Raw genomic sequence first — 72,089 nt, 5'->3', positions numbered from 1 at the left:
TTTAAAACTGGAGCATCTATCAAATGACAGAAGATTACAGATAGATGGGATATCCTAAACCAAAGTCTGGAGACTGCTTGCTGTATTTATTTCTGGAGTTAGATCAGAATTCATTTTTTAATCAACTTCAAGATATAGAAAGATAATAAAAGATTCTGTGAGGCTGATATTTCTAGGTCTGGTGCAACACCCTAAATGAGGAGTTAATTAAATTTAGTATTTAACTAGTTCCTATTAATTCAGGGGAGGTAGGCACTTTTTATTAATTGTATAAAGACATAAATCCTGCCTCTGCAATTTGGTGACAGAAGAGCTTTGTAGGCAGACCTGTGCAGGATTCAGTGTGTAATCCAATCTCAAAGTGATAAAAGCAAAGCACTCAATCTGCAGGTCAGGATACAACAGGAAAGGCTGTAGTTTAGCAAGAGTCTATAAAAGATAAAAGCTCTTTGACCACAGGCTACTTACATTGATTGGAATTCACTACAGTTCCAGATAGGTTAAAAAATATATAGTTTTAAGTGTAAGCCATTTGAACTATTAAAAGTGATTAACTTTCTAAATTTAAAATTTTCTATAATTTTTTTTTTCCTTTCTGAAAGTTTGTTTCCTCTTTTCAGAAACATGTTTTAATGTGAAGAAAGCTCCATACTTTGTGAGCAGAACTCACATTTTTCTCTAAACAGTTGCTTTTTCTTCCTCCCTAGAGTAATATAAAAACATGGGGGCAGATTTTACCACTGTACTGCCTTTTCACTCAAACCTTTTATTTGAAAGCTATATTTAATGCTTTGGATTTTATATTTGGTGTTTTCCCCAGTTATCTGGGGATTAATTTCTTCTGTTGGGATTAGGAAATGCTGTAATAAAGCTATCAAAAAATAACTTCTTAGGGAAGACAGCAATAATTCTTTTGTCTTCAGGTATAAGGAAGACTTGGATTTCAATACTTTTATCATTGCCCATTAAAATTGCCATAAACTGAAAACATAATTTGATATTCTGATTGCCTGAAATGAAGCTATCAGTGAAATTTTACATTAACTTACGTTTATACCTATCTGTATCTATATATCCATGATTGATAACAAAGTTCATGATTCTGTTACTGAAGTAACAGTGACGGAGTGTGAAAGGGGCTCAGAAAAGTTTTCTTGCTGTTCTTAAAAGCAGTAATGAAAAAAGGAACCATTAAATTCAGGCTAAATGATAATACAGCAATAAGTACAAAAAATGATAGTTTTGATTTCAAAAGTTATGTTGTTGCTGATATATCCCCACTATTATTCTTCTCCTCAGTCTAGATATTTGTTGCTACTAGAACATAGTATCAAAATACTTAAAAGCTCTTGACAATGTGTTGAATTAAGGAGGCAGACAAGAAGGGGTGGTGAGGATACATATCACATGAGGAATCCAATACAGTTTTATTTTTGTAACTTTCTGAGCAGTTACTATCTTGCATTGGACTGACAGTAGTTCCTTTCATTGAGATTTTTCTGTATCAAAAAATACATAAAAGTATTACAAAACCTCCATGAAATTCTTTCACAAGACTGCATACATAAATTTGTAATTTCAAATCTTTATTACTTTCACTGTAAATAACAATGCATGTTATAGAAATTCATAGATTAGAGAACAGTATCATAACCAAAGTTGGCTGATAGAAAAAATAATCATAGCAGTAAATTTGGAGGAAAAAATATCTTTGAAAACTGCTGGTTGTTTAATCTTATCCATAAACCCTACAACTGTTTGTCTATTAAAAAAAAGAAATGGAAGTAAATGTATCACTGACTAATAGTGCAGCACGTAAGTCAGTCTGTGGCTCTCCTTTAGACTGAAACCAATGGCAGCTGTATCATGGCAGCTCTACAAAGTCAAGGTTAGCGTATGCAGAAAGGTCTTGTTAATTTACTGTTCTTCAGTGTGTTTGCAAAATCTACGGTTTCCCTTCTGACATCATGAAATACAAGTAGAGGAATTATGTGTTACTCATTCTCTAATGATTAACTACTGTTTATGGATATTGCATGAACATTTCCAATGGTGTCTTTCTGCCTGAGGAAGTTAGTACAATCATCTCCCACTTAGTACAAACTTAGAGAAATACTCCACATGAGTGCTTCAGGTTTACTCCCAAAGCAGTTGCACTCGGTCCCAAATAGCCTGTTGTGGACAGCTTCTAAGCCCTATCTGGTGAGCTCTGAGATATGCACATACATATATGGTGTTGTCACAGTTCAACACCAGACAGTGACTAAGTGCCACCCAGCTTCTTGCTGATTAGCACATCAGCACATATATAACCCCCACATACAGTGGGATGAGGAGAAGAACTGGGGATAAGAAAGCTAAAATCCGTGGGTTGAGATAAGAACAGTTTAATCATTTAAACTGCTGCTAGTATTACTACTACTACTATTACTACTAGTAATGAAAAAGAGAGGAAAAAAGAGAAAAGACAAGAAAAAAAAATAAGCAATGCATAATACAATTGCTCACCACCCACTGGCATGTCCAGGCTGTCCTCAAGCTGTGATTGGCCCCTTTGAGCCCAGTTTATACACTGGGCATGGTATTCCATGGAACAACACATTCCTTTGGCCAGTTCAGAATAGCTGTCCCAATACTGGATGAAAATGGAAAAGTCCTAGACTTAGGGTATGCACTACTTAACAATAACCAAAACATTTGTGGATTATCGACGCTGTTGTATTGAACCCAAAACACAGCATGTACTAGTGACATGAAGGTAGTACTACTAGCTTCTAAGAATAAATTATATCCCAGTCGAAATCAGGTGTATGCAATCCAGGCACACTCAAAGCTCTTTTCTGCAACTAAAGTAATGTGCATGTGTAGGGGACTGGAAAGGTAACATCATGTAGTCCTGATGGCCAGTTACAGCTAGAACTCAAGTGTGAAATTTTGGTGTGGCTGTTTTGAGGAAATGCTCACTCCCCTCTACTAACACAAAGTGGCTGATAGGTAAGACAGAAGGAATTTAGTAAATGGTAAAAGGTAAAGTATGTCAAGGTAAGAGACAAAGAAACTTTCAGAGTGAATGGGAAACAGAGTTGAAAGTTAGCTGCTTTTTATCTTTCTCCTGGGGTAATGATCTTACACCCTGTATTTCACTCTGGGCAGACTGAGTAATCTGTGCAGTCATTGACAGGAAACAGTAATATAATAGTAGTCATTGCAGTATATTCTGCCTGAATATTTCAAAGTATCTTCTATTGAGGATATAAATCTAAAGTACCTATCTATCTTTTCTAATGCCTTAGGTCTAAATATGTTCTGTTTTCCATAGAGAGCATCTATAATTTAAATGATTTATTCTGTGCATAAAGAGTGCAAATTCTCCAAGTGTTCCTTCTTTTATTTCTTAAAGAAAGCTCTTAGGAAAAAAAAAAAAACAAACAACTTAAATATACAGTCATTCAAGATGTGGGTAGAATCTGTGAAGTACTGCTTCACCTTAAAACTATCAACATAGAAGCACATTTTGAAAACAACCAAGTGGCAGCTGAGTATATGAACAATACTGAGATGGCAGTGCAAGATCAGTCACTTCTTGCAGGTCTTTATTATCAAACCAAAGGCAGAAATTGACTAAGATTAAGGTTACCACAAATAAAAAGATACAAACATTTGTATTTTCAAGTGGTGACTAAGTCAGTGTGTAGAGGTTATATTTTATATCAACACTATGTTAGAGGAGTATTTTCTTCTGGCATTGTGCTGCGCTCATTTTTCTTGTGACAAAGGCTTTTTGGGTATGTGCAAATGCTTCCCATTATCTATAAAACAACACTGCTCTCTGTGCAAAATATGCAAATGCTGTAATTTCTTGATGTCCAACTATAAATTCACTAGTAATTGGGGAGAGGGGTGGAGTGAGAAAACGATAAGCAGAGCTCTACAAAACGCACCTTACTGTATTATATTTTCTGCTGTTTTGTGTGTGTTGAACCTTTTCCATCTCTTCTCTTTCCCCTTTAAAATGAGATTGTATTAAAAACTGCAGTTTTCCACAGAGGTAATTACAACTCACATAAAAGGAAGATTGTTTCATCATTAATTATATATTAGGATGACTTAATTTGCAAAATGCAGTCTTTTAAATTTCTTCCATTCTTTTAGCTATTTATTCATATCTTATTTGAAAAGAATGTTCTGAGAATAAGTGGTTAACCATTTCAAAGCATTTCGGAGGACAAATCCTGAGGATACTGGGGAAAAACAAATGGTGGCAATAATGAACTTTTAGGACTTGCAGCAAAAGTAAAGACCAACTCATCTCCTGTTGCAAGTCTCAAATAGAATCCAGTGTGATCCAGACAAAACTTCTAAACTGGGGTTAGATTACCTTGGACAAAAGTTAATCAAATCATTAAACCCAGTTAAAAACCCCCAGTATTACAAGAGAAAATCTGTGTCCCTTTTCTCATTTATACTTTAAAATTAGTTTTTCATCACCACGTGAAAAGAGGCAGCTTGGTTTCTAATACCTCGTGTTTCAATGGACTCTATATTACTTTCTAAGCATTTAGGGAGCTGTTGCAATTCCTATTTTGCTCCTTACCCTTACCAAGACACTGCTAGCCCACTGTTTATACACTCTGTAGTAGATGTGTGCTGGTTTTATTAATTGCCTGGGGAACTTATATGTGCAGAAAATCCTTTCTTATTAAAATCAATTGTAGCAAATTTCATAGAAATTGGTGAATGGAGAAAACTAGAATAATTTTGTGTTGGCTGCTAGGGCGTCCGTGGAGATCCGATGCTCTGACCAGGAAGCTGCCAACCTTCCCAGAGAGAGGGTCCCACCAGGGACAGCCTTCTTAGGAGGTCTTCTGGCAGGTGTCCTAGCTGGCAGATAGACCTCAGCAAGCTGTGGCCTATGGCCACGAGTGATCAGCTCTCAGTGAGATCAGCTCAGTGATTTCAGTTCAGCTTGCGAGGTTATCCCACGCCAACTCAGGGACAGTGAGACAGAAGCGTCGTACGGTGATTCCACAGATACTCCTTTATTACCCAGCAGCTCTGTGAAGGGGGCCAGGGATGACAGCTCTCCCTGAAGAAGTGGGGGAAAAACTGGGGTTTTTATGGAGGAAAGCAAGGGTGGTACTAAGGGGGAAAGACCAATGGGTTACAAAGGATTAACATGGGTACTAGGGCATGGTGGGATTGGGATCACTGAACCCTTTGGAGAATAGCTCACTGTGATAAAAAAAAAAAAAAGATGTGCCGACCTAAGGAGCATCCTTCCAGGAGTTAGTTGGGGTAAGGTAATCACAGCCCACTCAAGGGACATTCCATTCAAGGGACGTCCCTCCAGGGCAAGGCTGCAGGCAGAGCCTGGCAGGTCTGTGAGCCTCCACAATTTTGTATGCGAGCAATGGTTCTTGCAGTAGAAGGTTCTGTATTGAATGGAGTTTTATTTTGTGTCTCATTTGTCTTATAGTACACATACAAATGAGGACCATTTTACAGAGGTATACTTATATATTATATGAATATGAGAAAAACTGATAAAATTTCTCTTTCAATGTTTTTTTTGTGCAAAGCAGTGCTTATAATCAGTTTTCTTTTAGGAACACTGTTCAAAGCACGCATTTGAATTGTACACACAAACTCTGAAATTGAACATGTAAAAGAGAACAATGATCAGGAAAATATGGAAGAAAGCAATGGCCTCAGATTTTTTAATTGATTAGTTTTTTATTTTTATTTTAACTTCTCAGGCAAAATGATTGTGTAGTCTTTTAATTGAAAGTAATCTTCATTTCTTTTGCATTTTCACCATGAGGTGGTTTGTTATAGTTATTCAAATATAAAAAAGGCAATGTGGTGATACCTTAAAGGCTTCCACATGATTCATAGCCTCTCATATAAAAGAGGGGCTTACCTTACAGGCCAGGTGTTTTGCACAAATCTATGTCAAATGTGCAAGGATGTTGCTTATTATTCAGTTTTTATTGATTTCTGCGAATAATTTTTTTAAACTTTAAGTTTTTAAATTTCTGGGTCATATTTCAGCACTGCTATACTTTTCCAGTTATAAAGTAAAAATTCGTTAAGCATTTTTGTCTGTTTATACATATATGTGTGTGTGTGTGTGTGTGTGTGTGTGTTTGTATAAATGTATATAACTTCATCTGTACTTTTCTACGATTAATAGGCTCTAACCAATTTTCTTTTAATAATGAGGTAAATCCTTCTTCTGCCATGGCTGTCTTGTAAAATGAAACACACTAAATTAGGCTTCTTTCTCTTGCTAATCATTCATATTCAACTATTGACATGCAAAGTCCAGATGGTTGACTTCTTGACTGTCCTAATTCATTCTTTTAAATAGCCACAGTTTGCCTTTTGTCCTGTATTTTCTCCATTTGTAAAGGCTTTTGTTATTTATCCGCATTTACTGAATAAGCTTACATATTATGGCACCCAATGAGTTCTGCAATCTTTAACAAAATTTTGTTCAGATGCAGCAGCAACAGCACTTGTGTAGGAATCCTGTAGATTGTTCCATGATATCTCAGGAATATCTGATGGAATAGTACTATTTCCCTCATTTATCTACTTCAGTGAAGCCATTTCAAATATTAAGTCTGATGAAAATATGCAGAATCTAATAAAAATATTTAAACTTGTGTACTTCAATTTTACATTGATTTTATATGCCAAGGAGATCAAAGGGAGACATAATTTAGATGCTGTGCAACAATTGTATGTCCATTAGTAATATTTACTTGTGGATGGTTCTTCTGTAAACTTATTTATGTGGTTTTTTGATGTTTGGTTTTGCATATTTTGCCGTTTGCATGATGCTATGTATCCTATTCTTTTATACAGAACTCCCAGTAAACCTTTAGTATGAAATGTGCCATAAATCTAAAGCCATTATTGGCTGTCATGCTTTTACAAAGTATTTGTGCCTCCTAAGAGGCTGAGAAGACTGTGGCAATACAAGAATTTATCCTATGATAGCAAATTCCAATACCATTGATCACAGTGGTTTTTTGCTTTTTTTCATTGGTGAAAAAATTGATGTTGTCTTTTAGGTAATTTGCTTAAGTGCTAAATCACAGTGTGCACATTTTGATAAGATACTTGAATAAAAAGTACAAAATGTATTCCATAATCTCTAATATACTTCAAACTTCCTCACAACCATGGTGCAGATGAGTAGAATTGCATTTTGGGAGCTCTACATCTGGGAACACAGTGTGAAAAGATAATTATGGGTAAATGGAGCATTTTTGATACCAAAGATAGCCTTGGAATGAGAAAGAATAAAGAGATATCCTATATTTAGTTTCTTCAAATGAATATTCCATTCTATAATATAAAATGATTGTGGGAAATTATAGTTTTAAAGTGACTTTGAAAATGTCCTTGATTATGAATTCTGATTTTATTTAAAATTCCAGTGTCAAACAAGGTTCTTGGTATCTTTAAATGTAATATATAAAAATCTGATTCTATTTTATCTTTGTCAATGTTAGATTACAGAAAATATTCATACTGTACTTTCTGTGATGAAAGTTTTGGTGAGTAAGCATCAAAACTTCCATCACAGAACTTAAACTTCGGTAAAGGTATTTTAAAGATAGCTTATTTTGAGTTATAGTCTTTGTTGTTTATTTGCTTTTATTTTTTTTCCCACAGTGAGATTTCTAAAATGTTTATTGATGCTGCCATAAGGATAGGTTGATAGGTATATTAGGTTTAATTCCTAAATGGAGAATGTTGTTTTCCTTCGGATGTGTGAGCCTCAAGATAGGTTGTCCATCCTGAGTGTGATTTAGAGTTGTCAAAACACATCAGAAATGATGAATTTGTTCTCGTGCAATTTTTATGAAACTATTGGTTTTGAATAATGCACACATAATCAGTAATATATTTATAGCACATGTTAGTGGTGGTCCAAAAGAATTCATAAATACCTGAAAAATGGTTTTGGGATACAAATAGTTGATTCTATTCTATGTTAATAATTTTTAGAATATAATTGATAATGCTAAAAGTCCATAGATAGAGTTATTGCTATTTTCTGTGCTTTGGGGGAAAAATAATCAGAGTTAAAATGCTGTAGATGTAGGGAGTAGGAGAATATCATGGCTAAAGTTTACTGAAGCATTTTACAAACCATTTAGGACAAAGCAGATAATCCTTTAGGAAAAAACTCTATCATTTATGACTTCACCAATTATTTTACATAAATATTTTGGTTTTTAAAAAACAGGAAAAAGTGTAACTAATGTACATGAGTTAGGTCTTATACAATATTTTCTTAGTCATAATTGAGTCAAATATGCACAAAACACTATAAAATTATGTCTTTTATGGGGAAAAAAAAAAAACAAAACTAGTCCTAAGCTGCTGTCACGTTCCTCAATAGGTACACATGTCATCGATGCTGATAGCAGGCACAGATGCACTTGTAGAAGTGTAAGAGCCTGATCCCTAAAAACAGTGAAAACTGTCTGTGAGGACTTTCATTTTTGCTAAGCTGCTCTGAATGAGGCATGTCAGTAATTCTTGTAACCTTCAAATATAGCCTTGACTCAGTTTAGGATGACAGTATCCTTTGGCATGAGCACATATTCCAGGAAGCCTACAGCTAATGTGCAAATCTTTCCCATTTGTTTTTCAATCACTCAAGCTTGCAGTCAAACAACAGAATTATTTTCAAATGTTTGCTGACCAGGAAAACAAAGGTCAAGTAATGTTTAAAGAGAGGATAAACAACTGTCTTGTTTAAGTTAATTTAACTATGATTTATTAAATGTTTAAAAAGTTAATGACCAGAAAGTGCTTTTTTTAAAAAAATGATTGAAAATGTTATGAAATAAATATTCTTCTGAACATATGTCAGTGAAAATGTATTTATGAAAAGTTTTGTCTTGCTTTCTCTGTACAGACTATCTGTATTAGCACAAAAACTAATATTTATTTCACTGATCTTTTTAATTCATTTCATTCAGGTTTGTTCTTTTTTTTTTTTTCTACAGTAAATGTAATGTTGCAATTACAAGTCAGCAGTTCCAGTGGAAACACTGGTGAACTCATTAAGTGCACTGTGAGGTGTTGCCACCCCCAGCCAACTGGATCGTGAGAGCTAAACTCTTTAAAGAAGAATTTCAGTCTAACAAATTACCTACCTTAGACAAAGCTAAACTAGTATCCTGTGATTTGTTTGCTACCTACTAGCTGCTAAAGTGTAGAACAAGTGAGAGGAGCATATACCCCTTCTTAGATCAGATTAATCACTGCCTGACTCCTAGAAGCCTGTTCAACAGGTGTCCATGCATAGTAGAATTTAGGTGCAAGAATACACTCCAGTACTATATTTCTATTTATTTTCTTTTGTATTATTCCTTTCTATAACCAAGCTATTAAAAAAAAAAAAGATTTATTGACTACTAAATTTCTGCATCCTCTGAAATTTCTGTATTATTTCCTGTGGATTTTGAGGAGTATCTAGGTGAGAAGTAACATAGAGCAATAGCAAAAAGTTAACATGCAGCAACAGCATCAAAGTGCGGAGGAGAAGAGGTGAGAAAGGGAGAAAGTTTTAGTCCCCTTCTCATGAGTCAGTGTTTTGGAACTGAAAAGTGTTGGAAATTCTGCTGTACAGATGTAATAAATTTCATTTGATAAGTTATGCAGAACACTTAGAAAATTGCCATCTTTATGAGTTTTAATACTCTTTTGTGTAGTGCATACCTTTTATTTATCTATTTCTTCTGAATTCTTTTGAAGGTTAGAATGTGCCTCTTATATTTGTATTTTTATATTTTTACAACTAAAGTATAAGTCTTACTTTGACTGACACAGCCCTACCTTAGATGTAATGCAAGAGCACTGAGTTTCAGAAAGTGAACATGTTTTATATGTACTGTGACAGATGAATGAGAATGTTCTTGGCAAGCATGATCTTGTAACAGAGAGAAGCATGAATGGCAGTCAGTAGAGTTTTGAACTTTGTAGAAAGGTGAAAGAGTTTATGTTACAAGTAGCCAGATCATTCAGTTAATTTATGAAAAATCTGGCATAGTGCTCTACAGTTAAATATTCATATAGATTGGAGGTCTGTCTTACCTTCTTGCCTTAGAAGTATGTCTTCTATTGTTGCAACCATTCACATACATTTTGAGAACTGTGACCACCCTGAAGCACAGCTGATGGCAAACAATCTTTCCCAAATTTGCTTCTTGAATTCTGTTATTAATCTCTTTTCCAAACAGAATGGAAAAGTTGCAGATCTTCTTTAAAGAGTGAAAATGACTCAGACATGCAATGTTTTTCAGATAAGAAATTCTTAAATTAGTTAAGTCTGAAACAGATGTTGGTGTGGGCTTTGGCTAAGCCTAACTGGAAAAGCATTAGCATCAACTATACTCATGGCTGCAGCAAGCAGCTTGGAGACGTTGACTGAGAGATGAACCTCAAAAGGGGCCAAGTAGATCCAGTGTAAAGAGTTTTGATAAAATAAGAAATAAATTATAAAAGGAATAATCCTTAAAACTCATAATATCAGCAGAAATGTTGAAATTGATCTCAAGAGTCTTATATTCTCTTTGCATAAATTGCAATTAATACAAATACTGTTGTCCCTCCTATTGACATAACTCACATAGATCTTATCTAGTAGTTTTAGTGTTTGACTGAATTGTCACTCCAAGTGTTCACTTAAAGAGTTTTTGGTTTGGAATGTGTTTAACTAGGTATTCTGTAATTTTGTGTTGACACCATAGGCCATTTTTAATTCATCTCATTGATGTTGTGATAATTACAATTATACCTGAAGGTTAAGAATGCAACTTATGTATAAATGGGGGGAAAAGTGCTAATACTTGTTGAAGAACATAATTTTGATTGTCATTATTGTACAATACTTGTAATTTAACTGCATAGAGCTGGTGAAAAGTTACCACAGGTGGGATGGGACAAAACCCAAAAATCTAGGGAATTTTGATCTTTAAATTACATATAGAATCACATAAGTCTTCTTTAAAGAAACCACTTTAATTTGTCCATTGACTTATAAGGAAGTTGAAAATTTTCTTATGTGAGAATTAGGAACAATCGATATTAGCATTATTGTCCTATCCTCAAAATGTTCCATGTTGTTTGCAGCCTCCCTATCTTAGAATTGATAACCTACTTGCCTTTACCACATATTGTCATGAACTAGTAAAGAAAAGTAAAAATATATGTATTTTCTCACTTGGACATCAAGGCTAGCCTAACTTCTAGACTGGCATGTAATCTCTGTTGTGTTTGCTGATATAAGCTTCCTAAATGTTTTAAAAATATGCTGAAAGTTCATACAGTTTTCTTTACATTTTTTTCTGAGAGCTCTCCTCTTTAATGGCACTTGCCCTGACCAGGAAAGCTGTGGAGCTCTAAATCCTTATATCTAACCCTTGCTGCATCATCTTTTATATGAGTGATGATCTAATCATAAATACTGTTTGCTTCTTTCTTCCAAATTAGTTCATTTTTCATTATGTTTCAATCAACCATTCATCTTGATCTTTATGAATGACAGAAACAGCATTTGTACAGTGCAGAAATGACAACTTTGAAACAAGTTAATCCAAAATAAAATTATGTGGCATTGATGTGACAAAAATGTTTTCATCTTGGAATTTCAGTAGCAGTAATTTCTGGGAAATACCTAAAGATTTCAAAGCAACTGCTTCGGTTGCAAAGTATGGTTGGGTGAATGTTTTTCAGTAAATCTCATCCCAGATATTAGCAGGGAAAATTTTCATATCTTGGATTTGAGCTAGGTGTGTTGTCTTTAAGGACTAAACTGTGTAGTGAATGTTACTTGAACACAGAGTTTCAGATTTAATACATTGTTTAAGCATTATCATAGCCTTTGAAATTTTAATAAAAATACATTTTTTTGATTATTCCAGTTATCACTCTGTTGTGAACTGTTTACATGTTATCTGGTAAAATACAGCTTCAATTAATAGGCAGTCAGCAACAGACTGGAGGGGTGAAATAAACTTCCATATTTTCATATTTGTAGAATATTCTACTGTCTGCCTTGCAGAGAGTGTGCCTTTAGGAGACAGTGTATCTCCTAAAACAAATCACAGAGACTAGAATAAGTAATTTTGTATCCCTGGCTGGTTTCTGCAGCCTGTCTCAGAGTAAGGCACCAGCATATCTACACACTGTGCACAGAGATGTGAAGTCAGGAAATGCTCAGCACAAGGATGTGCTTGAATTGTTATTCCTGAGAAGCATTCAGTGACTTCTCTCGTGCAGAATCTGGAAGCTGTAGTGTTGTACTGAGGACCAGCAGCTGTGCATGTTTCTTGGGAGGACAAAGTAAGTATTTTAAGAAACAGCCGTTAAGACAGATGCAATACTGATTTACATTTTTGTTTTGTTTCAGCGATCCCAGCCTTTATCTGGGATGTGGGAAACCCAGATTCATAATCTTCTTGACTCTTAGGTTAATTTTTTAACCTTTCAGCTCTGTAGACATAGATGGTATCTCTCTACTGAATTTCTCTGCTTAACTGATACTTAAATTTGAGTTTGAAATAACCAAATTACCAAAAGAGGGATTTTTTTAAAATCTCGCTTTCAGAAAGTCACCTTATAAAATAGTTTTCAGATGAAATAGTTAATTATTTGAAAGCTAATATGGTAAACTTCATAAAGTAACAAGACACTGGCAGTGATGATGCAGGAATTAGCACCATAAATTAAATTGAAGTGTGTGAAGGATTTCATCTGAAGAAATTGAAATTTCATAACTCAGCAAGCTATTGTATTTTTCTGGTGTAGGACATAATGGTTTTGTTAGAGCAGAACTAGGTTCTGGCAGTAGAAGACTGACAGAACCTATAATACCTAGAGCTGTAGCTTTGATTGTTGCATAGAGTTTAAACATTATTTTGGCCACAGATAGATTGATTTACAAAGAGTTTTAACATTCTAATGCTAGTGGGCATGGCTGTTTCATTCACTTGTAACTGAAGAAAAAACATAAAATGTGTTTAATTAGATTCATTATCGTGAGCAAAAAGATATAAGATTGAAATTCACAAATTAACGACTCATTTTCACCTGCCATCACCTGGTGTTATTGAAGACAGTATAAAATAGTCTCAGTAACACCTCCATCCTTGCAGTTTTTTCATATGCAGTTGCAACTCAAGCTTAGCAATGTTGCTTTCAAGAAAATAAATGGCATCAAATGTAAAATTTAGTTTGTATATCTGTGTAATGTGTTATGTACTGTGCTGATAAAAGTTGGTGATGTGTTGATAGTTTGTTGATTTTTTTTTTTAAATTCACACTTAATTCTTTAGTAGAAGATATTTCTTTACTCTGCATGTTTTAATTTTCATTCTTTTCTTTCTGCTTTATGCATTCCTTTCCTTAGAGATTTGCTCCATAGTTTATTTAACTAGACAAGAAGGAGAAGTAAAATTAGGGATATTGCAGAAAAGTTTTTCTATCTTCAAAATACATGCTACCAGGCAGGATTAGTCAACTCCATCTTGGATGGTGTCACCCCTTTCAAATATGTCCTGAAGTGAAAACCTTTTGGCCCAAAGAACACTTAAACACTGTGTGTATGTAGTTTGTGGTTAATGTAATAAATATGTTTAATATCTGTTTTTAGGCACTGTTGCCCTTACTATCTTTCTTTAAATATACTTTAAATAAATATGCATTTTGAACTTGATTAGAAAGATTGGAGACTGGAAAGTTTTACCACAAAGCACACATATAACTGCAGGTGAAGAGCCATTTATGTGGCTGCAGAAATCTCAGGGGAGGTACAGCAAGCTTCCCAAAACCAGCAAAGGCACCTTCCTGTTTTGGGTGTCTGCAGTTCTGAGAGACAGCAGCACTCCTCATAATGCTGAAGCACAGCATGAATTCACACCTTTCTTTAGTGTGGGCTGGTGTGTTTGATCTTTCATGTGGAATTCAAAGCAGTTTCTACCCAAATTTTGGTATGAAAAATCATTGTTTGCCATAATTGCTTATTATAATGCAGAAATACAAAATATCTGAGCATTCTTAATGTTAGTTACATTTAAATCCAAGTATCCTTTCTAATTTTTAGGCTTTTATTTGTAGACACTACCCAGTGTTAAGGCAGTACCTCATCATCATGTTAAATATGAAGTTTGGGAATATCTAAGCCGCCAGAAAAATGTCAATATCCTGATGTGACATTCACAGAGCAGTGTCCTGTTTGAATTACTAAATAGCTGTCTGCACTGTCAATGACACAGTTTAAAATATTTCATAATAAGAACTTCAAACTCTTACAAAAAGAATTTAATTATGTACATGTACCTTATTTAGGAAGTTTCGGTTTTCAGAAATGAAATTGTGCATACATATTTTAAAATCATCTCTGAAAATATCAGTGTAAGAAAGATAATTCTCACTCTCTCTTCCTGCGTCCTGCTCCCCCCTTCTGGAAAAGATACCTGATGTAAAAATGTAATGTCTTTATTGTCTGACAAATCTCATGGGGTAATATAAAGTGATAAAAGTATAATCTGTTTACTTTTATGCTATTTTGACATTTTGTCTCAGTGACTGGTATTTTAGAGCAGATCTCTTGCAATTCTTATTGAGAATTATTTTTTTTTTTTTTTTTTTTTTTTACTGCAAATGACAGTGTCATCACTTGTTAAGAATTACATCTTTTCTTACAATACAACACCAGATGTATTGCCTTCTGTATGGTTGAAAATCTGTGTATCTGGTTTCCCCTATATTGATTTGTATCTAAGCCTTTTTCAATAAATTTTGCTTTAATTTTTATTTTAACAACTTGCAGTGCAATCAAAAGACATGCTTGTAAGACATTTTTACCCTAATTCAAGACAGTCCAAAGCAGCCCCAGTCAATAAATATCTCCAGCTTGGCAAGGACTGCAGAATATATTGGGAAAATAAGCACCATGGTTTTCATATTCAGCTTCCAAAAGTATTATGTAAACAGGAAAAAAAAAAAGAAAGAAAATAACACTGTATCACTGGATTGCAAAAACAGAATAACTTTACCATCCTGCAGTTCTGAAATTAGCTGAATTTAATAAGAAGCTTTAACAAGCCTCACAAATCTGAGATCTAAGAACTCTGATCCTTCCACTTCAAACACATGGGCCTGTAGCACTTGATATAAAGGGAGAGCTTGTTAGCTGTTGGCAACAGAAGTCCTTTCCGAGCTGCGCCAGTCAACAGGGGACAATTTATGCAGACAAGCATTGTGCATCAGCCTAATGCCATTGAAGGCAACAGCAAAACACTGTTGTGACATTTTGATGATCAGCACAGGGCACAACACGATTGACAGAAGTGGTCGCCGAGCAATTATCTGTTTTCATGGGTTTTTCTGGCTTGTAAAATGAGAACATTTGAAAAGATAGTCATATCCTGTGTGTGAACTGCAGCAAAACAAAACCCTCTTTGACCAAGTTAGAATATCACATTGCTTTTATGTGAATTTTCTTCATATTCAGACATTACCATCAAATAAATTTTTATGTCTTAGGAAAAGCAACTTTTTCAGCTCAAACACAAATGTAATGCAGGATACCTTTATAGATAAGTTCAAACTTGTGGCCAAGAATAATCAGTCAGGCTGCATGAAGCTTATAGCTGAAGGTCGTGGCTAAAACAAAGAAACAGTGACACCAATGTTAATACACTCCTATTAAAAGAATAAAGCGAGTGCACATCTACTTGTGTCATCAAATGAAAATGCAAAACTTGCGTTTATATTCTCAGAGGTAAAGTAGGGAACACTTTTCTTGAAAGGGTCATTATTCATATATCCTGATTTAGAATTTATCTATTTACTGATAAAGCATCCAAGCAGTATTCTAGGTTTTAAACAAAAGCAATCTCAAGTGGATAAAAATCTCTAGTTTCCTGTGAACAGGTGATATCTGTCTATAAGCCTTAACTGGGTTAACTCATGTTATGAGAGGATAATTCACAGTTGTATTTACTTGCTTTCTAAAATCAAACCTGAAAGTATATTTAGTAAAAATAGATAGAATAGCATGATGGCATTTTAAGTTGTGGTTTGCTAGATTATTATTCTCTCCCTTTACTACAAAATATATTTCACAGACACCCACTAGTACTTTTTATTGTGACAAAACATAGTTTTAGACACCAAATTTCTCACTCATCTGTTGTGTTCTCTCTGTATGACATGAAAGATGAACATGTAAGTACCTAGACACAGAGAGCTCATTTGATTTGTCCCAAGGAAAAAAAAAATACATTATTGAAATTTTTAATTACTGAGGTTTTAGATTACATTTATATAATTTTGAATTTCTATTTCAAAATTATTTTAGCTGTATTGCTAATAAATTATGCACTGTGATATCCATGGTGCCTTTTCAATTGTGAAACCATTTTTGTTGTTGTGTTGAAAAGCCAATAATAGAATTGGCTGCTGTTTTCACTACTTTTTTTTTTTATTTTAATCAATTTAAGAAATGAATGAAAGACTTCATAGGAAAGTTGAACATCATTTCATGGCCTAAAATGTGAACTTACATATTTTTAGTGTATATTGAAGCTTGAAAAATACAGGCTATGTTAGTCACATAATTGCTGATAATGCTGTGTAGGTAATGAAAAGACAACTCCTCAACTCCTTGGTTCTGCCTGTTGAGTATACCTAACAAAACCAATGATCCAGTAGCTGGACTTTGTTGAAGGATTTCACAAACTAACAGGTTTAAAGTGATTGAAGCAGGCTGGAACCAGACCCCAGAGGGATCCAGCTGCCTGGCTCCTGTAGGAGGCAGCATGGCCCCAGGAACTGGGCCTGGACCTGGACCAGGGGCTGGCAGTGCAACAGGCTGGGAGCTGGGCTTTTCCACAGGCTGAAACAGAACAAAAGAGCAGTGGGGAATCAGAGAAGAACAGTGTAGTGTTATCCATCTTTCTGCTCAAGCAGGGTTATTTTAAGTTAGAAAGCTTCCTCTCAGTGAACCTTTTGGGTTTTTTTTTTGGTTTTTTGTTTTGTTTTGTTTTGTTTTGTTTTGTTTTGTTTTGTTTTTGTTTTGTTTTGTTTTGTTTTTTATAACAAATTAAAATCTGAGTATAAACTACATGGGGACTGAGTATTCACAGGAGCTAGAAGACTGAACAGAAGACACATAAACAATGCAAAGGGGTGGAGGATGGTTCTTTCTGTGAATCCCAAATGGATGTGATACTAGGCTAAAACTTTTTATTATATGCATCTGTGAAATAACCATTCATGGCCTGAAAAGCTTTCTAGAATTCTGACAGAGGTAGAGAAATCACTTTCTTTTTCTTCTTAAAATCTAATTGCATCTTTACTGGTGCCAAATGCATAAATAACTGCCATAGATGTCTTAAGAGATGTCCTCACGAAAGCAAAGAGGGACCTAGATTATTAGTCTTCCTGATTAGGATCAAAGAAGGAGATTTGGTTTTAATTTGTGTTTATGTGCTTTGCCTTCAGGAGAAAATGAATAGAAGCATGGAGATCAAGAGCCAAAAATCTCTCTGGGGATTGGACTCATTGCAAGGCTAAAGCCTTACGATTTTGTCCTCCTCACCCTATCTCTGCAGTTTCAGATCTTGTAATATAATTGTAATGGAAAACACTGCCAAATGCTTCCACAATTTTATGTAATAATTGAGTATGGAAAGGGGCTCCAGAATTTTTGTTCAAGCATGTGTTCAGAACAGGTCTTATTCAATCAAGTTTCTCACATCCAGGTCCACTTGATTCTTGAACAGTTTAAAGGTACTCCAAAACTACTCTGGGGAAATTGGGCAAATTGCTCTTTTATTTCACTCTCTGTAGTAGTACAGCATTTTTTACTGTAACTTATGCAACTCACGTTGGTTGCTGCTTATTCTACCTGTGTGTAAAAAAACCCAAGACAAACAAACAAACAAGAAACCCCCAAAGATCAGAAAAGCTTTAAGAAAACCAGACAATGTGTAGCTTTAGAAATAAAGCTATAATTGAGCAAAGAAATTTGATTAAACATGCATGCGCCTGTGCATGCTGTTTTGCTATCTTAATAGTGTTGGTATGGGGACAAAGTAAATTCCAGGTCTGTGCAGCCAGATATTTCTGTCTGCTGTTGCTGAGAAAAGGAATGAGAACAGGCTGAGAACACACATAGTTAAAAGAATACTTAAGCAACACCAGCACAGACTTTCTGTAGCTCTGTGCCCATTACCACCCTGACCACCAGCAAGAGTTTTATTTTGGAGCTTTGGGGTTTTTTTTACAGAGGTGGTCTTTTGGTGCCTTCTGAAGTTCCCCAAGTTAGAGATACATGGAATGAGCAAAAGGCAGTTAATACCTTGCAAAGCTATCAGGGTGTCTGAGGACTCATTAAAAATAAATTTTTAAAAAGTAAACTGTAGATACTGATAAGTCAAAATTCACTTTGAACTCACTTTATAACATAACACCTGATTACTTGATGATGCCAGCTAGGTTTAATTAATGTTGGGCCTTTGTTCAAAACCACAAAATTAGTAAGCTAGAAGAATACCTTCCTTTAACAGTTAACAAGAATGTGCACTTTTGCAAAAATGCTTTATAGCAGTAATGATTATGGTTTGGGGTTTTTTTAATTTTAAAATTGCCAATGAAGTATATTTCCTAATTACTTTTAAGTATTTAAAATATGCATACAAAGAAATTAGCTTTTCTAGAGCAATAATTTCAAAGCAAATTGTTTCCTGCAAATTACCCAACAAAAAATGCTATTGCATTTAATTGACTGGATTTCTTTTTACAACTTACGACATAAAAATTCTTTTCCTAGATCTAAGTCACTTAGATGCTGGTCTAATTCTTTTCTGAGGGCAAAGACTCCTAATACAGTTTATAGAAAGGCAAAAGATGTGATGAGGGATTATTGCCAAAATATCTTTCGGGAATGAAAATCCAGATGGGCATTTGGTAACAGCTCCTTAGCTAGGGAGTAAGGCAATTCCTTCCTTTGGCTTGCAGGCAACCCTCACCTAGGGCAAACCTAGGGCAAAGCAAATTTAGCGTGCTAAACCAAACGTGTTGTGCAGTCCTTTTTCCAAGGCAAGTTCCAGGACAGTCAGCCCTGCACTGTATCCTATCTCTCCAGTCCCTCAGCAGAGGCAAAAAATCCCACATGCATGTGAGCAGTGGGTGAGGATGACCAGACTCCCACCCATTCTAGAAATCTGTGTCTCCAGGAAGAGTAGAGCAATTGGTTGTAAATGGTGAGGAAGAGTAATTCCTGGTGATTTTAACTTTTACATGAACATACATCATTATTTATGTAACATACATAGATACATAACTTTTAAAAACCCTTTAGACATCCTCAGTGTGACAAAAATATTTTATGACAACACTTCAGTAGAGGGTTCTATACACAAGAAGAATTTTAAGGGTTTATGAGATACCACACTATACACTGCTGATGAGAAATTAAAAAAAAAAATAAAAATTCCAGAACTAAAGAAAAAAACAAAAAAAAAACCCACCAAACCTCTTTGATATATCAATCACATTAGCTTTTTAAATAATTTTAGGTTAAGTCTGCTCTGGTTTGGGGATAACTTCCTGATGAATATTTGTAAGCTAAAGCAAAGATGCAGAGAAGCCATCTGAAGAGGTAGTTCTTCTGGGAGCCAGGTAGAATAATAAGTGCAAAGCATACATCTTCTAGAAGGCCATTGCTTAGCTGTAATAGAAGACTAACAAAAAAGAAGTATTTTCAGTGATCAGAGACTTTTTAAACTACAGAAGATGGGCAACGTAACAGGTATATTCAGGGAAAAAAGTTAAATATGTAATTAACCCTGTACTTTGTGATTCAATTTCTAATTAGACTTCTTAAACATTGTACCCTCCTTTCTATTGCTTTTTTAAATAATCTGTTTTTCACAAAAATACTTTTTTTTCCATGTCAGCTGGAATTAGGGAGATAAATGTTGTCATGTTAGGATATTTACTTCTGCAAGACCTAAATAGATGCAAAGTGGTGTGGTCTGTGTAAGAGAGAAAACCAGAACAGAACTGATTGCACAAGATCTCTCTCAAGGGAAAGAAGGCCAGTTACTGTGCTGCCTTGGATGTATACAGGGGCACAGCAGCTGTGAGTAAAAGCAGAGGGTAACAAAGGTATTTTGCTGTCCCTTAGTTGCCATGTAAATTTACTGGATTTGCTTCTCATCTGCTGTGCACACAGTTCCCGCAGCTCAGCTGATCTGTCATGTGTTGTTAAACCAGTAAATTATTTATGTACCTAAACCTGCAGGCAATGTCATGTGCAAAGAGATAAATCTATCCAAGTTAGATTTAATTTAAAAATAATGTAGAGGTTTTGAATTCTTAGTATAAACCAGCTGATTTTGAGGCTGAGCATTTAGAAAACGTAACAAGAACACAGTCACAGATTATTAAAAATCATCCTGTAGACTATTTTGTAGTGTTGCTGAACTGTGACTTGCATTTGATTTTAATTTCATTGCATGCCAGTAATTCCATTCTTCTTTCCAAAGAGATTTGTAAAGAGAAAAAAATACTATTTGATACTAATAACATACTAAGATACTTGGATACTAAGTATTTGTAGACTAAGACCTTGTTTAATATTCCCAGGTGTGTTGTGGGACATATTGAAAGGAAAAAACAAATTGTTTCCAGTTGAAATGGCACAGTACTCAAATAACTTAGCAAATTCATTACCATGAGAATAAATGCAGAATGTTCTCTGATAAAAAAGACATGATTGAAGTCTTATCTTACCTATTGGGGTATATGTACCCGGCAGATGACTTCCAGAATTCTGTGGCAGCTCCACAACTCTTTGTTCTGAATCTTACATGCTAATTCAGCATTTGAGAATATATACAGAAAGAAGAGTTACCCCATTTTATTATTATTTTCCAACTACTACAAGAGCACTGTCAAAGCAAGTTCAAAGTAGTATTTCTATTACTTGGTCTTCCTGGAAAATATTTCGATCAGTGTATCATACAACAATTGAACATTGCCTTTTCCCCAGGCTAAAAATTCCATCTAGTGCATATATATGTGTGTGTATATATATATATATATGTATGTTTTTTATGCTATTTTTTTTCATTTTTTTCATCATATCCTAGGAAGATCAGCATAGCAAACGTACTGCTTCTGGGAAAACAAAAAAAGATGATCTGAAAATGAACTAGAAACAAAGAAAGTAAAAACCTTTTCTGCCTTTCAAATATTTCAAAATCAATTATATAGACAATAGCTAGTTTTTAAAAAGAAAAAAATGAACTTTTGTTTGTTAGCACAGTGGGTGGATAATGTTGCATTTTGCATTCTCAAATGAGATCAGTAAGCACAGATATGTTCAGGAAATTACCTGATTATCTTGTGCAAATAGAAGTTCTTCCATAGCTAAACAGTGTACACATACATGAAATCTAAAAATTATATCAAACATTTGTCATATAAACTTTTAAAATAATTTTTATCATTCAGTTATTTGAATAACTGTTTTTGTACTGAGAGATGGAGAACAGAAGGAGAACAGAACTTCCTACTTAAATTCTCTGGTTTGTTATATTTTATGTCTTCATAGTGTTACTCATTGTCTCTGATCTCTATTCTTAAGGGAGTTTTTGGTGTACTTGGTAGCTGTCCTCATCATTTTCTGAACTGTACACTTTGAGTCTTGAAATTGGGTAACAGTAACCACTAATGCTGCCTTAAATTAAAGATTAATATACATAATGGTATTTGAGCATCCTCTATACTATTCTCCATTTCTTTTGCACATTTTGTATATCTTGTTTGATTCTATGGCAGGATATGAGTATTGAATTAGGATAATCAATTAACTTTTTCCAGGTATTTTAAACCACTAGATATTCCTTGGATACTTTATTTTTCTTCCAATTCTAAATCAACTTTAAAATTTATTTATTATTAGCCTTATAATTCACTTTATATTCCTCTGTCTTTAAAATTCTCTGTGATACTCTTCTCTTGAGTAATTAGAAATAGAAGTAACAAGAAACAGAGATGAAGTACTGTTGTTTATATCTTTCTAGTTTTGTCTTTCGGTCAATTAATATATGGCCAGTTGAAATCCATTTTTTTCAAAGACTGTATTTTCACAACCCTATTTTTCCAGGGGTCGCATAATTTTCTAAGAGCCTTCTCATTAGTTTTCCAGATAACTTTTGTTTAGATAAACTGCTATTCCCAAGTACAGTAGTATGTCTTCAGAATTTATGGTTTCTGAATTCTGCTGAGTTTCCGTATTTAAGCATTTTACCCGTTCTTTGTTTGTTGCCAGCACTCTGTTTCCATTCCGCTCAAAACTAAAGCCATCTCCTCTGCATTAAAAAGGAGAGTGAAAGGCTGTTACCAGCTGGTCTGGAACGTAGAAAATGGAGGAATATCTGCAAACCCATCGTATTTATCGGATGACTCATCTAAAAGAGTCTGGGAAACCTTTGCAGTAGTGCGCTGGTAAACTGATGCACGCAGTTCATTCCACACAGTGATCTGGATAATGATTTTATACAAACAAATAAACCCCACCCTGCTGTCAGCCTTTTAAAAAGCAGCTAAATGTCACTCTGACATTCTTCAGAAAAATATCAAGTTGGATTCTCACAGAATTCATACACTCAAATGCAAACTAAATAATTGCCTCTGCATGTCTATTTGTATTTAAATAATAAAAAATATAATTTTATTTGATCATTTTGTAAAGGAGAAATAATTTTAAAAAAGCGAAAGCAGAAAATACCACTTTTCTGGATAGAAGCTGCTATTTTATTGGAGGAAATCTGCAATGTGTCCACAAACTGTTATTACTAGAACCTGAGAAGAAAAAGAAATAAAATTATTTCACTACCATCTGATCAGTGTGTGTAATAGATCAAAGATACATACAGTATCCTTGATGTAATTTCTTTCTCAGCTGCATGAATCCAGTGGATTTATTTGCATTTTCTTTCCTATTGTAAGATATATGCAACTCAGGGACAATTAGTAATAAAGAAACATTAAGTACCAGAAATTAATCTCCTCAATATTTTTGGAGGATTTTTTTTTTGTTGGTTTTTTTATTTTGTTTTGTTTTGTTTTTTTTTTTTTTTTGCCTGAAGGGTTGATATTATGGCTTTAGAGCAATTACTATTTATCATCTCTTGGTTTACGGGAAAGAATTAGAGTTATTAGCTATTAAATTATCCATGAAAATTTGACACTATACTAGACCAAACAAACCCTGGGGCTTGCTGATTTTCCCAGTATGAAACATCTGTGACTTCAGCTAGAGAGAACTTAACATTGTCTAATTAGATTTCTAAGATTTATAAGGCTCAAATGCTCTATTATTAGAAACCTGAAAAGTGGGGCAAAAGTTGAACTTGCATTTGCTGAAGATTATTTAAAAACATTTTTAACAGCACAGTGTGTTACTAAATACTACTAGCTTGTAATTGGTGAAGATTACCAGATAATATATTACAGTCAGTAACAACAGGAGTCCAGGAAAAAATATGCACCCTACAATTGTAAATAAATCTCACCTTTTGACTACAGTTGTTCAAAATGCTTTATTTTAAATGTTGCACTAATTATATGCTTTTTCTTATAATCCACTTTAAATATAGATTATATTCTCTTGTGGTTTTATTAGGCAAAAAGTAGAGTTTGCATATTTTCCATTCTGCAATATTACCACTCATGGACAGTGAGAGATAATCATCAGTCATCAGCATAGAAGAGTGGGCTTCTATTGGCTCTGATTCCAAGTCTGAGAGTGAATTAGCCACTATCTCTTTCTTTGCAGTCAATATGGCTTCTTAACATGGTAATTAGATATTTCATTCTATCTTCAATTATTGGATCTAAAAATGGTTCAGAAATTTCAATCTGTTAAAATAAAAATAGCATTATAGTATTATCATTGTTGCTATATTGAAATATAAGAGAACATTATTATTTTTTCAAATAACTTGGAAATTAGGAAGGGGAGGAATCAGAATTATTGCTCACTCTTAGTTTGTACCTTTTGAATTTGGATTAAAGCAATCTTTAGTTACAGGATCTCTTCCTTACTGAATACACAAAGTAAATACTGCTTGGATAATAAGCAGCTTTTCAATATTTTCTCTTGTCCTAATTGTTCATTGCATTGTCCCATATATTATTTACTCTGGTCTATTCAGTTCCTGCTGTAAAGAAGAAATGATTAATTTCCTCAAGTGTTCTTCAGCAGTGTGCATCAATATACTATCTGAATTTTTCACAAACACTAATTAATCTTCATTACATCCTTCTGGAGGAGGGGTGGAATTAACCCCAATTTGTAGAAAGGAAACAGAATTACTGAGAGTGAAAGGTCACAGATGTCCATAACGTGAGTAACATTTACTGCTTATTTTCAGAGCCGTGACTGTTAAATAACGCTTTATTTATGGGAAATTTCTATTCATTTCCATTTCGTTTGTAAGAAAGAAACATTTCTGCTAGTGGCTTCCCTTCGTTACATCAGGTAATAGTAATAAAAAATTTAAAAGACAGCAGTAATAATTAAGCTTGAGAAATCTGCTTTTCTCAGTTGCTGAAGTCAGGAAGAAAAACTGTTCCCATAGGATAGAATTCAAGAGTGTGAGTCAGGAAGTCATCCTTTTCTTCGTTCTCCTGGTGTTTTTTTTTCTTTTTCTTTCTTTCTGTTGTATTTTATATATTATATTGTTTCTATTTCTATAACAAGTCAGACAGTTTTCTATGTGACTACAGTGAACAACTTCATTACTGTGCTTTGATTCCATGGAAGATCTACTCAGTGTCGTGGAAAAATTTAATCATTTAAGAAACAGTGTATGTGATCTTGTTGTTAAGATATTCTGCCTTAGCAATGTAGGTTAGTTAATTTTATACTGGCAACCAGAAACTCAGCTTGAGTGCTTGACTTTGTGATTTTGGTGATATCAGTTATTTTTACTGCTGATTTCTTTGTGCTCCTTCCTTGACTTGAGGAGATGTGGGGAAAGGCAAACTATAAAAGGCCCAACAAGTCCAAAAAATGAATATTATTTCTTTATAAACAATGTATTTCATCAGCTTTGTGGTAAACTCAAGATTCACAATCTGCTAGTGTCAGAATTTTCCAGTATATGGCTCCTCCCTCAGTGGGTATAGCTGGGAAAGACAAAGCTGGGAAGAGCAGTCGTTAGTATGGATAGAGGATTCCTCCTGGCTTTGGGGATTCTGTGTTTGTTCTTTTTGTGGTGTGGAAGGATTTTTGAAAGGTCTGAAAGCCCAGCATGTTAAATTAAGATGTTTTGATGTTAAATTAATATTTAAGATGTTAATTAAATATTTTGAGATGTTAAATTGAATATTTTAGTCTACAAACATTATTTTTATAAAAGGATGGGACATATGTAAATTCTGTAAGAATTTTGCAGCCCAGACAACATACATATAAATTAGTTCACATGAAAAACCTTAGCACAGAAGTTACCTGCTGTGTTAAAGTCCTTGATTCAAAGCTTAGAGGTCCTAAATTAAATAACATTTTTTTTTAATAGGCACGATATCATGTTTGTTCCTCATTTTTCTTTGGAAACTTTTGTAAGCCTTCATGACTAAATATTTCCAGAAATTTTAGCTTAAATAAAAGCCTGGCAAAATTATATTTTCATACTGAATGAATTATGGTAATAAAGCTTGAGTGACTTGAAGGGACAGCCTTACTAGAGGGAATTATTGTGTGATTTTAGTGTCAGGTGGTAATTCTGGGGTTGTTTACTATTACAGTAATGAATACTGAAAAATATTACAGAAGTTGTGCAGTTTGCCAATACCACATTGTGAGGCTTTCATGCTGATTCTCAAGCTAGAGTTCAGCAGATCATTTTCTAAAATATGACCCCACTTCTCAAACAACTAAGCTTTTTTTACTTAAACAATGCTTTTGCCAGAGTACTCTTCCCAAACAGATAGTGATGTACCATTCAGACCGTGTGTACCTATAGTACTTTTTATGTACCTCCATCAGTTGAAATAAGTCACATTCTTTGAGCTCAACTGCGCTGCAGTGCAGTGGCCTTTGACACTTGGGTCCCATTTTTAGCACATGGGTATCTTTTTGACTACATTAGAGGGTACCTGAGAGTGCAGAACACTCAGATTTGTATTTTTAATCTGGTATTCTGATTGCCATGAAGTTTGTAGGCTTGCAAGTAGGAAATAGCAAATATAAATGGTATCATTTGCCTTAAAGTCTCACACTTTCTAACAACTTTCAGCTACTAGGATTTTGTGAGACTTACATGGTTTGGCAATAAGTCAGTAAGGATGTCCTAATCTTTCCACGACAAAACCATTTGCATATTAATTATAATGGTCCATGATTACATATTTGTACACTAATGTTTTGCTATTACCATCTAGATTTATATAAAAACATCTAAATTACTTCATTGTTCTCCCTTTTTAATGTGAAACAAAGTGGCACAGTTTAACATAATTTCAAAATCTTCTTGCAGGCTAGACTCATAGTCAAGAGTGGTCAGTTCTAGGAAGGGGATTTTTAATGGAAACAGTATTTTTTATATTCACAAAAAAATTAAAGGCTTAAGTGCTAACGCTCTTCTATATTGTCACCTTTCTGCTAAGTCTTTATATATCCACTTTGGAGCAGAAAATATGGCCTGTGGATTTGCCTGCACCACTGCCTCATTTGCTAGCAGACCTCTAATGTGTTACTGTTACAGCTGTGCTGAGCCTCATGTCTGATTTCCCAAAGTTTTGTATCAAATCTCCTACCATATGAAAGATGCCAGTTATGCTTCAGTTGAAGACCTTGAAGAGATGAAGCAATATTTACATTACATATAGATCTTAAAAGCGATAAATTAAATGAACAGGTGATGCTCTCTGCTTGCTGACGTACAACAGGATATGAACAGATGTAATAAATACAAGATAATATTAAGTTTCAAAGTTTTGGTTTATGAATGTTTTAAGAAAAGCTATTATCTAAAGCATAGTTGCTTGAATTTATTATTTAAAAGCTATTGTTGACAAACTATTTTGCATAATTCCAAGAAAATAGTCAAGATATTATTTTAAATTATTTAGTATAGCCTATTGCACTTAATGCACTTGTATCCCTTTTTTGATGTTAGTTAAACTATTAATTTTTAAATTGCATTAGCAAATTTAATTTTAGGAGTAATTGATATTTAGTTTGATTATAACTGCTAAATTTGTAGCATCTGGATGCTGCCACCTTCAGGCACAGAGGAGGGCAACAGAAAGTAAAACCAGATCCTTAGCTCTAACTAAAGCTGAACTTCTCTTATTCATATTAGGAAATACTTCCCCACACCTTGTTTCTAGATGAAAGCTGCTTCAGCACGATCTCTAGATTCCCAGCTCATTTACAGTGTGTCTTGAACAAATAGGTTTTCAGGCATTTACTTAAGTTTCTAGAAGTTTCTGAGAAGATTTTGTTTACTCAGAGAAAGGCCACAGCATTTTTTTATCCATGATTAGACTTTTCCTGAAATTTGCAGGGTGGGCATGCTTGGTTATAAAGTTCCACTAGCAAAAAAGCAATGGAAAAGTGTACATAAAAAGGAATCAAGATTTTACAAGTTCAGATTTTTTCTGTTTTGCTATTCAGTAACATGCTAGAACAGATGTTCCCTTGGGTGAGACCAGTAACACTTCCCGAATGAAGAGGGAAATTGCGTAATGATACTGTACTAGAAAATGACCCCATTGGAAAACGTTTGAGATTCAGGAGCCCTGCACAGATATTTCTTCCATAGATTTGTCTAGTTTCTTTCAAAATCATATATCTTTCCAGATGCTCATGTTTCTCTAGCACATTCTGTACTTTGGCCCATCCTTGTCAACCCTCAGTTTCTTTATTGTTGAAGTTTTTCATCTCAGAAGTCAATGCAACACAGCTGGAACAGCATTTGTGTGATTTTATGTGAAGGCATAACACTGCTTTCTTTAATTTTCTATTTCTTTCTTGATATTTCTTAATATATATTTTTTTAACTGAAAATTAAGAAATGTACAAAAACAATCTATAAAGATCTGAAGATCTCAAGCTGGAGTAGTATTAATCAATGGACAGTTGAGTTCAACTTTTTTCCTCTCCTTATCTATTTTTATTTTTTCCATTGTTTCTCTATTTTACTGTTTCCGTAATAGATAGTACTTGTTATTATGATCCTGTGTAACTTCATATCATCACAGACTTGTCACCTCACTAGTCACTTCCTGGGTAATTTGTGGTGTGAATCTCTTCAGCAGCCTGGGTCATACTCCTTACTCTTTTGCAACTCCGTTGGTAATATTCTTCTCTGTGACAGGTCAACATTACTCCATACTTTCTCTTGCCATACTTTCACAAAATTACTGTTCCATGTGAGTGACATTTTTTTTCACTAAACAACAGCCTGATTGTGATTTTACTTTGATGAATTGTGGCTGGTGGAAATTATACATCATATGGAAGTCTAAGTTAACCAGATGGGATGGATCCTATGGCTTGTTCATTCATTAAAAAAAAATTCCAGTCAATCTGCTAGATATTTCTTGCCTTTCAAAAGCCGTCTCCTGTCCATAACATCTTATTTTATCTGGGTGCCTTTTAATACTTTTCTTCAGAGTAATTTGCACTAATTTGTTTGATACAAATGTCATCTTAGTGGTCTGCAGTTTTCCAGGCCTACCTTGGAGTTCTGCTAAAAATTTTCACCAAGTTAATTATTCTCAAAGCCTCTGGTATGGAAACAGTGTTAAGTGAAAGTTTACACACCGTCATTAGTCACTAAGGCCTTTCATCTTTGAGCTCCTTTAGAACTTGGATAAATGCTGTCTCATCTAAGTGATTTGTTACTACTGATTCATGTATTTATTCTGTGATCTCTTCCATTGACCCTTAGCTTCACTCTTCTACTTTCTAAGCACTCTGCCAAAGGATTTGCCATATATGCAGCTCCCCAGCTTCTGGGTCACCACAGATGCAAAACATCCATTTGGCAGTTTATGCTTGTTTTGTACCTTAATCCTTTGTTGACCTTAAAGGCACTGTGATGATCTTTCTGCTTCTGATGTGCTTTAACAAGGATTTATTTCTGGGTTTTGTGCTTTTGTACTTTTTTCGCAAATTTTTAAATGGCCTTTCTTATTTGCATTTCTTCACAGAAAGTGTGAGAACTTACGATCATCCTTTCCTAACTCAGACACAGCTTCACTTTTTCTTCTGATTTCTCATTGTCATTTTATCCTTAATCTAGCTGTATTGGTTTCATTATGGACTTTCTTTATTTCTTTGTGGCACTGTTGCAGTTATTCTGAATCGTGAGAATTTTATTATTTTACATTTTCTACAACACCTTTAAATATTCAGCTTTTAACTTGTATGTTTTCTTTCTGAATAAGTCCTCATGTATAGAGTGTCCTTTTTAAAAATCAAATATAACCATAATGATTTGATTATTATTGTTATTTACTTCGATTTTGTTCCTGCAAGGATATATTGAAATGTGTGCATTATGGTTACTGATAAAAAACATCTGTTCAATAATAACATCCTCTTCTGTCTTACCTGTACAGCATGCCTTCCAGTACTAATGTCCCAATGTTGTCATCCTTCCCACCAGCTTCCGATCTGATTATTCTATCGATAGCCTTGTAAAAGAACACCTATTCTCATGTCATAATTTGATTTCTGAAACTTCATACGTATCATTGCTTCACTCTCCTCTGTTTCACTGTCGTTGTATTCCGGCAATTCTCTGTTGCTTCTTGTTTGAATATTTCCAGCATTTGTCCTAACCCTCGCTTTAGGCTACAGAATATTTTGACTTTGTGGTGGATGAGTACATCATGAGTACAACAAGTTTCAGTGCATCTTAGCAGAAGGCTTTCTAAAATATACATTGATGTTCCTCTTTTTTAGCTTTAGAATCTCGATTCACGCTCTTGATATGAAAATGCAGCAATATGGATTTCATAATAATTGAAGGGAAGCCTGACCTTCCTGTGTGAGCTTCCTCCCTTCCTGACCCATTTCTAATAATCTTTATACTTCTTTTTTCACTGTATGAATCAAAAATACATTTCTACTTTGCATCTTCAATAACATTTCAGTCTTGTTTTCTACATTCTAGGAGAAGTTTCAGGAATCCTAGCGCAGATAACATCTTTTTAGCTTTCTATGCAGCTTGGCCCAATTTTGCTTCTGTAGCTTCTGGTTTATTTTTTTCTGTAATGCAGAACCATGGACCATGACTCTGTGATTTCTACAAACCCATTTAGACACACTGTGTAGTCCTCTTCTTCTGTACTCACAGATATGCCACTGTGCATTTCTTTGAGAGATTACAAACTAACCTAGAGTAGTAAAAGCAGAATTATTTGCCCTTATAACTAGCCACTTCTTTTCCCGTGGGCTGCCTAGCTCAAGGTTCTCCTTTCTACAAGGCACACATGGTAACGTTTGAGGAAAACCTGCCACCATTTCCTCTTCCACTAGAGAGGCATTTCCATGTCACAAGACAGCAGCTCCTGATTTGGAAATGGGACTTTTCCATAGTACTTTGGAACGATTCCTTTATTCCTAGTATTATGTCTGTGTTTCTTTTGCTTCATGTAGAAGGGAAGGTGGTTGCTTCATTTGTCTTGTAGCTGAGGTAATCTGTTACCTTTAACATTTTGTCCCTTTGGTCTCCCCACAGCTGAACTTGCAGTACAGTCACCTTCTTTCCCTCTCTTTGCTGACCCATCCAGTTCAAGGGCTTTGCTCACCTTCTTTGCAGAAGAACCCAGAGCTTCATGTGAGACTGTGATGAAGGAGTCTGGAAAAGAAAGCAGACTGCCTAAAATATACTTCTGAAACTTATTCTACTTCTCAGGCACATAAAGAAATTTGAACAAAACCAGAGTGTAAATTGACACGCTATATTGGAGTTCATGAAAGAGAAGTGAAAAAATGACTGCTTTTAAACCTAGTTTTATGCCTTTTTTATCTTCTACAAATGATTGCAAAAATGCTAAAAAACAAGAGATGAAGGTATGAAGAGAGTAAGTAAATAAAGAAGTGTATGATCCAGTTGTTAAAATTAGCCAACTCATGACATTTAAAATTCCTTTTATCTTGTCTGGCTTTGGGCTTCTGCTGCAGAGGCATTTCAAAATGCAGTTGCTAAAGTTAGATACTGTTGACATGAAAACACCTTTAGACTTAGTAGTTCTAACAACATCCCATCCATTTTCCCATACTTTAAATATTTCAAGCTTTTGCTTCATAAACCTCTTTAGGGTTTTATCATCTCAACTGTACTGTTTGGATATTTTCCTTACTGCAAGTTTATCAACAGTTATTCATAATTTTTTTATGTCATTCTCAGTTGTTTCATCTTCCTGTTATAAAGTTCAGATCTAGGTAAATACTTAGGGTAAACACTTAAAAATCTAGGCCAAGCATGTATGATTGCGGGAAAAAGCGAATTAAAAAATACTGAATGGAATGATAGATGTGGAATTTATGCAGTCTAATGCTGGATCACACTTTTCTAGGCTTTCTCCATCTCAGTTTTTGGGAGACACAAAAAAGATAAAAAAGTGATAAAAGCTTGGAGCATGATGATTATAATTTTATAAACTTCAGACTGTTTCTTCCAATGTTTACACAACAACTTGTAACACTATGATGGCAGTTGGCAAGGTGCGAGAAAAATTGCTGATGATCTAAGAAGAACATGCACCTTAATGTTGTTTTACATTTTCTCTTCTTTGGCTGCCATACATGATTTATTTGTTCAACTGCACTGTGATGCTGTCTCTCCTGTTTTAGAATAGCGAGTTTTCTTTGGGGTGAATCCACAAAACAAAGTTTTAAGGATCAATGATTTTAAGCTAAATGTAGTAAATATTAAGTTCCTTATTTTTCTCTGGCTTTTGATTGCCCACCATTATTTCAACAGTATGGTTAAATAATAATAAACAGTATGTTCTATATAAACAGATGTAATCAATTATTTTAATTTAGATTAGGTGAATTAAGGGGACATTCCCCCCCCTCCCTTTTCATGTCATATTATTACTGAACGGGTTTTGACTTGCTTTCACCTTTTGCTTTTGTGTATTCATTCTATATATATATACTCCTTAGGGAGAAAGTTGATAAATTGGTAGTTAACACAAAGTCATTTGTGAAGTTGAATGAGCTTAGATACAGGTCTCTTCAACATGTAGGAATAATTTAATTAAAATGAAATTAAATTCTAAATTACACAGAAGTAATAAATGGATGTTATCCAATATAGTAAGCTATTCTTATAAGAAATGAACACTGTTCAGTAAACTGATTTTAGGTCTTGAGGCAAGGTTTTCTTAAAAATAATTGCATGACTGTCAACTAAAAATAAACTAAGTTTTGGAGTTTTTTAGATGACTTTTTTTTTTCCTTGTAAAGTATCAAAATATAGAAAAACTAAATTATTCTCAGAAATTCTTAGAGAATGACAAAATTTATTATATCTTGCAGCAGATGGGATTAAATGTGGTAGATATAGAGAAAAAGTGCTTCATATAAATGGGCAGCTAAAACTGCAGTCCATTTACAGTGCAAATGCTTCTTCCAAACATCCTGATATATTTATTTCCAACCATGTTATTTTTAACTAGAACCAGCTAGTAGTCTAAAATCTATGAAGCATGAAGAGCAAGCAATATATTACATGTGTTTTACATATGAATCCTTTGAATGTTACAGTGTTGAGGCAAGAGAGAAGTTGAATTCTAACACTGTTAGAAGTAATGTAGAAAAGAGTAACTGTATCATTTCATGGTGGAAAAATATTAAACTCTTTTCGTAGGAATTTCTTGGAAATTAGGGAATCAAGGTGGGAAAACAATGCATTTTCTAGAGCTTGTGCTTTCTATGAAGTTAGAGCACTTTGCTGTTGTGCTGTAAATGCATTTATCTCTTCCAGCCTGGAAGTACTAAAATTACTACATGCTATCTTTGTTCTGCAAGCCAGCACTTATTTACACAGCCTTATTTTATCCTTCAGAAGGGAGTGGAAATATCACTGAAAAGAAAAAAAAAAAAAAAAACACTATGCATTTGAGGTTATTATCATCAGTGTGCTTCAGTTTAGACTGTGAAGTGGGATTTTGCAGCAGGTAGGATGTTCATTGTAGATTTATTTGCTCTTAATGAAGTGGCATTTAAATTGCTACTTTCTCTTGTTTGCTTTCTGGATAAATAATATCAGGACAGACAGTGTCATGTTTAGCATGTTTTAAGCCATATTTTATTTTATGCAAAACGTGTTATACTTACATCTTTCCATTTGTACTCTGGGAATTGTATATAGGATATAATAAAACATCTTGCTGTAAATAACAGAAAGGATTAAAAAAAAAACCCTCAAAACTGAAAAGAAATTAAGTAGATTATGTAAAATATTTTCTTTACCTTTTGGGTCTTGAATATTTTATATTGACTGAAAAAAATTGGGTAGTCTTTCTCCTGTTAGCTGATACATGTCAGGAACACATTCAGCATTGTGAAGAATATTTTATTACTGTGAACAACAATAAAAATGTATGTGTGCTTTCCTAACTAGCCCACTGCAGAATTTTTTCTTCTCTCTCTATAAATAATATAAAAATTTGGGGATTTTAATAAGACTTTTTTTTTTTTTATTGTGCCTTGAGGGATCAAATTCAGGCTGTTAGACATCGAGATTAAATGAATTCAAGTCAGGATTCCATATCCCATGCTTAATGTCCAAAAATCTTGAAAATTATATGAAATCATGAAGCCTTCTCTCTCAACAGACAGAAATGCACTAGCAAAAAATGTCTCTGACTAGTTAAACTAATGCTTATCAAATGAGGAGATGCAGACTGAAAATATTACAAAAATAATGCTACGGCAATTTGTTCCTTCAAAAGTCAAAGTCGTAGTTCTCAAGCCTTACCACCTGCTAAACAAAGTGAAACAAAATAAACAGTCAACATAAGCTGATGCAGATGCTTCCAGCCTTCAAAATACACTTTTAGGTATTGTCTTTCCTGTTGTTGGTTTGGTTTTTTGTTTTTTTTTTTTTTTTGCCTTGTATGATGTGGCTGGAATTCTGAAATGTCAAGCTATTTCTGTTCCTGAAATAGTTTATATTGTACATGATATCTACTCAATTTAGAATATTTACCTAAGATAACATCAGAATTTATATCAATCATCCAAAGACCAGCCCTTAAACTGACAGTTTAACTAATCTCTTCACAAGAAGTTGTTTGATGGATTTTTTTCAGCTTCAGAGGACATCATGGTAGTTTATGATGGCAGTCAGTAAAACAAAACCAGTATATGCTCAGATTTCTTTTCTGTTAGAAAAACTACTTCTGAGGTGTACATTTTGTGCTAGTTTACTTTGATCTGTGATAAATAATGTCAGCTGTACGTTTAAGGCCCAAAAACTGAATCTTACTTTTTTATCTCTTTAACAACAATCTGACTGCAAAAGGTGCTAAATACAGAATAGCCACATTTCAGTTCTATATGTCAGAACCAAAGCTGTGATTACCCTTTTAAAACAAAATTGATTTATAAAAGATTTCAACACTTTCAAATTTTGCTGACTAAATTAATTGAAATTTGTTAACCTGATGTCTCTAGTTCTCCTTGTTGGTAGTTAGGTGTTTAAAATGTATGGTTATCTTCAGGTGCCTTGTCCTACTTTCCAGTTATAACATACTTTTCCCTTACTCAGACGTATAACAAAGAAAGATTTTCCATTTAAAATCTAAGGAAGAGGTATGTTTTTTAGAGAAAATGGTTTGCTGTAACGTTAGATCTATTTCCATACAAGTTCAGGAAGTGGACTTGCCACTGGTAAGTGGCAGTGCTGGAACGAAATGAAAGCACACATGCATCTAAAGGGGATAAAAGAAAAATAAAATTTCTTTGAGCATTATTAGTATTTCTAATTCATTGTGTTCCCTGCTTAGTGGTGCAAGGTGCAACTACTCCAGATTTCAAACACATATCTTAAATGAAGATTGCTTACAACCTACATATAAATATTGGCTGCAAAAAGAGTTCTATAAGCTATGAGAAAAGAACTACTTGCAACCAGAATGAACCTTAAATGAACCTACATTAAGAATATTAAACCAGCTCCTAATAGACACAGGTATTGATCTAATTAACAGGAAGTGCACAGCTGAACAAAAAGGTCTGATAGAATAAATCCCTTCGTGTTGACACCATATTGGCACAGAATTTAGCAATAAAAAAACTCTCAGTATCAGTATCTCTCATCTGTTCTCCCCAACCCCATCCCCATCCCCAAATACTCTCAATAATGATCAAGTCACATGGAAAAGCTTTTCAGCATGCATATGGCAACGCTGTGCTTTCATTGCAGAGTAATTTAGCAGAATAAAAAAGAAACTCTTACAGCTTTAGGTTGCCTTATGTTTTGAAAACCAGAAATACAGTGTAGTGAGAGAAGATGCACATAAAGCACATTTTTCTATGTATTGTAAGTATTTAAAAAGATAGAATGTCTAGATTTTTTTTTACCAGTATAAAACAGTCCATGGCCATCCGTTTCTGTGAAACTACACTGCCAAAGTGAGCTTTTGACCAAACATCTTGTTAATCTCTCAGACAATATGCATTTTATTAACCTATCATCCATTGTAAGGACTGAAAGACCATAATACACTGCTTATAATGTAATAGTAAACTCCTATTCATATTAATTGGTGACTGCCTGTATTCCTACAAGAAGGAATAAACTAGAAGTTTAAATAACATTATTTTTTAAAAACTGCTGCTTTTGTCATAATAAGAAGGTGGAATAAAATGTTACAGCTTTTGTTTTTTTGGACTGTGACATTCCTGTTTAGTTCTCCCATTTCACAGCCAACTTCAAAATAGTATTTTTTTGCTAAAAATGAGAGATACATATTTTTAAAGCTTATCTGATAGGGCTGTAAATAAGATGTAGATACTGGCACTGCAAAGTACATACATATTCTATAAAGACTTATCCATATGCACACATGCATGTACAGTGTAGAATACCGTATACAGGAGACACAGACACATAAGTATTTTTGTGGAGTATGTACTGAACTCTGAAACTTGGGTGAAAACTAAATCCAAAGGTTTTCAGGTGCTACACAAAAAAGATTTCCAAAGTCTGTAAGTCCTATAAAATGCTTTCAAAGGCATTTTTTGGGGATCACAACTTACAAGAAAAAGTGATTGTTGCGCTTGCTCCAAATAAAGTTTGATCAGAAAAATGTATTGTTAAAATGTTGAAACTTAATCAACACAGATAGGATACATCTGTACTTTTTTTATGCTCAAATCCAGTTTGAACTCACAAAAAGTAAGTATAAAATACTGAGAAAGTGTATGATAATGAGCAGATCTTGCTCTGTCAAACCACCTACATTTCTGATTATTTCTACCAAAAAGTTTCAAGGTCAAACACTGTAACTGCATGTTCCAATTAGATAACATAGTTGTGCATGAATTATTTTTACTTTGACTCCAGAATAAATTGTAAGAAAAAGTCACGTAGCAATTTACAGGAAAGGCTTTATAATTAATTCAAACGAAAAAAAAAAACAAAACAAAATATAGAGATACTTGTTTGTTTTCTATGTTATGGTCCCAAGGCTACATTTTCTGTGAAATGCATTTTATATCTTTTATACATTTTTTCAGCTTTTTTTAGGTATTGCCTCAAAGTTATACATGCTCAATTTTACTAGAATTCTTATTCAGATGTGGATGTAGGTCCTCGCAAATTAATTGTATTTTCGTTGCAATTTATAGTAAGCATGAATTTCCCAGTTTATGTCTTTACTTCCTAGAGCTGATCCAGATCCTACTTACAAAAGAATAATTCTGTCCACAGTAAAGTAATTCCAGCCTTCAGTGAATATTTCATCACTTCAGCTTCTACCAAGAAAAGAGAAAGCTGCAAAGTTCTATTTTTATGCATTCTTCTGGTCATTCCACATTGCTGATGCATAATAGTCATGATAATTATGATAGCACATTTACAATCATTTAAATTTATTCATAGCGAGACATTAGTATCCTCAAAGAAAACTTTCATGTCTAATGAACTCAGCTTGTTTACTCCCCCTTAGCAAACCTCATTTCAATCTCATTTGAAAGTTAAGAAAGTTCTTGCCATTATTTTAGGGAAAATGGGAAAACATTTCTAAAATAAATATTAATTGTAGAATTCACTTCTAAAAATGTTGATTCTTCTGCCTTCTGTACATTTTAGAATAAATAGTATCACACTTAGAAAATGGTGTATAACATTAATGCATAACATTGAAGGATGATTCATTAACATGATATAGGCCTAGAGTATGAAATCTACTAGCTTCATGTGTCTATATGTACAATCTATAGCTGTTTCATTTCGAAATGAAACATCTATATATACAATCTATAGCTGTTTCATTTCTAAATGAAGCAAACAGATTTTCTCTTCATATAAGAAGATTTTCACTGAGTCTATTAACTATCTAATGATGATTTCAAGTAAAATAATGTTGCATAATTCTACTCTTATTTCTGTCAGATGAGTCAGTGGCCAACCTTTTTATCTTTTTGAGAAGTGCTTCCACGGATGTGAGGTGTGTGAGAGGTATTTTTGTGGTTTATTAAATTGCAATAACATACTAAATATCCAAAATATAACTTGTAGCTAGTTAGGGTAGTATATGTAAGATTTCATTATATCTGTGTGTTTGTGTTTCATAAGTAAAGCAATTCCATCTCCTTTGTAAACCTTGATGTTTTAAGGAGTATTCTATTTCTTCCAGGATTAAGCTCACAAATACAACCAATATAAAAATATTATTTAACCATTAACCATTAACTGTGTGAGGTATCACTAATTGTGTATTTAAGACTGTAAGCCACAAGAAAACTGTCAGTGAAAGACTATCTTCACAGCTCTGTCTTTGCAATTCTCCAAATATGCTGAATAACATGCAACATTATTTCCAAGGGGAATTTGTTGTTTTTTTTTTTCTGAACTGTTAAAGTTGTTTTGAGTCAGCTCCCAGGGTGATGGTGGATCAGTGCAAATGCTGTAAATAGATAAGTTGTTTTTGCTGTGTGTTGAAAAAAAATGTAGTGGATCTTCTATGTGGTTCATAATTCACATAATTCATGAGAGGAGAGGCATGATTCAAATTTCCACTCTGATTCTGATGGAGGTAGTGACCTTGGTTAGGCTTTGAAGGTTACTCATCTTTAAAGTGATTTGACCTTTCCTAAGGAAGTGGAGAATACAGGAGAGGGAGCCTGTCAGTATCTCATTAAGAGGGGTGTTAGTCAGTAGGACCTCTGATACCCCTGGCTACGTAAATGATGAGTAGGCTCTTTATGCAGCTCACCTTGTGGGTATTTACATTATAAGCATAGCTTGCCACTTAAACCCACCTCTTCCTCTACATTAGAATCACAGAAACCTAGGATAATTTAGGCTAAAAGGGGACTTTGACTGAGGCACTGTTCAAAGCAGGGCCAAAGCCAGTATTTGGTCAAGTAGCTCAATGTCTTCCCAGAAAATTTGAGCATGTCCAAGAGTGGATGTGGCAAAGCCTCTCAGATACCCTGCTCATTCCATGCTTAAGAACCTTTATGGATATGTTTTGTTTCCTTTTTTCTGGTCAGATTTTCCTTTGGTCCTGAGCTGAACAATTTGGACTTCTGGGTATTACTCTGAAGTTTTTTCACTGAATTTTAAGTAAAGATTATGAGAATTGCTTTTCAAGTCTCATAGAACTCAGAGTAGTTTTTATTACAAGCTATACTCTTGCAGTATTTGCTTCCCAGATATTGATATTATTCTGTACTTGCTTGATGTTATTTGACATTCTTGATTGAAACTAAAAAATATTCCCTATTATTTTGGGCTGTTCTTGCTAATCTTGTTTCAAATCGTAACTATGAGACCGTTCACCCTTCGTGTAATGAAATAGTGGCAGTTTTTATACTGATGATAAAATAAATTCAGAGAGCAAGAACATACAAATCTATGAGGGAAATGTATATATATATATATATATATATATATTTAAAAAATCACACATAAGTGTGACATTATTGTAGTCTTTTCTATTAATTGTTTGCTATAGATAAGTAAACTGTACATCAGACAGAAATAAGTTCTGAGAGAAATAACAAAGAGCTATATCTAGCTGTGAAAGATAGAATTCATGCACAGGAAATATAGGAAGAATCTATGTGAATGTTCTGTTTATGGTCCAGGAAGACATTTGTATTTCTTGTTTGGTTTTTACTGGTTTGTTTACTTATCAGAAATACTTTTGGCCAAGGCTGATCCTTAAAGAGTTGTAGATTGGTAAGAGCACTACTGTGTAGATCTAAGTTATTTCTGTAACACTGACACTAGTTATCTTAGAAATGGATTTTCCTCTATTCTTGGTAACTCTGTGCCATTCTAGTTAGAATCAGTGGGTCCTGAGTTTTTCATAACACCTGAGGTGGTATAGAGAAGAATATTCCTAGGCGGGGAGATAAATTGACTTTTTAGAAAATGCTACCCAGACTAGTTTGTCTTGTCACAAGTATGGTGCCTGGATGACTACAAAACCACTGAGCTTTAAAAATAAGAGAGATTCGACTCTGTTGCCAAAGAAAGCCAGAGACACTCCGAGAGATTAAAGTAAAATGTGAAGCTTTTCTTCATCTGAATTTGTAACATTTCAGTCAGCCAAATTCCACAATCCACAGCACACTAACCACTAGGGAAAAGCTTATACAGCACAATATGGCATGATCTCCCTAATGTTCTGAATCCCTCTTATTGGAGAAAAAAAGAGGATTTAGACTACAGCTCATGCAAGTCAATCCAGGAGCAGGCAAAGGAATGAGTTGTATTGGTTTAAGAACTACACTGACTTTGGCCTAACAGATTTTAAAAGTATATTTTATTGTCCTGATGAAAACATTGGCATTTTGGAAAAATAATTATTTTATTTTTAGAATTTATGCATAATTAAAAATTAGTAATAGAAACATAAATACTTGTACAGGAAAATTAAAGAAGGGGGAAAAAAAATTAGAACTATGATGAGAGGATCAAATTGCCCTGCGCAAGCACGATTCCTCTGTTCTAGTCTAACACAAGTAAAACCTAAGCATGAGATTGTGGTGTACAACAGTGAAGTTTATATACAGTCCTCAGTGATTAAACTGTACTGTTTTGAGCCTCTACAACCCTGACTGATGAGGCAAGTATCTACAGTAAAAGATTTAAAGAGTTTTACCAACCTGACATTTCTACTGCCTACACTTGTCTTCAATAAAAGATGAGTTAAAAAAAGCTTTCTAGGGCTCAGATCACAGTTGTAGAATTCTCTGCGTGAGAAGTTTCTGAAACAATTTTTACTATCTTGACCTTTCCTACCTCTTGACCTGTTTGAAAAGAGCAAGTCCCTGCAAAGTTAGGTGTTTCTAATGGGTTAGAACTTCCATATAGAAAACAAAATGCTGGTTCATTAATTTTGTGACAGCAATTTCAATGTGGTTTCTCTGTCTGAAAATTATTATAATATGCTGAAAATTACCAGCAGCTGTCCTTCAAACACCTGAGTCACTGCTGAAAAGGTGTTTTACTTCATTACAGATTGTTCAGGAGTCCTTAAAACTCTCCCTGTTCTTAGTTCATTACTGGTCTCTGTCTCAGACACCCCTACAACACCTGATTTAATTTGATGAACTGGAGGAACTTTATCCGTATGTCTACATGAAATTTGATTATATGTATGAGATGTCATATGACAAGATAACATATTTGATGTCTTAGATATTTTTACATGCAAGCCCCTGCCATGGGTAGGGACAGCTTATATTAGACCAGGTTGCTTAAAGCCCCATCCAACCTAACACTTCCAATGAGAAATCCACAACTTCTTTGGGCAGTCCTTGACTTCCTTCTCAAAAATAATACACCCATAAGCAAAGATTTTAATTGAACTGAGAAATGTAAATTAAAACCAAAAGCATATCTATGCCATGTCCTATGGATCATTCCCGCAAATTCCTTTGGAGAAAGATAACTTTTGATCTGGAAGGAGGAGTTCCGTGTGCACTCATGTTGCATGGGAGTCTTATCAGATTTGTCTGGAAAAATAGTGAAAATATTATATATTATAATATTATAATATAAGTTCATATATTATATATTCACATATAATATAATATATATATATATTATAATATAAGTTCATTTTCTCTGAAAAGCTAAAATGGGAGAGGTGGCAGTGTTTTTTGGTTAGCTTAGTTTGGTTTGAAATTGAAGAGGAAGGGAGAAAAGGATTTTTTTTCCTTTGTTTTTGCAAGGAAAGGTCAGAACTGAGCACCTCTGAGATAATGAGGGTTCTGCATACTCATCCTTTGTTTTTCCTGTCCAGGTAATGTTTGATGCTTTCAATCCAGACGCCTTTAGGGATGAAAATCTTCCAAATCAGGTTTATGCAAATGCATTTCATTAGTTTTGGACAATAGCTCAGATACTTTTATTTTACGTTGTGTTTCAAGGTAATTAATTTTAAAACTTATGGGAAATAACTTCAGATGTTATCACTGTGTACATTGAAATCAGAAGGGTTTCTTTTAATTATTATTATTTTTTTTTAATATCCCTCATAGTAGCATTTGACTATTGTGAAAAAAAAATCAAAGAGATTTTTTTCAACTCTTATCTACAGGTAGAACCTGATAGCAAGTATTAGACTGTCAGCACATCTCTAAATTTACTTTGATGCAGGCTGGCAGAAGCAATAGGTGCAGCAAAACTAATCTTTCCAATAACATATGTCTCCTAGAAAGAGACAGGATTGTATGTATTAAAAATAGCTTGACTGAAGGGAAAAATATATTGACTAGGATTTTCTTATCTGATATCTACTTTTATGTACTGACAGCCTACCTTCTTTCTCTCTTCTCTTCGCCCCTGAGGAATAAAAAGAGGGCTATGCTCCTAGTAGGTCTCCTTTTATATTTTATTAATAGTATAAGTATGATATTTTGAAAAGGGGAAAAAAAAATCTTTGTTTTTGCTTCCCTCTTCTAGTTTTTGAGATCAAATAGTGAGCTACATGTAATTTTGAAACAATCACAGTTCTTTCCTTCTCACTGTTAACTAGTATCTACCTCCAGAGTAATATGGTGGATAGCTCTGTAGAACAAATATTTGACTTACTGCACGTTCCTTTTAATAATCTTATTAAATATGTAGTTTAGCTTCCAGTTATTGTCTTATCCAATTATTTTTTCTCATTTCTTAATATGTATAAAGATTATTTGTGATCATATTTTTAAGTAGGAAAATCTTTCTTAGATATAGAGCAGGAATTTCCTGGATATGGGGCTTTATTTTAATATGAAATTGGACTTGACTAAAATGGAATTAGAAGTAAAAGATTGTTTACAATGCAATGATGGAGACCAGTGAAAATTTGGGTTATTAGGAGGACAAAACATTTCTATTTAGCAGTCATTCGTTCAATTATATTGTTGGGTTACAGTGATCTATACTGTTAGCAGGATGTTCTTGTATGAATGTTTCATGTTCAGATACAGATCTTCCAGATTTCCATACCACCCACATCCTGAGCAGTCTGAGTGGGAAGGCATCTGTACATCCTTGATAGTACTTCTCATATAGCCATGTTTCCTCTCAGCTATTGAAAATCTGGAACTCACCCATGGAAGGCAGACAGCTGTTTGCCTCCCCCTGCAGCCTCCGCTTGTGCTTCCTCCAAAGTTCAGCAAGCCTGGTTGTATTCCTTTATTTGTCAGATGGTTCTTGTCTGCTCCAGTTATACCCTCTGCTGAGATTCCCGTTTCCATCAAAGCAGAAAACATCTTAAATACTTCAAACTGGCACTTACTCCTTAAAAATGACTTCCAGAATTTGTTTAATTATTTTCGTAGTTTTTGTGTCTATTATATATGCTGTAAATGTTGTTGCTGGTGCAGTTGCTGCTGATTCTGCTTTTTTTATCTTCTCTGAAGCAATGTAGCAAACTTAAACAATGACAGGCTACTCCAATTCAGTGACCGCATTAATTCAACTTCTAAAAATGTCTGTGAAGTAGCAAAATATTATTCACATATATAGAGACAAGCACAAGAGAGATAAAGTGACTTGTCATAACATTTAAAGCAGGAAAGAAACAAGCTTCTGTAGTATGTTGCTTGTTTTGCGTGGATGGTTTTTAAGCTCAGCTGTCCTCCTTTATCCTGAAGAATTATTCCTATTTTAAAGCAAGTGTCTGTCAGGCACAGACACCTTCTGTGGTTTAACTCCTTTGGAAGGTAAAAATAAAGAGAAAAGATTGTCTCTCCATTCATGATTTCTCCAAAGTAGACTGCATCTCCAAACTAGAAAACAAACTTGGAGAAAACATTGTCTCAGAGTCTAATAAAAAAATGTGCATTTTCCCCCTCTCATCTCTGCACCAGTATGTTAAAGGATTAGATAAAAATATGGAAGAGCATTATGCATACTTCAGAGTGAGACTGATTGAAAGTTGAGAATAAAACCCAACACAGAACTCAATACTTAGGTCATGAGTATAATTTTCTTAAAATGTCTTCATTTTCTTGCAATCAGTGGAAGCATCAGTGCAAGTGGTATTCCAGGCTTGTACATACTTCTGATGGTCAAGGTTGAAATACTTTCCCTGTAACTGAGGCAAATGCTTCACTGGAATATCAGGACCAGGGTCAGATGTTCCTGGCATATGGTGTATAGGCAGTACGCACAGCCGCTGCACAGTGTGCAATGCACTTAAACTTCTCATCTAGTTCATGGTGGAGACAACAGACCCTGAAAACCTGAGGTTATCAGAGAAATTGAGTCCACCCAACTGCTTTCCTTCTCTAATTTACTCTTAAGTGAGATACTGCTAAGGTGTCTTCCACTGGAAGTAGATGGTGATAACAGGAGCATCACTCTCTTGTCTGTCTTCATTTAGACATCCTCTGAGACTGCAACAGGCATTTTGTTCACTTCATTTCCATACTAAACTAGCAGCTGGAGCAGAATAACCTGGCATGGGGACCTGAGCTCTGAATGCTTTGTAGCCCAGAGCAGACTGAATCCAAATTGTAGGGGAATACCAAGGAGTGTTCTGGTTAAAAGCATTTCTGTACTCTGCTGAAGCTGAGGTAGGCAAACAAATTTATAGGTCAGGAAGTGAACAAGTAATTTCGATCCTGATTCTCACCTAACTCAGCTGGAAAGAGAACAAATATCTGTACTTGTTTTAGAAGGGCTTGTTTTTCTGTGCAGCTGTTTTGTTAACTTCAGTGGTAGTGTAATGCAGAGTTTACCAGAAAGCTGAGTCTGAAACCTCAAGTTTACCCTTCTGTTAGCTGAGTATCAAAAAACCTCAAGAGCACACAGCCCTGCCCCTTGCCTCTGCTAACACATCTTTGGAAGCAGGGACCAGCTACCATCAGGGCCCCATCATCAGCTGACTTCTACCATGATGGAGAACTACAAGGAGCTGATCCTGGACACGCTGGTCAATATTTCTGAGAGAGTTTCAAGCTGAAACTGGGTTCTGGCAATGGCCAACACATGGTTGACTTTTCACAGGATCAACCTAAAATCACCTGGTAATTTTTGAGGCTTACGTGACCTGCCCACAGTAACACCCTATCTTAAATCTGAGCCAACAAGCTACCGAATTTGAGCAGTCACTGGCCATCACTGTGTCTCAGCTGTGGGACCATCAGGCTGGCTTAATGCAGAATTACTGTAATACTGTAGTCATCATCAGCCTGCTGCATTTTGCCACATAAGAACCTGTTCCAATGATATTATCAGTCCTGTGAGCTGTACAGTACTGAATGCAAAGCTCTGAGAGAGAAGCTCCAGATTAATGTTGAGGGACACAGGCAAGCATCCACAGCTGGCCAGCTGTCCTGGTTTCAGTTGGGATAGAGCTAATTTCTTCTCAATAGCTGTTACAGTGCTGTGTTTTGGAGTCAGAATGAGAATGGTATTGATAACACACTGAAATTTTGGTTTTCTGTTAATTACTGTTTGCGTTAAGTCAAGGACATTTTTTAAACTTGTCTCATTCTTCACCAGTGAGGAGGTACACAAAAGAAACTGGGAGGGAGCATAGCTGGAACAGGTGACCCAAACAGACCGAAGGGGTATTCCACACCAGAGCATGTGATGCCCAGTATATAAACTGAGGGGTATTACCTGGAAGAGTGGTCAATCTGGGTTCTGGAAGGAGAGTCTGGTGTTGGTCAGTGGGCAGTGAGAAATTGTACTGTGCATCACTTGGGATTTCCCCCTTTCTTATTATCAATATTATTGTTATTAGCCATTATTATTGTGTTTTCAATTATTAATCTGTTATCTCAAAATTCAAGTTTTACTTCAGTACCCCTCCCCATTCCACCAGGATGGGGGGAAAGGAATAGTGGGTGATTGAGCAAGTGGTTGCATGGTGTTTCATCTCCAGCTGGGCATAAAACCATGACACCAGTGATAATTCACTCTGCCTCAACCGTGTGCTGAGGATGCCAGAACTCACTAAATCACAATTGCAAATTATGCCCCAGATTCACTGGAGAAGGAATGAAGGCAGAAGAGTACAGGTTGGATCATTGTGTTTGCAACTTACATGGGTTTTAGAAAATACCAGGACTAGACAACAGGATACAATGTAGAGTTTTTCTACACAAATTGTCTTAGGAATTCTGTTTGGTAGTGTACAGCACAGAAAATTCAGCATAGACAAGTCCCCTTCTGTTCTGAACACTGTGTTTTAGGGTATAGTTCAATGATTGCGCCAACTACCTCAGCACTGCTCATTTAGAGTTTATGAATGAAGCCAAATTCAGTGATCTGAGCACCAGGGCTGGATAGGCAAGTTATTTAGCTTGGATCTTTCTCGTTGTTTCTCTGAGAGAATTGTGGAATGAACCTCCTAAATTCAGTGAATATTTAGGATTTTATAAACTAATGTTTGTAATTGAGTTTGTAAAATTTTGTGTGTTTTGAATATATTTTCTGTTAACTTATGTAAAAGACAGTACAGATTTAAGAGCATGAAAATACATTTTAGTAAAAGGAATTGTCCCTTCAACTAGATGAAAAAAAATATTTGGACAGAGAGATTATATATTTCATTACTTTGTTATATTTTCTGTTAAAATACTACCTTCTATATGTAGGTGGTGACCACTCTGGCAAGCTAGCAGAGATATAATGTCACCTTCCTCACTTAGTTGATCCTCATAACCCTGTGGTAGTAAAATTGTATAGAATATTGAGGCATGTTTATAAAATCACATAATGGAGTAAGGAAAATTCCTTACATTCAAGTATCTGTTTTTTTTCAACTCAGTTATTGTGACATTCAAACATTCTAATTTCATACATTCCAAGTGTCTCCTCAGAAGGCAAATACTACTGTTTGCACTAAGCCCTTCTGACCTCATTGTTTAGGCGATGCTGAAAAACCCACTTCTCCTCTCTCCCTCCTCTCCCTTCAGGAGGCTTTAGAGCATGTTAAAGAAACATTTTTATGGATGTTTTTTGGCTCAATTGATGCAGCAATATATTATTAGCCTAGTGTAACTCTCTCAAAATTTTATGAGGCTTCACAGAGTAGTTGAAATGAACATAAGTTTTATGTTCCATACCTAACAAATCATGCAAGTTTCTGTCATTATCGGTTAGGAGATGCTTGATCAAGTTCTGACAGTTGACAAATGATGAGGTGTTTTTTCTTCACTGGGAGGTATCGGAAAGTCAATAGATTGTTAAGGGAACTGGTTCCCATTTTAAAAATACAGATTGATTATTGTTACCAAAGCTAGACATATTTAATAGTACAGTAAGAATTGTGGAAATTCAGAAAGGTATTCAAAATCTAGTCACATGATGCAAGAAAACATCCTTAGTGCCTTTGGTTCTCACACATGGCAGGTATGGTGCCTTCAAAAGTAAGTTTTGCATCTTCTTACCCATTTTGACTAACTTTCTAAAACCTGAAGGCACTAAAGCATGTTTTCAATAAACATACTCATCTACTTTCCTTTTGTTTTATTTTTCATAGAACTTCTATCAAAAAAGGCAGAGTTCACTGGATCAAAGGAGGAAGAACCTTGAACTTAGTAAGTGAGCTTAGACTAGATTTTTCCAGAGGGAAGATTATGCAAATAAAATAGGTCATGGTGTAATTATTTTGTTTGTCACAGATCAATGTGTTTATTTTTACTTCATAAAAATGTTTCTGATTATTGGATACCTTACATTGGCATTGTTTTTAGGGTGAGAGCTAGCTCAGGAATAAGCTAATCCAGTCCAAGCCAGGTGAGTTTCAAGCTTTAGCAAACTACACTTCTGTACATCCTTCCTGCTTTGTGGGATCCTGACAGGACAGAATTATTTATTTGTTTGGTCTTTTCTAGAAGATGAAATAGTTCTCTGTTCTAATTGAAATCAGGAGAGGGACACATAGGGAATATTAGGTCATAAACTGCTCTTTGCATACCAAGATCTTAATTATAGGTAAGTACAAATTTCAAAAGGGATGTTAATTTCAATTATATGCTCCACTTGGTCCAGTTAAGACCCCATTACTTTGTTCACTCAGTTATCCCAATCATAAGGATAAAATTAGGTTGTCATGTGTTGAAGAAACAAGTGTACTGTCCTAGTTTTCCGTGAGGGAATGGGGGAGACTCGTGGCCTCTTTTATCATGGAAAGTGTAACAGTGGCAGCACTTTGTTCTGTGTTGAAAGTGGAAGTACCCAACATGAAGCATGAAACACTGCTCTAACTGTGATCTCATTCTGCTTTTACACTAAAGCACTGGTTTCCATTAGGTGAGCGTGCCCTAAGGTGGGACTTGCTCACAGTACAAGAACTGTACAAGACAGAATGTTATTTACTGAGACCAAATTTTTCCTTGTTACCTATTTTTATATGCCTATGGTTAGTAAAATACAGTTAAAAAAAACAAAAAAAACCAAAAAAATCCCACCTTCTTTCTAATTTCCCTGGGGTTTAAATGCATAATAATGTAGTAAGAATTAATATATTTAGATCAGTTTGATTGAAGGCAGATTTTTTTTTTTCTCTCTAGAGCTGGGTTTATACTAAACTTCAGCATAAATGACCTTCCCAAATGTATTAAACATCTGAAGGACTGAAAATGAAATTAATTTTGTCTTGAATATCTGACTACCTGCATGTCAGTGGCCAACATACCTAAGGCAAGTTTATTGTGAAAAAGGAAACCCTTATGCCCTTCAGACAAGGTACTCTCCACTGCATGCATTTACATGAAGCAAAGCATCCCACGAGGCTTAGGAAACAGCCAAGGTAATAATCTTAGTTGTCCTGACCAATATACTATTTCTGAATTAAATAGGAGCAAGTAGTTGAGATCTTCTAGTGAATAATATAACCTCCTTTGTTTGCCCATGTAAGGAATTGGCAAGACACATTTAACTTGGTGTAGTGCATGGCAAAAATGCAGTAAGCCAAATGCGAGAAATTTTTTTTGGATATTATACATTTCCTGAGCATTTTAATCAAATCTGCAAAATGAAAGAATCCTAAGAATTAGTTCATAATTTGGTGTTATTTTTCCTTGCTAATATTTTAATAAATATAATTATTGGCGTAATGAATTATGGTAAGAGGATCATATTTACAATTTTACACATAAAGGATAATATCATCTCCCTGATAAGCAGTTAAATAGATAGCTTTCTTATTAATAGCACAATGATACAATCAAATGATGGGTAATTTCTATTACCCTTACAAATAGATAAGAAGTATATAGATGTGAAAGAAGCATTGATGTGGAAAATGTTAAAATAACAAATCTTATTAGATGAAAGAATTTAGAAATAACTTGTCAAGAGGGTAATGACCTCAATTAAATTTTATGTGCAATTATAATTGGCATTTTCAATAAAGGAATGCCATTGCAAATTGCATATTTGATATAATATTACAGGGCATCTTATTTCCTCTGGCCTGCACTTATATTAAATAAAAATCTTTGAGATAATCAAGGAAGATTCATAATTTAGCATTTTGAGAATCTGCTCAGATGATAGGTTTCAAATAGTTTCAATACAAACAAGAAGTGAGAAAGTTATCTCATAGTTACCCTTTTTTTCTTCTTACCTAAAAGATGCTGCTATTCAACAGCTTCTGTTGATGTGGAATGTATTGTTAGATGTAATCAAGGTTGTAACATCTTCAAGATGTAGTCAAATAGAATCTTTTATTATTAATACATCTAATTAGACTCAAGAAAATTCACTGTGTGCAAAATTGTCTATATCATTTCCTGAGAAATTCTCAAAATAACCTAGTTTTCATCTTTTGTGCATATAGCTATAAGGAAAGTATAATACCTTACATTGTCATTCTGGTCATGTGCTAGTTTCTAACCCCCAAACTAATACTAAAATTGCAACTTCAAACTAGCTGTGCATATATATGTACAATCAGTGGTGTATCTTGGTTAGGAGGAGGAGCTGCCTGTGGAGTCCTCCCTCCAAAACAGTACTCAGTATAAGCCTCTTATTGATTTGTATTGTCATGTAGTTTTGTTAATATTCAGCCTAGATAGGCTTAATAATACTGGAATTGTGCAGGTTTTGAATCTGGGAGAATTTTACAGAGACAAAAGTCATCTAAAACCTTATCTCAGTGTTTCATGTTTCTCCTTTGCTTGCATAAAATGGTAGGAGAAGAGTTGCAGTTGTAAATGTAATAGTAGAAGGGGTGAGTTTAACTGGTGCGAGAAAAAGTAACAAATAAGGCTCTTGGCTTGGGGATGACATAGCAGAAAATAAGCTATAATAATTGTTAGGTAAGTGCTTAATAGAAATTCTAAGCAAAATTAAATGGTGTCTGTAGCATTTGCAACTAAGCAGCTGGTACCATTTCACAGTCTGCCCCAATTACCTTCTGTTAATCTGGCACATGTTTAAAATGAAACACTGCATAATTTTTCATGGTTCAAATACTGCAGACTTTTCTTCGGGCACACCAAGAAAAGCCACTATCACAAGTGACCTGTGTAATTGAATGTGAGTTATTTTAGAAACAGATTTCCTCAAAGGAAAGGAGAGCTGTGGCCATGGGGAATTCTCAGCATTTACTTTTAAAATTCTGAGTTGATACATGAATGTAAAAAGAGATAAACTGATATTGTTGAAAAAGAAACTACTATTCTTTAATGAAGAGTGCATCCTTTGCATACTGTCACATGTATGTAGATATGTTTGTAGATACACTTGGAATTTACTGTAACCCAAAGTCTGGATGCTGATGTCGTTTTGAAGATGAAATGTTTTATGGATGAAGAACAGACTACTGCTCCATCAAAGCACGTTTCAACAGAAAACTCTGGGGAAGGGCTGCAGTAACTACTTCACAGATTAGGTGAAATTGGGACAGTTTAGACGAAAAGCAACCCATAAATCCTGTGTCTCATCTAGATTTGGAGTAGCCTAAATTGATCTTATATCCACATTTTGGACTGCAGGTTTTTGGGTGTTTTTTAATTAATTCACCTAAACTGAGGATCCTTTCAATCCTTGAAGTTAACGCTTAGTTCTCATAAAGCACCCTTGGGATCGATCCAGTATGACATTGAAAGTTTCCTGGCTCTAGAGTGACCTTCTGACTGAGATGAAGTCATGAAAGCTAGTTGAAACAAGAATTAAATTTATATCAGCTGATTTTACAGCTGAATATCCACTTGATTTACCTTTTTTTCATAAATAGTAATTACATTTAATTCCTTTACAGAAAGAAATAATCATATTTCTCAAAGTGCTACCAGAGGGATTAGGTTTTGTTTGCAGTCCAGAGGTCTAAATTGATCACCACAGTTCACTGGAAAGTGTATTCTTACAGCTTGACAAGGATAGTCTTTTTTCAGAATTGTCCCTGGAGTCCCATTTGAAGTTTTCCTTTATTAAATGCAACATTTGAGACTAAATGTACACTTTTTGAAGCCTACATTTTTGACAGGTGGGTTGTTGTTTTATTTTTTTTTTTGCTGTATAAAATTTACTGAACTTGTCTGGAACAAGCAATCTGTAGAAATCAGCGCTTCTGGAGACACGGAGTGTTTGAAGTTGCAGGAAACGGATATTAGTAAGACACTTTGAAAGCTGTTCTGTTGCTCAAGGAATCTTTTCTCTGAGCAACAGAAAACACTGTTTTGTGCAAACACAGAACACTAAACTACTGAGCAGTGCCCTGTAAGTTAATATGTTGTGCTGTTCATTCAAAAATTTACTTTAATTCCTCATTAATTTTTCAAATTTAAAATATCTTACTGAAATATTTACTGAATTATTAATTTTTTAAATTAATAGAAACATAGAAAAAATCAATCAAAATAACAGTAGCATACTTGCCCCTCTGTTTGCATGAAATTAATCTGATTTCCAAGTGGCTAGTATAGGACCACAGGGTAAATACTGTATTACCTTTTAGAGAAATACTGTAGCAATGATATTACTACACTTCTAAAACAAATATAATTACTTCATAATAAATAAACTCCTCTTTCCCACACAGATAAAAAGCCCTTAACTCTAGGCCCTTTCTATAGGATCTGCAATAGAACTGAAGCAACTTGTAAACTATTGACTATTTCATATCACTGGGGTGTAGATTTGCATTACAAGATTTTTATTTAAAAATACTTGTTCAACCAAAAGAGTGCATAATGCTGCCATATCTGGGAATTTTTTTGCAATACCACCTCACTTAAATTCCTTAAGAAATAATGATTGCTATGATACGCTTGTGTCCCTGAAACATAAATATGGCAACCACAACCTGGGAGTCTGAACAAAAGCCTTTGAGATAGTGTGCTAAAGGTCAAGTCACTGGCAAGTATGTAGTGCCACAACAGTGATGTGCTCCATGGAGAGTTTGGCTGAAGTCTATGGATTCTCTTCAGTATTCAGACTATTTTAGTAGCATGCTTAAAAATTACACTTGGGGTTTTTTACTTTTCTTTTTTTTTTTTTTTTCTGTTGCAAGGTATTCTATTTTTTGTGATTTGCAAAGAAACCATGCTAGCAGGATATACACATTATCTAGCCAAGACTAATGAGCCTGTAGAATAAGCATCAATATGCCCAGCAACTCCCATGTGAGACCTAATGGTTACCTTCCTTACCATCTATAGCTGTTTTCTGTGGAATTACACTGAGTTCTGCTTAGCTAAGCAGTTTTCTCAGACGAGGCTATACACCTGGACTCTATCAAAAAGACTTTGGATCAGAAAGTGGAACCTCTTGGAGAAGAGTTAGCATTAAACTTGTGGTTGAACAGTAGTCTGGAGATGGTGCAAATAGAAATGCTGCTGAAAGTTAGAAACAGAGTAATATCTGATAATGAATTTAATAAAGTCTTTATGTGAGCTCCACCCAATGCTCAGCTGTAACTGAGTGCAGGACAAAAAATATATTTATAAGATCCTTTGGATTTTGCTAACACAAAAATATGGAGAGGCTAGGGGCCATATAAAGAACTTCAGGTACTTAATTCTGTAAAAGTAAATTATAATTTTGACTACCACAGGGGAGTAAGACAGAGAAACTCTTTCTCTTGTGCTGCTTAAGAATTTATTAAAAAAGAACAGAAAATGTTTGCCATGGAGAAAAATCACACGCTCCACTTTTTATTGTTTTTCTTATGGTCCTTAGACTTGAAGAAGCCATCTTAGAACTTAGATTTTATGCTAAGTCAAGCTAAACCAGTGATGGGGTTTTTCATACTGGGATTTTGTTTTCTCTTCATTGAGTATTTTGAAAATAATTATCTTGTTTTTATTACTTTGCTTTTTTATAATCTTGAACTGTATATATTTCATTTGTTCATCCATCACAGTCAAATGTTATCTTCATGAATCACCTCTGGTGTCAATGATCACTTATTTTGAAAGTGAGAAGCAATTGGCTACATTTTCAAGGTCGATTTTTCACTGTCAATTTATCCTCTGAAACTCTGCATCATTCATAATGCTTTTTAGAATATGTTCCAAAATGTATATACCCCATAGATAATGCATTCATTTTATTTGCAAATTAAAAGAGGTTTTACTTTTAGAGATATGCTGAGTAGAAGCAAAATAGTCTTTGCTACTTTATTTAAAAAACACCCATATGTTTAAGAACAAACCTATTTGTATATCTGGTTTTGATAAAAGTTTTGAAATTTGATTATATTTATGTGAAAAACACGTGTCAGATATCATACTGAAGTTACGGTGAAAGTAATCTTAGGTTTAGATAGGGCAGAGATAAGTATAAAGAGTTGATAAGTTAACCAGCATTATGATACACAGCTATGAAAAATCAATTTAGAATATTGCTGTTTATATTCCAATAAAATATTAAAGGTTCAATAAATAAAATACTAAAGATTTTGTCCAATTAAAGAACACTCAGGTGTCTGTAAAGAAGTTCTCAGTTGAAACAGAATACAAAGTGTGGGAGGAAAATTATTATTTCAATCTCTTCTCTTTTAATCGTCTCTAGGATTATTTCAGGCATGAGGAAAGCTAAACCACTGTATTAAAATTAGGAATTTCTCACATTGTATCTGAATGCATCCTTGGGCTACTCTTTAACAGCACCTCTATTCTGTCTACATCTCATAAGCTGTGGTCTGAGATCTGGTCTGTGGTCCTTAAAAAACTGATGTTAGTGAACCACTCAGGATAGAAGGCAGGTGTTAAACTATGCATTATGGTACTACCTGTCTCCAAAGCCTGACATGGCTGTCACTGATCCACTCATAGATTCCCACTGTCAAATCAGTATCTATAAATATGGCAAAAGAATTGGTGGTGCAAGTTTCCATACTCTTAGTACTCTGTTCCAGTTTTTCAAGGATCACTTGAAACAATATTTTAATGGTTTAGTTTTCATCCTTTTTCTGGCCTGTCTATTCACTAAGTCTACATGTAAGAGCTTTAATTTGGCTTGTTCATTGCCTTTATGATCTTAAACTGAGATCTTTGTCTTCTTTCCTCTAATTTTCTCACCAACTATTAGAAAATCTATTTCTTTAGCAGAATGGGCTAGAATTGTTGCCTTCTATCCCTGACAGTGAAGGACAGTACTGAACAATTCCTCATACTAAGTTAGCCTTATGCTGTCCATGTCTTGCTTCACATTAAATGTGCAAAGAAACACAAATTTCAGAGAGTTTAGTTTTTCAATCTGTGAAATTTTATATATTGTGTCTAATTTAAAATTTCTAAGAAGTATATAAAAAAATTGACAACCCACTTCCCTAACAACTACAACCAGGAACTAAAAAGTGGAAATTAAAGTTTCCTTTTGGAAGAATGAGTTTGTAGGTCCTCGTTTGGTGCCTATGGATAAAACACTTTTTTTACTCTGCTCAGTTAATTCTGAAACTGGTGCAGAGATATCAAGAAAATTATCATATTCACAGAGTCACACATACTAGAGCAAAGTTGAGATTTCCTCCCATGTCCCCTTTCCCTGAAAGAGAAAAAGCAACACAAACAATTTTTCTTTGTTTGTTATAGGAGCAATACTTAGCAAAGTTTTCCCAAGCTAATTGGCAGAAGATGCTTAGACAGAAACACACACACACACACGTGTGTGTGTGTGTGTGTGTGTGTGTGTGTGTGTGTGTGTGTGTGTAGATATATATATCTTTTTCTTTTTAAACATTGTCATAAACCCATAGACTTGAATGAAACTGCTGGCATAAATCCATGTTCAATACTTTGATGAATGAGGGACGTAATGCTGTTTTTATTTATTCTGTGCCATAAAGCTGAGCTTAAATTTAGAAAAGACAGAAGATAAAGTTCATAAATACAAAAATACTTTTTAAAATCTCTACAGAAGCATGAAATAATATAGTAAGTGGGTTATTGCTGTTGTGTTTTCTCCAGCTATTACATAATGCATTTTAATTTAACATCTGAATTTGAGCTGATGTCTGCTCACTTTTTGAGTGAAATATTTAAACAGAAGCAACATTAGGAGATCTGAAGTTAAAATACTTTACTTCAAGATATTAAAAACTCCACTGTATCAGCAATCCCATCAACAGCACAGGATTGGGACAGAGTGGCTGGAAAGCTGCCCAGTGGAATAGAACCTGGGGGTGCTGGTTGACAGCAGCAGAACAAGAGCCAGCAGTGTGCCCAGGTGGCCAAGAAGGCTGAGGGCATCCTTGTATCAGCAATGATGTGGCCAGCCGGAATAGGGCAGGGATTGTCCCTCTGTACTAAGCTTTGGTTGAAGCCACACCTGAAGTGCTCTGTCCAGTTCCAGTCCCCTCACTTCAAGAAGGACACTGAGGTGCTGGAACATGTCCAGGGAAGAGCAATGGAGATGGTGAGGGGCCTGGATCACAAGTCCTGGAGGTGTGGCTGAAGGAGCTAAAGTCATTTAGTCTGGAGAAAAGAAAATTCAGAAGAGACCATATGGCTCTCTATAGCTAGGCTGTAGCCAGGTGGGAGTCGGCTGGTTCTTCCAGGTAACAAGTGATAGAACAAGAGGAAATGTCCTCAAGTTGCACCAGGGAAAGTTTAGGCTGAATATTATGGAAATTATTTGCTTATTCACTGAAAGAATTGTCAAGCATTGGAGTAGTCTTCCCACGGAAATGTAAGTTTCACCATCCCTGAAAATGTTCAAAAACATGTAGACACTTTGCTTAAGGACATTGTTTAGTGGTGGAATTGGCAGTGCTGGGTTAACAGTTGAACTCAATGATCTTAGAGGAGGTTTCTGCCAACTATGATGATTCTACAATTCTGTCATTTTAGAATATCATTGTATTCAACTGTGGCATCTTCAAGGTGCCCCGGTAAAAAATTAGTATGTTCACAAGTCTTAGGAAATAGCTTCAAACTTGAAATCCAGTTAAAGCTTTTCATGTACTCTTGTGCTGAGTGAAGAAAACCTCCCATAAAACAAACCCCCCAAAACTATTCATAAAAGGTTGCAAGTTTGGACATAACAACATTTAGATAATATTTAGTATGGGATTTTTGCATTATGATCTGCATGCTGTTTTACAGAAGCCTACATTTCTGAGTCTTATTTTTCTTTTTTTCTATGGATAATTTTCTTTGATACTTGTTTTAAGCTAGATGAGCAAATCCCATGTCCTCTGTCCCATGCCCCCCCATGATTCTGTATGTATATATAGGCAGGGATTTATATATTGTAGCAACTCTCAAAATAAGTGTTGCCTCTTTGGATATCCTCAAAGATCCATGAATTTCAAACTATGAATCATAAAATAAGTATGTATATACAAACGCAGATGCATGAATTTGCACTTGCATGTTTTTCATACCTGAATTCTGTGATATTTACCGGTTGTTTTGTGTTATGTTCTGACATAAAACCACAGAAATGAGAGACATGTGAATACAGTTTTAAAAAGAAAAAGAATAATGTTTTCAGCTATGTCTGGGTTTCGACCTGGAGACCCATCAGTAAATTACAATGAAATGAGATAATGCACACATCTCTATACACAGCATTTATTTGAAACAATTTCTAGATCAGACAAAGTGCACAGATATTGTCAATCCAGTCTTCAACAAAACATTTATTGTAGTTATGCCTCACTGGACACAGTGAAAGTGTCTGCTGATAGAAAGTTAGTAAACATGCAAGTTAAAGCAACTTAATATGGATAAAATTTTGAGCTAAAGAAAGGGTGAGAGCACACTCTGGACTTTTATCCTGCGTAGAAGAGGAGTTAACCAGCAGACTATCCAAAGACTTTAATGGTTGATTAATCTTTTCATGGAGGATGATACAAAAGGTAGAAGCAAGCTAGTAATGTTTTATAATAGCACAAATGTCAAGATCTTCTTGATAAGGAACGGGATTAAAATGTTATACAAGGAGAAAAGAATGAGTTGAAGAGTTGGACTAACATAAGTGAGAAGACAGTCAGTAGTTTTAGAGCGCATCCTCATCTATCTAGGGACATAAAGGAAGAATTTCTACAGTGAAATAGGTTTTCGACATATACAAATAAATAAAGAAATTAAAATGTGTATGTTAAACATAGGCCATCATGCCATTTTTAGCTATGAAAAAGCAACTGCAGACAAAATATTTCTAGGACAAATGACCAAATGACCAAGCATTCTTTATAACACTGTCTTGAAACATAAATGTTGTTTTTAACAGATGTGAAAGTCTGAACCAGTTTTTTAGCAGAGTCTGAGAAAATACAAAAATCTATTTACACCTATGATACAGTTTGGTCTCAGGGTTGTCTGAGAAGATGCCTTCTATCTTTTTTTCCCCCTCTTCTTGTTCAACAGTAACCCCATGTTACAAATGTATTTTCTTTCTCAGCTGCAGTTAGAGGACTGCTATCAGTGTCTGACACCTTCATCCCTGGCTCTCAGTCAGACACTGACTAAAAGTCATTCTGAGTCAGCATGTCAAGAATATTCTGACAAAGACTCGAGTAAGTAAAAGTTACAAGGAAACTGGGAGACAGGTTTACAATCGCAGCAAATGAATCTTGTGGATATTTGGTACAAGTAAGTTTCAAGTGAATTGGAAACAGTGCTGGAAGCAATGAGGGGAACTGTGAGTGGATGGGCACAGCTTTCAGGTAGTGACAATTTAGATGGAAAGAGAATACGTTCCTGTACACAGGAAGGAAAGAGGGCTCATAAGCTCAAACAGAGCAATGCAGGCATGCTGCTTCCAGACTGCAGCTGTGTGATGCTGTGCTAACAAGGCCAGTGAGAACTGAAGGATAGCAGGCAGACACTTCTTGTATGAGCACAAAAATAATTACCATGTTATGATGCCAGCTTCTATAACAGCTTCTTTCTGTTACATTTTCAAACTATCAATTCCATGGTATTTTTTTCCATGGGGGAACTTTCCTATAAATATCCACTCTATATTTACTTGACAATAATTAGGCTGCTGATGTAACATAATATATATTAGTAGAGGGGTTTCTTTTCCTCAGATTTCCATTCTTCCTTTGCACTTTTGCTTACCTTGTCATGTGCTTTCAAGACAGATATTTTTGCTCTGTATTGGTCTGGTGTTTCCAAAAACAGGGTTTGGATCCATGACTTCAAAACTAAAGTGTGTGCTACTGGGTAAAAAGCACTCAAAAACATGCAGGCTTATGTGTTTTGAAGGTTCTGAATTTAGTCTTCATTTCAATACTTCTTTATCTTTGCTACAGAATATTTCCTAGTGCAAAATATGAATTGAATTTTCTTTCATAACTTGCAGTTTTCTTGGAAAAGACTGGTCCTTATAAGAAGCATGTTGTGCAGAGGGGAAAAAAAAATCCTACAATTTTTAAATTTATCCCTTTTATTACTTTTCTTATTTTTTCTTACCTATTTACTTTTTATTTTCCAGTAGGAATCAAAATACGTACTGCTTGCTTTACTACAAGCAAGACTACATTTTGTATCTTTCAGTTTCTACACTTGCAGATTTTTAAGACTTATTTATTTTCCAAAATCTAATCTTATTCTAGCAATTTAAGTAACATGTAGCAGCAAAAGCCTCATATTTAAAAACTCATAGTGATGCTGTAAAACTTGGAATCAGTAACTTCCAGTAATCTTATACTCTTCCTTATGTATGGTCTCTGACAAATACATAGTGTTTAGCCTCTTAATTTCAAAATATCATTATATAGTATCTCTTACATAGTTTGCCCTGAAAATGCTCCAACAGATTTTGATTTCATTTGTCAGAATGTGCAAGTTTATTTTTTGTTCATTTCTTAAGATGTGAACTCTTAGAATGCAATCAAATCCTTTGCAAAGGACTGCACTTGGTCAATGCAAAGGCATGTGCCTCAACTAAGATTTGAAACAAATGATTTAAATAGGTTTTTAGAGGAGTCATAATTACTATACGAGCTTTCTGCACATAAATGAATATGATTTAGCTGCATATATTTACTCAGAATGTAATTACTTGCCAATCTATTACTGCTCAGCTTTGCTGAGTCTATTTTTAGAATTAAATCATTATGTGTGCTTTTCCTCTCACCACATGGATCCTGTGCTAGGATCTCCATGCTACTGAACTACAGAGACAGCACTCTTGTCCAAGGCCTCTGAAGGAAAATTTAAAGCCTATTTAAAGGAAGATTTAAAGCTTTACAGGCTTTACAATAACTGAAGTGATTTTATAAATTGTGTTTTAGGAAATCCCAAGCAAGTATGTTGTGATAGATGAAAGACATATTACTGGATTAAATGGTGTCTCTAAGAGAAGCTTCCTTAGAAATCAACAGGCCAGAATGATGGAGGAGGAAGAACATTATTTGGCTCTAAGTAGTGAACCCTTGGCTATGAGAGGGGCCATCTTTGTCTTCACCCCAGGCTTTTTTTTTAGCACTTGTGGAATAACCTATTCACATCCCTAAGTCCTAAAATGAACATCACTTTCTAAATTTTTTGTCTTTAATTTGAGCTAATGAAATTTTAAAAATATATCATGCTTTCATCTTCACTGCCCTTCTCCTTAAGCTGTTGAAAGTTTTGGTTTGCTTTTGTGCAGCAGTTGGTATATTAGCTCACAAGAACATAATTTTCCTTGCTGTGAACACTTGCATTTGTTGTTTGATCAACTTAGATTCTCCACTGCTGAGGACATCTTAGGTATCAACATTTCTATTCCTCCATTGTATCCTATATGAAATTTTTACCACAGTCCTGTCTTCACTCTGATTCATCTTCTTCCTTCCCATAGATTTTCTGATTATCCAGTCTCAATCCTCCCATCTTATTTCAACAATGCTACGTTTCTCTCTCTTCTCTTATTTTTTAATTTTTATTTATTTATTTTTTCCCCAACAACTGATAGGAAAAACACATTTTCTTTTCCTTTTTCCAGTTTCAGAAACTATATGAAATAGCACATTAACTTCAGAAATTTAATGAAAGGGAAACCCTACATCTTGTCTAATTCCTTCATTCTGCTGTGAACAAGACATAAATTATTACTTGTTAAAGCTTTAGTTTTTATTTGGGCAACTGCCTAAATATGACTGGCTAAAGCATGCATGTTTAATTTTACTTCAATATACTATTCAGGATGTGCCCCAAACAATTTCTTAGCATTTGCCTTGAGAAGCTGAAGTCCAAAAATCTGAAAGTTACTGATAACCTCTAGCCAAATGAATAAATCTATGTTTATGAATTTTCTCTGCACGCGAATTGCTAAAGGACAGCACAGCAATTCCAGTTTCTGTCTGCTATAAATGAATAAAGTTAGTGACTGAATTATTCACAGTCCAGTAGGATATCCTGCAAAAGTCTTCATTAACTAATACATTTCTCCAATAGAATTTCTTAAACTGTTTTTGGATTCTAGTGCAATCAAAATGGATTCTGGTAGTTCCTGAGTAGGCACATACCCAAACCCATTTATTTTTCAGTATTTCAAAAATGTTATATCAGAAAAACATATGACAAGGTGTATGTAAAGTGGCTACACACACATCTGAGATGAAAATGACATTCAGTGTTACATTTTGATGTCAAATGAACTTTGACATAGGAAGTGTTGTGGTTGATGGAAAAAAAAATGACAGTTTGGAAATGAGGGTAGAGCAGTTAAGAATTGCGAGTTCCTAGTCCATTGGTCTCCCATAGTGATTGTTTTCTTTAATGGCTGCTGATTTTGACTGCTAAATTAATGTGTATGACTTTTAGTCAATTTCTACCAGTACAGAGACTTTGATTTTCTAACTTTTTTTCTCCGCTTTGTCAAGGTGTTGATGTGTGACAATATTCTCTTGATTAGAATGATGACTGAGAGTACTTCAGCAAGAAACAGTGCTTTATGGGATTGAAGTGATAATAAGATATACATGCATCTTATAAAAGATGGATATGAGCAGGAGGGAGACATATTTGCTAAAGCTGTGAAAGGGTTTGGGTTTTTAATGATGCCTGATTGCTGGAAAAATCAAGTGTCAACCATTCCAGAGCCAATAGTTGCTTCTGTCTGGTAAGGCTGTGCCTTGAACTTTCTTTTTTTGGTTGTAAATAATGTGCATGTGTGGAATATGCTGTAACTTAGCTTTATGTCCTGAGGGCCCAAATGTACTGTAAGATTAGAAAAGCCATTCAATGAGCATTTTTATCAGTGAAGTCACCTTAGAAGACTCTAAAGCAGTCATCCTTGCTTGGTTTTCATTTGGTTTGGTCCTTTGTTCTCCCTCCTTGTCACTATTTATAAGCCTCCGGGAGGAGTTTCCTGGCTGCCTGCTGACTCTGAAACTCCCATAATAAGGGCTCAGGGAATTCCTCACTGCTCAGGCACTGGGCACACAGTGAGCTGCTGCGGCTGAGCTGAGCTCGATGCTGCTGCTGCCTGTTTATGAGCTGGAGCTGCTCACGTTGCTGTCTGCCTGACACTCCTGGAGCAAGGAAGAGCTGTCAAAGTGTGGGGATGGGGGAGGCTGCTTTAGATTTGGCCAAATGATAACTACTGCTTTTTGAGGTTTTGAAATGGGCTTTTGTTTTAGAAGATGTGAACAGCGTCTTTTGAATATGTTGCAGATTGCATGTGCGAAGGCTGCTTTTGATTTAAGTAAAATATTTCTCATCCCTGAAACAGAATGCAGAGTAACCTTTAGCCCTGTCTCTGAGTATTTGCAGGTCCCATTTTTATTCTCCGTTATGTTTCTTTTCATATAGATGCCAATACTATGACAGTACCTTACAAATAATGTCAGAACAATATTTATTCTGAATAGGATTTGTTTGTGAGTTTTAGCTATGCATTTAATTTTTCTGTATTTGGCACACGACATTAAAACAAATACTCTAAAATATTCCACACAAGGAAAGTTTATATCAACTATATTTAAATATTTGAAGTGGAGACAGTGGATTGGCTACATGTGCATTCTATAACTACATTCTTTTCTTTTCTATCTTCTTACCTTGAACTTTATTGTGCCTTTTTCTGAATGCTGCAAAGAAACTATATCCTCCAAAACTGTCACTAAGAAAAATTACCTGAGGGCATTCTGACTTTTTGCTTAAGCTTTATTTTGTCATTTATTTCTATTAACAATCATTAAGGAATTTAATAATTATAAGCCTCATTAGCATTTTAATGAGACCAGTGGCCATTGCTAAGTATAATTAAATTAGTTTTATGGTATGATATTTTGAAGCTGTGATTAAATTAAGTTTTACTGTGCTTTGAAGACTAAACCTGCAGAGATCATTCTTCAGTAACGGTCTTGTTAACTTGTGAGGACTCTGCAAAATAGATGTATCCAGGAAAAAAGGCAAAATTTTCCCTACTGAAGTTAATCATAAAAATTGAGAAATCAAATGTTCCTGCTGCCAGCAGCTCTAATATTATCAATATATTCTTAGTGACAATAGTAGCCTATTAAGTACCATTAATTGTGAGTAGCATTGTATAATTTGTTTTTGTTTTTCCAAAATCATGTCTAGATGATCTGGCCAATTGTTCTTTGTAAATCAGGGAGTGAATCTTACAGTTCTCGCTCAGACAAAACTTCCATTAAGTTCAAATGGAATTTCACCCCATTCAGAACAGCAGGGTGCGTAAAAACAAAGTATTATTGGTATTTGTTGAAGTTATTATAGTTGTAGAGAAAAAAATTATTTGGGTAGTGAGGAAAGACAGTGAGAAGAGGAAAAGAGACGCTACAATCAGAATCAATTAGATTCCTATGTTTTTCCATTAAAATCCTATGAAAAGGCACACAAGCATAAGATTAGGCATATATCAGTCCATGTCCAACCTCTGTGAAACCTTCAATAGAGTGCACTGAATTAGAACTGGGTAAGCACTCTGTAAACACTGGAATGTAGTTTGTTTGTTTTCACCCATTTATCAAGTAACATCTGCTGTCTGCCTTCCAGCTTCTCATCTTCTCTTACTATCATGATTGTACTGTAATATGCTACCTCATATAGCTGGACTTCAATAAGCATAGTTTGTTAACAATTAAATTAACAAGAAGTAGAGTCTGTAACTCTTAAAGACCATTCCTTGTGTAGGAGCCAAATTCAGGGTCCCACTAATTTAATAATTTTTGTTACAATTGTGTTCCCTCAACCAGTAGTGATTGGTTGACATTAAAAATAAACCCAACAAAAATAAAACAAAACAAAACAAAGCAACAAACCCAAACGACAACAACAAAAAAAACCCCTAAAACGTCTTTGCAGTGTTAGTGTTAGTTCAAATAGAAGCAGACAGGGATTCAAATCTAAACATTCCTTTATTTATAATCATAAGGGTTAAATATAGTCAAAAGGTTACATATCTAGGGCTTTTTCTTATTCATTTTTTTAATTCAATAATAAACACTTTATTTTTATTTGTTTTTACCCTTGCAAAGCTGCTAACTTAAAGGGATTTGGGTCATCCACATGCAAGTGTTAGTTGAGGTCAAGACAGTGCTTAGAATACTGTGGACAGAGGAATCCTGAACCAAGTTGTGATTAGATCAAATAATTGCAAATTGTAGAAAATCATAGCAGGAAATTGACCAAAGCAAAACTGCTCAGTTGTAATACTACTGGAAAGTTGTTGCCACTTTCAATCTCAGATTTGCTTTCCTAAATCAGGTGTATTACATACCTCATTGAATTTTAGCTTATCTGTATTTAAAGAACTGTTTGGCATCTTTAAATCCATTTATGTTGTGATAGCTGACAGCGTATAAGACCACACAAGAGCTTTGCCAGTAAGGCCAATGACTGACTAAATTATAGATCAAACCTAAAAACAGCTACATTATAAACTGTGAGAAAGCCTTCAGCATAGATACATGAGTCTGAGTTACATAAAAGCACTGTCTGTGGATAGTCTTACACATTTAGAAGATTTTATCTGGGCCTGGAAGAAACATTTCTGTGGTATGCGCTTGTAAGCCAAAATCCTAATTCCCTTCCTGTGTGTCTTCTCTTAATGTGCCCTGAAGCCAGGCAGGCTTGTGCATCTGAGAAGTGCTTCAGCATTCAGATCACATATAAAGGATAAAACATAGTACTCTATTTTTAGCTACATTGTAATTTCTGATGAACCGCAGTTCATCAAAATTAGGAGTACTTCGCTGAGTCTTTTTATTGCTAGACTGTTCCAGCAGTATTTTTATAATAAAGTAATACTTCGTAGTATATAAACCCACTGAATGTCCTTGGTACCTGTGAGAAGAATACAGGACATGCAAAGATTTTGCACTGGGAGAAAAAGGCTGGATAATTTCTAACTCCTCTCTGACTCCGTAAGGTATTATACAGAAATACAGAGAGATATTATCGAGATGTTTCTGTGGTTTTTAATGGCATGAGAAACTATTTTCCATTCCCTTGGGAGATGTCTCCACAAGCCATCCATCAGCACTGAGTGCAGTGGGAATTCCACCCGTTCCAAAGCACAAGCATCCCCTGTAGAACACTTTCTCTTTTTTTTTTCTTTTTCTGCTCTATACAGATAGTACAGCATTTAGGGGTTGTGTTCTTGTGAAGTTCATCGAGTGTATTTGGGTACCTGAAGAGGGAACTATCTCAGGTCCTGCTTGCTATTGTTTGCTCTTAGACCTTGTTTGAACTGATACTGCTGGTATTACAGAATGAAGTTTTGAAATACCCTCAAAAGCATAACAAGATAGTTGTGTTTTCTGATGAATTGCTTTACAGGATAGCTATTTGTGTACCACACAAAGCACACATTCACTTGTGGGAATTGTGTGGTTTTGCTGTAATTATTAGAACCTATTGATTGTCTTCCATTATATTAATGTTTCCAAATTAAGCAATATGAAACAATTTTCTGCCATTCTGTATCCCAGAAACCTAGGGATATTCTACTGCAAGTCTAGACACCTCTGTGAATAAAACTAATAATTTACTTCATTGTAAGTTTCTCTTCTGATTGTAATCAATGAACCTTGCACTGTGGAATAATAATGAGGTGACAGATAAGGAAATTACCCTTCTGAGGTAGGGAAAGGGGGATGATAAAAGGCACAATGAACATTCAATTGACTTCTTAAACAATAATACTTTTGCCCTTGTTTTTTTGAAGGCTGGCTACTTTCAGATAATCACAAGTTGTTCATAGCTATGACCACTTCAAAAAGGAAGAATAATTTTAATGATGAACCATTATCATAATGCTTCAGCATATTCTGAACTAGTTAAGAGCCCTTATTCCTGGCCATATAATACTTTATTGGCTTTTGATATACTGTGTCATCTGTTCAATTTGTGAGAAACTATCAAAGGTGAATAACTGAATGCTAGGGATGGAAACAACAAAAGATTTCTGCCAATTATTTCCAAGATCAGTTGCAGTCAAGTTGCCCTGTTTTTATTACTCCTAAACTTACTTCAGAAATACAAGTATATTCTGATTTCAAATTTGGTTTCAATCTCTTTTAGGACAATTCCTGCCACTCACCATTCCTATTTTATAGGTTTGTATTTTATTTTAATATTTTGTGTTATTTTATCCATTCTCAAAATCTTGCAATTGATTCTGTGACTTTTACCTGATTTCCTATCTTAAATATCTATACATTTATTTGTTTCTTCTTTTCTTTTCTCAGATTTGCTCTTTTCCTTACTACCCTCACACTTTTATTTTTATGCTTCTTATGATTCCCTTCTGTTATGTTTTTTCTTTCTTTTTATTTCTGCATGTTTCCTATTTGCTCTCGTGGTGTTTCATATAAGAACAAGGGTGACAGACAATTATGAGATGTAAAGATGACTTTATATTTCTATGTGACCCTATGTACTTGGAAAGTTAATAAAAGGGAAACATTCAAAGGTGTGTGTGTTACATTTGTTATTTCTAAATGCATGTATAAACACTATAACACTGCTATTTATATATTTCTTTTGTCAGTATAAACACTACAGCACTGCTATTTATATATTTCTTTTGTCAAGAGAAAGAAATATCTCAACTTCTTCAAACTGTCAGAGGATAAGAAATAAATGTATTGGTAGATTTGTGGATGTACAAGTCTGTAATTCCCCACCAGTTATTCTTAAAGAAGAAAGATAATGAAAGTATTTGAACATTCTGAGCCCTTTCTATCAGGACCTTCAAATAGGAGAGTTTGCTGACATATCAGTAAAACTATGATTTCTTATTTTTTTTTCCAGAAGTGCTCATTGGCACAGAGCAAAAGTCATACTCTGAATCCAGAGAATATCCATATTCTTGGTTTAGAAAATGTAGTAGTACAAATGTTTATTTATTTATTTATTTATTTATTAAACAAGTTAGTTAGATAACAGTTTCTTCCTTGATTTCTTTTTGGGTGGTAATCGTGGTCTTTTTGTTCCCTTTGTTTTTATTTTGCTAACAGATTTTATACAATGTCCTTGAGATTGATTGATATGTTTGAACTGAAATGCCATATCCCAATCCAAAGTAAGCTAGGTTTGAGAGAAACCACCAACTGAATGGAAAAGGCTGAACCACAGAGACAAACAGGAATATTTTTGCTGCATTGGTGGTTATCAGCTCATATGGCTTGGATAGCTTCCCTTAGGTGCTTGCTCCCTTACTGCTTGAGATAAAAAGATAGGCAGTTTCAGAAAGCTAAAAAAACCCGCAAAACCCAACAAAACAAAACAACAAAACAAACCTAAAAAACATGCAAGCCCCCTCCCACAAACTACAGAAAGAAAGAACCTCAAACAAACCAAACCAAACATGATAAAGAGCAGGACTGTGCTCAGAAACGTCTGTGTCAGTACAGGTGATAATGTCACTTGTAGCCCATAAGAGGCCTGAATCCTGGTTACAGAAAACATTCCCTGCTGAGAAAACATTCTCACATTGAAGTAGGCGTGCTTAGAAACAGTACTTTATCAAGTCAAAGAACCTTAGATACCTATACATGTGCACGAGGATTCAGCACGGCTTAATTACCTATTTCCAAGACAGTTTATTAATTTGTAGTTTATCTATTGCAAGGAGGCCACCACAGAGCCTGTCTCTGTATTCAGTCCTAAGGTTTATGTGACAGAAATAAAACTGAAGTAGATTACAGTGTTGCAGAGTTGCCTTTACAACCTGTGGGCATACTGAGCTGAAAAGGTGAACACAAAAGGGTGATGATTTTGTTAGGTCTGTGGTGCACCACAGAGTGCATGCAGGGCATGGCCAGCACAGCTTGGTCATCGTGCGGGTGCACCGGGCTGCTTGCTAACCTTTGGCAGTATGGATGGGGACAAAGTTGTCCACTCAGCCGGGGCAGATGCACTGAGCAGTTTTGGCCCAGCCTCTATTTACCAGGTCCCTGAGTCCTGAGCACAGCTCTGAATCCTACTGTCAGCACAGGAATGTCTGAAGAGGTTCGAGGAAATGGGTGGAATGTATTATTCTCTTGGAAACAAATACAGGACATTAACGGAGCTTTCTTTCATGGGTGTGAACAAGCGCTTCTGGGCAGCAAAAGATTTTGCTTAGTTGTACTAAATCAAAATTAGTTTTCTATTTTTTTTTGTTGAGTCATGTTAGCGGATTTGTTGATTTTTACATTACTTTGTCATGCACTGAGGAGTAAAGTGGCATACAAGACAAATGTTGGTTTGCTTTTGTAAAGAAACTGAATATTAATGATTCTAAACTATGTTGCTTCAAAGGAGGTCTTAATAGAGAAAGCAGACTTAGAGGTAGACTTCTTACCAAACAGAATGAATCTGAATCTTCCTGTTTCAGATGTTTCTGGGGTTGTTGTTGTTGTGTTTTGTTTTTTTTTTAATGGCCTCCTCAGCAGTCGATTTGTACAGTGAGGGATAGTAATTTTTTAAGCATAGTAGTATATTTTTATTTTTTATGAAAAGCATTGGTAGTATATAGGATTTATTTATTCTCCATTTTCACTCTCAGGGAGTTTAGGAGAATTGCCATTTTGTGATACCACAGAAACATAGAATGGCCTGAGTTGGAAGGTTAGTTTGGTTGGAAGAGGCCTTTTAAAGATCATCTTCTGTTAAATGAATTTCCTCAAATCACCTGATCATACATCTCTGTTCTTGATACCTATCTTAAGCAGGTCTTTCACATTCAAAAAGAAAAAACATACATGGACTCTGCTTATTATGATTAATTTGAAATATTTGTATATTTTAAAGATTTGCCTGGAAACCATATAATAATTTTATATATTCCTAAAGAAAAAATTCAGTGAGCATAAATGCAATGCTTTTTAGTAAAGTTCTAAGCCTGTACTAGTGGCCACACTAGCACAGCATTCATATGCCAGATTCCCTAATCCCTAAGGATTCACAGGCTAGATATCCTGAAGAGGTGTAGCCACAGTCAAGCCATGAGATTAAATAACCATTAATCTGTATGAAACCTGGTAAGGACACCTTTTTGGGGTGCACCTGACAAGGGGTGCACACAGTTTGTTTTAATGCAACGCTCAAAGAGGACACTGGAAGAACTAATCAGAATGTTTAGATAGGAGTTGTAACCTGCCTTTTGCTGAATTAATCCACTGCTGCTACAGCTTGATAAAGATCCGTGCTTCTGAGCATCGCTGTTTCAGGGCACGTGATGTGCAGCAGAACAATTTCTTTAGCTTATTTTTAGCATAGAATCCTTTCTGTTCTTTGACAAAATTGATGGGGCAGGTACCTCCTAACCTACTGATGTGGAAGCAATTGGTTGACTTCGTCACTGAGTCCAGGACTAGATACCTGAAATGAATTACTCTCCAGACATGACCTCTGTTTTTAAGAAGCTGATGTTCACTAGAAAGGCTCCTTAAAAACTTTCAGCCTTTGAACATAAAAGTTGCTTTCAAGTTAATAATTAAGGCATTTAAAAATAAAGGAGTAGAATGCATTTGATCTTGCCTTTCATATTTTCTAAGTATGCCAAATAAGAGTGCCTTGAATAAAGCTGCTGAATTCAAAACATTGAGTGTGAAGTAAAACAGTGCCATCTGGTTTAGAGGAGGAATTAATGCAAGGAAACACAACCAAAATTACTCCAGAGAACATACACCAAAAGGTGGAGACTATATTGTTTACAAATTTCCTTTTATAAAATAATACTTCTAAAACTTAATAAATATTTTCCCTAGTAAAAGACAGTGGCAATAATAATTCATGTTTTTCTCCCAAGATTTTCTAATATTGTTTTTTAGAAATTAGAGAAGGAAAAATATGAGGGGGGAAAAAATTGAGAGAGCAAAAGGAATTATCAGTTTTTTAAAAAATTAAAAATTTTTTGAGTCTGAAAAAAGACTTTTCTGCAGAAAAGCTTTTGTCAAAGGCAGTTTAATTTGCAGAATTTAAAAAAGAATTGTTTACACTTTGAATAAATGCAAATACAGCATTTAGGAAAATTACTTTTGCATTACTTACTTCACTAATTACCTCCAAAGCACCTCTAAAGCATACAGCATAATTTCAAATCATGTTAAATGGACAAAAATTGTGAAGCACTTTTCCAAAGTTCAGGTGTTAGAACTAAGATCTTTGGCATATTTTTATTTACTAAAACTGTGCATAAGTCTTGAAACTTTCTTATTAAATAATCACTCTGTGAATTTTTCACTTGCTTAACCAAGTATTTTTTTTTTTCCATTTTCTCTCTTTTCAGTCTCTCTCTAATACACAAGCTACATACTGTTCTTTAAAAGCAAAATTATTACTTTTATTATATGGAAGTTGATAAGAATGCAAATAGAGAGTATTTCCATATAATAACAACAAAGTTCCTAGAACTGATTCTTCACTTTTCTCTGTAAGCAAAGCCCTCAACTAATATTATTTCATGTCCAATCAGAATATGATTGCATCGTGGGTATTAATGGCTATGGTGGACAACTGAGCTGTTATGAAAACTGTATTCAATCTCAGGAAATATTGAGAGTATCACAATTCTGCATGCTTATTAACAGCTATTGACAGTAGTGTTTATTCAGCCTGTAAACTTCTGTTCATTTCATTGACATTCACTATAATGGGAGATTTTCATGATAGATGCAGGAACATGTGTTGCTATAGTTGCAGTCACTGATCTTATCTCAAGCATTGAAAAATAATCATCAATATCATTCATTCTTTGAATGGAAACATCATTGAACCATTTTACCAGCAGTGTTTAATTTTCAAAGCTAAGTTCAGGCAATTTTTACAACCACAGAGATTTTGAAGTAAGTCTGGAGTAGTGTGTATAGGAACTAGAGAAAATCCTAGAAAACAATATAGATCTGAAAAAAAAAGAAGTTAAAAACACAAATTCTTCTCTGCCAATGGACAGAGTATCCAGAAGGCAATATTGCATCTTCTGTAAGGTAAAGGAACATTCACTGGAACCGATAATAAGAAACATTTATATAAAATACTTTAGAAAACATACACAGGGGTTTATTGGTTTGCTTTTATTATTTTTTTTTCCATTAAATCTGAATGGGAGACCAATCTTTTTAGAATTTTCTGATTTTAATGGGATATTAGAAAGTGAGATAAGAATAATTTCCTAGAAAATGCATAATGTAGTCAAGTAATCAGAGCTGGACACGATCAAAATAATAAAGTAGATTTTGTGATAACCAATTTAAACCTCTGTCTAGTAACGTGTTGATGCAGTGTGCTAAAGCTGTGGTCACAAAATGACAGAAGGGCAGAAGTGGTGGCAGGTACATGTGTGAGCATCATGTTGTTGAGAGACACTTAGAATTTATCTTTTCCTCTTTTTTTTTTTTTTGTTCAAACATATTTCCACGTTCATCTTGAGTATTTTCAGCATATGATTTTTAAATGTCTTTTCTTTATATTATTGTTATGTACAAAAGGAAAAAAAACTTTCCATGAGTATTCAGAATTGTTTGATCAGTAATACAAGGCAACACTTTACAAAATGTAAAACTATTTCCACTGATTTTACGTATTATACTGACATTTGCAATTATAGTTCTTTTCATCAAGAATCATTAATAAATTCTGAACCCAAGCAATTTTTAGCAATTTTTTTTTCATTTTATTTTGGACCTTTGAGAGAAGAGAAAATAGGAATCCAATTTCTCTGAATACTTCAGGAAAAGTATTATGTAACAGTTACATAAGGTGCATTGACAGGGAAGCAAAGCTTCATTTTTATTTTTTTAACTCTGTTTTCCTTACAGTTAAGAAATATACTTATCAGTTTAAAGGTTCTAGGAAAATACAGATAGAAGTCAGTCTGTTTCTTTTTCGTACAGGAGTAAAGTATATGTGGATGAGCAAAAATGTATTTGTGGAGGGAATCAAGTGCATGACTAATCTAAAATAAGTCAAAGCCTGCATCATAAGCATCATTGCAAGAAGCTTTCCACATTACTGAATGCACTTCCTTGGCGTTGCCTATGCATCAAGCTTCTCCTAATTCCCCTATTGATAGCTCCAGTAACATCTGGAACCTCAGCCTTCCTACGTCCAAAACAAAGAAAATGAATGTGATGAGCGAAGTTGCAACTTCCCCTGCCATTATTGTAATTCTTTCCCAACAATAAATTTTCACTTTGTTTAATTGTAAGCCATGCTTCTCATTATTGTCTCAATTTTCTCAGCAAAGCATCTGGAGATCGACATTAATGTTATTACTTTAGTAATAATTGTGTTAAATAACTGCAGAAAAGCAATAGCACAAAACTATTTATTATTATAGCTCTGCTGCTATTGCACTCCTGTCTGCTATATAATAACATAAAAGAACTTGACAGTGCAAATACCCAGGTGACAAAAGGGTTGCTAAAATTAAAAGAATCATGAATAGAGTGAGGATTTAATAAATGTACTTTTATTTTTTTCCTTTTTTAAATTTTGTAAATAGTTTGATTATCAGTAATAT

This window comes from Cinclus cinclus, chromosome 5 (genome assembly GCF_963662255.1).
Source record: "Cinclus cinclus chromosome 5, bCinCin1.1, whole genome shotgun sequence".
Lineage (NCBI taxonomy): Eukaryota > Metazoa > Chordata > Aves > Passeriformes > Cinclidae > Cinclus > Cinclus cinclus.
Note: the sequence above shows the minus strand (reverse complement) of the source record.